The sequence below is a fragment of the Candoia aspera genome, chromosome 1 (assembly GCF_035149785.1).
Source record: "Candoia aspera isolate rCanAsp1 chromosome 1, rCanAsp1.hap2, whole genome shotgun sequence".
Lineage (NCBI taxonomy): Eukaryota > Metazoa > Chordata > Lepidosauria > Squamata > Boidae > Candoia > Candoia aspera.
Genome location: NC_086153.1, coordinates 87,968,917 through 88,041,005, shown reverse-complemented (window position 1 = coordinate 88,041,005; position 72,089 = coordinate 87,968,917).

Genomic DNA, 72,089 nt, shown 5'->3' with positions numbered 1-72,089 from the left:
CTCTGAATTCATGCAATTATTTGAATAGTTGGCTACACTGCTGGAAATTGATAGATGCCTTTTATCAGGTAAATAATCTCTAAAACTTGCTCGGAGTTATGATTCACCTCCGCCAAGATTGTGATAACAGCTTTATATATAACAAAAAGAGTATTTTGGTGCCTACTAGAAGGTTTATGGATGTCATATATTCTGTGTGTGTGTGTGTGTGTGTGTGTGTGTATGATGCGTGATATACAGTGAAAAATTCTTGGACTATAACAGGTTCAAGGAAGTCCGAATATGACCTTTATACAGTATTTATACACACCTTTGTTCATTATTCCAGAAATGAACTGCCACATTGATTACAGGGAGCTTGAGAAATTAAACAAAATGCTCTTTGTTAGGATAATAGTGTTATATACCTTATTCAACCAAAATAAATACTAATTTAGTAAATTGTTGGACTGGTCCTTTCTCCTGCAGTGATTCTTTCCAAAACCTATCCCATGAATTCCACTATTTCTCCAGCTGGGGGCTTTTTGTGTGTGTTCCTTGGATTAAATGTTAATATTGCTTCTTGTAATTAGGATTACCAGATTAATTGCTCTACATGAAAAGGCTCCCAATGCAATAATATTAAGATGACTGCTATTTATAGGAATCCTGCTAGATCAAGACTGCTGAAATCATGTAAGCGATGGGTCTAATTCTCTTTTTGTGCTTTTACTGTAAATCTTGCTGATCCAGTTGTCCATGGAAGTTATAGCATATTGAGTAGCAAAATGAATCTTCATCTCATAGAGGTCATGTGTGGAAATGTCACACTTTCAGTTGGGAAATAGGCTGTCTTTCCATAATCAGTTGATGGTTCAGATTATCCTTTCTCTCAATAGGGCCCACTAGCACTAATATACAGTTGAAACAAGCAAACATACACACATACACACACGCATACACACACACACCTGTACTGAAGATAAGATATTTATCTGGATGATCTCCTGTTTATTTACATCCAGGGAATATAGCTAGGACAGAGCATTCATACAGCAATGCATAATGGCTCCAGAGCATCAACCTGATCTGGTGTGACTTCAAATGTTCCTGTAAGTGACATAGGAATTAGAACAGTTAAATTTCCTAAAGACAGAAGGACCTACACTTTGGCATGTTTCTGTCCTGACCTTCCTTCAGCTGTGCTAGAAGGAAGATATTGGAAGTTTCCTTTAATGGACTGTTTGTGGTATCCTGATGGTGATGGTCCAGTAGAAACTTTAAACATGTTCTCCTACACTTATTGCACATATTACACAGGCAGTTGCAGTACACTTATTCATCCCCTAGTCGTAAGGGTACCATGCCATGGGAACAAATTCTCTGCCTGCTTATACCTTGGGAATCACAACTCTTCCATTACTTACAGGGTATCTAAGTTCAGCGTGATAGCATCTAAACCACATTAAAACCCAGCAGCTAGTAAGCATTAATTGGGCTAGAACTACTAAATATTTCTATTTGCTAACTATTTCTATGTCACTTCCAGATACTTGGATGTACTGCTTAAAGCCTTTCTAACCAATATGTAGTTATTATTTTAACCAAATTATGTTATGGCTAAGGTCATGGTCATGGTCATGGTTAGGGTTAGGTTCTTTTACATTGGGTTAGTTTAATACATTTTACAGTGTTTTTCAGAACTTCAGTCTATCGATTTACCTATTAATAGTTCTTAGTTTTATAAATTTTACCCTTATATGTATTTTATAGTATAATATAAATTTAATAAAAAGTATATAGGTGGCAGTATTGCAACCACGACCCGAGTTCGATCCCAGCGGAAGCTGGATTCTCAGGTAGCCGGCTCAGGTCAACTTAGCCTTCCATCCTTCCGAGGTCGGTAAAGTGAGCACCCAGCTTGCTGGGGAAGGTGACGACTGGGGAAGGCAACGGCAAACCACCCCGGCCAAGAAAACGTCTTGAAAGCAGCTTCCCCCCAAAGAGTCACACATGACTTGGTGCTTGCACAGGGGACCTTTCACCTTTCATATAGGCTTTAGATTTATAGGCTTCTTTACTTGTAATTTTCAGTTTATAGATTTTAACCTCCAGAATTTTATAGTAAGCACCTCTTACGTTATTAACATTTAACAGGACGCTTTTATGTTATAGAAACGTTTCATATTTTTGTTATTACTTTTCTGTTGTTTCATACTTTATGTTGGTCAAAGAACAAAATAAAATTGATTGAAATATTGTGTTATACAAGTTCTCACATCTGTTGAACTAACTACTGAAAAATCAGCTCAGTGCAGATTTTTGCAGTATTTTGCAATCTGTGGATAAATATCGTGGCTTTTAATATTTCCAGTACTTTGTAATTAGAGGGGCATTCCTTTAGGACCAAGGGTCTCAGACTGAAGGACTGAAGCCTTTTCATACATCGATACAAGAATTTCTACTGAGTCAAAAATGAAGAAAAGGAGGAGTATGCCATTAAACATAGTATACTAAAGAAATAGAACTACTTACAAAAAAAACTCTGAAAAAGCCATTTTACTTTAGTTGCAATGTTCTTCATTAACAAAAACACCAATATTTAGGTTTATTACTGGATTGATATTTTTCCAAGATCATATCTAGGATGATAATAATCTAGGAAACCAAATCCTGGTGTGTGTGTGTTTGTTTTTCTTATTCCTTGCTGAGCAGAAAAATCTTTTTTCCCTTTGGTCTTTTTCTTGTTTGTTTTCTCTTATTTTCATTTTTTGATTAGATGTATGTATATTCTGCCTTTCACCTGTGAACTTACAGCAGCTTACATAGTGCGCCCTCCTCTTATTTTTCTTCCTTTGGGATGGGTTGGACTAAGAGAGAGAGATTGGCCCAAAGTTACCTGGTGAGCTTCCATGGCTAAGGGTGGACTGACCTTGATCTCTCTGCTCCTAGTCCGACAGCTCAACACCTATACCACAGTCTCTCTCTCCCCCCTTTACTTTTTATTTGCCTAGCAGAGAAATTCTGCTTCCTTACTTGCCATCTTTCTGCAAGGCGACTCTCAGTAGCTGAGAAAGAAAAGGGAAGAAGTGTTTCAAAATATGAACAATGAAGAGCAGATGGATTTTTCAGTCTTATCTGGTAAAAGAGCCATTAGCCCTTCAGTTAAGCAATCCGGGAGAAAGACGTTCAAACTATTCACTCTCCTTAATGAATTCACCAACAAATGAGGATAAGAATAAGGGAAATGCAGTTTCCCTTATTCAGTTTCCAAGATTTTAAATCCTAATCCCCCCTTTTTCCTGGCACTCAACCTGATAAAGGAAACTCAGGTTGAATCCTGCGTTCTTGTGAGTTGCTATTAGGGGCCTGAGACTTTCTGTTTGCTCAGCAGAGAGACCCTCAAGACAGGGCGGCCAGAATTGGCCCTCCTCTGTGGGCCTCTCTTCCTTTCTTCCCTTGGGAAACCCCAGTTTCCCAGGCCATCTTTTCTGGCAAAGCCTCATTTCCCCGCTGCCCTTGCTCAGAAGCAGCACCTGCCACAAAGCAGGAGAGTAGATGGGGTTCCCAGGGAGTGAGAGGCCTTGAGGCACTTACTGTGCAGCCTGGCCTACCAGGCTCTGCTGTTGCCAGGAGACCTGCTGATGGATAAGGCTGAGTTGAGCTTCTGGGATGCTCCTCTTCTCAGAATCCATCCTGTGGTCCAGGCTGCAAATCTCAGAACTTAAGCCTTGCTGGCGGGCATCTTCAGCACCTACAAAGCATTGTTGCGGGCCTTGGAAAATGACTTGAAGTGCAACATATGGCCAACAGGCTATGATTTTGAGAACTCAAGAGCCTTCTTGTGTAAGATTGCACACTTATTTCTGCCACAACTTTGAGTCCAAGATTTCTATGCTTACAAAAAATAAGGAGGACTGGGTAAAGAAGAAAACATATAACTGGATACACATATTCCTAGGTTTTTGCTCCAGAAACATAAGGAGTGCAGTGAAGGGGATTTCAGAAAGTAAGGATTATAAAATCTTGTCCCTACAGCTGCTTCACACATAGCTTTCTACCTGTAATAATGGCAGTAAGAAAATAAGATCATTATTTATCCTTCAATTTGTTTGTGTGTATGTGTGGTGGATAATAATTATGGTAAAAATGTGGTACCTGTTTGTAGGAATTTTAAGTAGATAAATCCTGTTCTACTGCAGATACCATAGCTATTCATCAGTTGTTGTTTATTTGTTCAGTCGCTTCCGACTCTTCGTGACTTCATGGACCAGCCCACGCCAGAGCTTCCTGTCAGTCATCAACACCCCCAGCTCCCCCAGGGATGAGTCCGTCACCTCTAGAATATCATCTATCCATCTTGCCCTTGGTCGGCCCCTCTTCCTTTTGCCTTCCACTCTTCCTAGCATCAGCATCTTCTCCAGGGTGTCCTGTCTTCTCATTATGTGGCCAAAGTATTTCAGTTTTGCCTTTAATATCATTCCCTCAAGTGAGCAGTCTGGCTTTACTTCCTGGAGTATGGACTAGTTTGATCTTCTTGCAGTCCAAGGCACTCTCAGAATTTTCCTCCAACACCACAGTTCAAAAGCATCGATCTTCCTTCTCTCAGCCTTCCTTATGGTCCAGCTCTCGCAGCCATATGTTACTATGGGGAACACCATTGCTTTAACTATGCGGACCTTTGTTGTCAGTGTGATGTCTCTGCTCTTAACTATTTTATCGAGATTTGTCATTGCTCTTCTCCCAAGGATTAAACGTCTTCTGATTTCCTGACTGCAGTCAGCATCTGCAGTAATCTCGGCACCTAGAAATACAAAGTCTTTCACTGCTTCTACATTTTCTCCCTCTATCTGCCAGTTATCAATCAAGCTGGTTGCCATAATCTTGGTTGTTTTGAGGTTTAGCTGCAAGCCAGCTTTTGCACTTTCTTCTTTCACCTTCATCATAAGGCTCCTCAGTTCCTCTTTGCTTTCAGCCATCAAAGTGGTATCATCTGCATATCTGAGATTGTTAATATTTCTTCCAGCAATTTTAACTCCAGCCTTGGATTCCTCAAGCCCAGCATGTGGCATGATGTGTTCTGCATACAAGTTGAATAGGTAGGGTGAGAGGATACAGCCCTGCTGTGCTCCTTTCCCAATTTTAAACCAGTCCGTTGTTCCGTGGTCTGTTCTTACTGTTGCTACTTGGTCGTTATACAGATTCTTCAGGAGGCATACAAGAAGACTTGGTATCCCCATACCACTAAGAACTTGCCACAATTTGTTATGGTCCACACAGTCAAAGGCTTTAGAATAGTCAATAAAACAGAAATAGATGCTTTTCTGAAACTCCCTGGCTTTTTCCATTATTCCAGTGGATATTGACAATTTGGACCCTAGTTCCTCTGCCTTTTCTAAACCCAGCTTGTACCTCTGGCAATTCTCGCTCCATGAATTGCTGAAGTCTACCTTGCAGCATCTTGAGCATTACCTTACTGGCATGTAAAATGAGTGCCACTGTTCGATAGTTTGAACATTCTTTAGTGTTTCCCTTTTTTGGTATGGGGAGATAAGTTGATTTTTTCCAATCTGATGGCCATTCTTGTGTTTTCCAAATTTGCTGGCATATAGCATGCATTACCTTGACAGCATCATCTTGCAAGATTTTGAACAGTTCAGCTGGGATGCCGTCGTCTCCTGTTGCCTTGTTACTAGCAATGCTTCTTAAGGCCCATTCAACCTCACTCTTCAGGATGTCTGGCTCTAGCTCACTGACCACACCGTCAAAGCTATCCCCGATATTGTTATCCTTCCTATACAGGTCTTCTGTATATTCTTGCCACCTTTTCTTGATCTCTTCTTCTTCTGTTAGGTCCTTGCCATCTTTGTTTTTGATCTTGCCCATTTTTGCCTGGAATTTACCTCCGATGTTTCTAATTTTTTGGAAGACATCTCTTGTCCTTCCTATTCTATTGTCTTCTTCCACTTCCGCCCATTGCTTGTTTAAAAATAATTCCTTATCTCTTCTGGCTAACCTCTGGAATTTTGCATTTAATTGGGCATATCTCCCCCTATCACTGTTGCCTTTTGCTTTCCTTCTTTCTTGGGCTACTTCTAGTGTCTCAGCAAACAGCCATTTTGCCTTCTTGGTTTTCTCTTTCTTTGGGATGTATTTTGTTGCTGCCTCCTGAACAATCTTGCGAACCTCTGTCCATACTTCTTCCGGGACCCTATCTACTAAGTCCAGTCCCTTAAATCGATTCTTCACCTCCACTGCATATTCCTTAGGAATATTAGTGAGCTCATATCTAGCTGATCTGTGGGTCTTCCCTAATCTCTTTAGTCTGATCCTAAATTATGCAATAAGAAGTTCGTGATCTGAACTACAGTCAGCTCCAGGTCTTGTTTTTACTGACTGTATAGATGTCTGCCACCTTTGGCTGCAAAGGATGTAGTCAATCTGATTTCGGTGTTGTCCATCTGGTGAAGTCCACGTATAAAGCCGTCTCTTAGGTTGTTGGAAGAGAGTGTTTGTTATGCAGAGTGAGTAGTCTTGGCAAAATTCTATCAGCCTATGTCCTGCTTCATTTTGTTCTCCCAGGCCATGCTTACCTGTAATTCCAGGTGTCATTTGACTGCCCACCTTAGCATTCCTGTCTCTGTGATGAAAATAACATCACTTTGAGACATGTTGTCCAGTAGGTGCTGCAGATCCTCATAGAACTGCTCTACTTCAGCTTCTTCAGCATCTGTGTTTGGGGCGCGTATTTGGATCACTGTCATGTTAGATGGCTTGCCCTGAATTCGAATTGAGATCATTCTATCGTTTTTTGGATTGTATCCAAGCACTGCTTTAGCCACTTTACTATTAATTATGAAGGCTACTCCATTTCTTCTGTGGTCCTCTTGTCCACAGTAGTAGATCTGGTGGTCATTTGATGTGAAGTGGCCCATTCCAGTCCATTGCAGTTCACTGACGTCCAAAATGTCTATCTTTAATCTTGTCATCTCATCAATAACCACATCCAATTTGCCCTGGCTCATAGATCTTACATTCCAGGTTCCAATGGTGTGTTGATCCTTAGAACATCGGATTCGCCGTTCACCACCAGCACCGTCGGCCGCTAGCCATCCTTCGGCATTGAGCTAGCTGCGTCATCACGTCTGGGGCTAGTTGAACTCATCCTCTGTTCCTCCCCAGTAGCATTTTGACCATCTTCTGATCTGGGAGTCTCATCTTCCGATGTTATACCGACATATCTATTCATCAGACATATTGCTGATTACTAGCATCCTTGGGTGGGGGTGTTGGAACAGGCAAGATGGCAAATATGGCAGCATAATTGAAACACCATCCCTTTTTTAAGAATGGCCAATATTGACACATGTACAAAAGGTGTGGTCCTTTGATTGTGCTGCTACTCCTCTCATTTTGCCTGTTTAGACATCCCCACACCCACCTCAAGAGGCTGTTGCTTAGTGCAATTTCTTAGATCCAGTTTGAGCCCCTGTCACCCTTTAGATATTCCTAAATGATCATTCCCAGCACCTCTCACCACCCGTAGCTCCTGTGAGGGACTGTAGTTTGGCCTAAGAAAGAATCTGACATGATTAGCATCTACTGTATACATGAAAGAAGTAGAATTCTGGCCGTAATGAATGTGCAATGTTTGGATCCTTCACAGGGAAGAATTTCAAGGGTGTTTTTCAAGGTTTCATCTGGAATCTCAGAATCTGGATCATGTCAAATGGAATAGGCAATTTTATTTAGAAAAATTTGCTGTCTTAAAATGTACTAGATTTGCTATTTAATGAAGAAGAATAAATAACAAAGACCAATTTCCCTTTGAATCATATTTAAAACTCTGAAGCTATATGTTTATGCTGCCTGCTTTTCTTTTTTTATAGTAAATTTTATTAAGTTTCAAAGAAAGAATAAAAACCACAATAAAAAAAAATTAAAAAGTGCAGAAAAACAAGAGATTTTTTTTTTAATTTACAGGAAGATGCGGCTTCCAACTTTTAACAGCAAGGATATAGAAAGTTTCCATAATCAATCTCTTACTCTTTATTAAACCAAAACACCACATTATTTCTATAAATCATTCCCCTTTAACACATAATAAAAATCACTAAGTACAGGTATTCCTCCCCATTATAGTAAAATTAAAAGAATTTTTTTTATAAACCTCCTGAACATCTTTCTCTCCTCCAAAAGGTAAATCATATATAATTATTCCCTTCCTACCACTATTCTGTACATTTCTGTCTACTATAATAAAAATCAAATTGAAAGGCACATAAATTGTCAGCTATTATATTTAATGGTATAACAGTTTTAATAATCCCAATCTTAATAATCCCAACATCTTAATAAACACAAAAAACAAAGCCAATTCAAAACAGTATATCCAAATCTTTAAAGGCAAATCACATCAGTCAAATCCTTAAAGCAAACCAGATAAACATTCTTCAACCCTTATCCCACTTCAAAATAAGCCAGAGCAGTTACATGTTCCCAAGAAATGCACAGAGCTTTCTTCTTAAGAAAATCAAGCAGCCCAGCTGCCCCACTCCAAAATTCCAGGTTTTTTCCATGGCTTTCCACCAGGAGATCAACCCTATTCATAGCTTGCAGATCACTCTCTCCCCTAGATTTCTCCAACTTCATTATCCTATCCAATCTCCATCCAACATCTTGACAGAAATCTCAGTCGCAGTCTTAAAAGAAACCTTTCTATTGCTCTTAAGATTCCTCAATTTCATCCACCACATCCCCAACCTGATGGCATATTTTAGTTCTCATATTTTCCACAATATACTGGATCATTTTCCACAGGGACCTGGATATCTTGCATAAAGGTTTGATAAAAGTCAAAAGATATTTGTTTGAAGTCCTGGTGAAGGTCAGAAAGGATCTGTTTGAAATCCTCCTTGTCTCACGCAGTAGATTACAGTACCCCCTAGGAACTTAACCAACAAAAGCCAAAGATATGGGAAAGTTCAAAAGTTGTTTACACAAAGTGAGAGTGAATAGCAGACTGTTCTCAAGGGAAAGTGAAGACAGAAAGCTGAAGGTTCAAATCAGCCGATTCAACGTGTAGGAAAATGCTAATATCTTCAAATTTAATACAAAAATAATAACAGGAAGACAATTATTTATTCAATGTTTGAAATTTCCTTTGGAAGGAAAATGAAATCCAAAACTTTAAAGAAAATGTAAAAAGTAATCCCAAAAATAACGTTAACCACCAAGAGGACTGGCTTCTCCTCACTGAAAAAAGCCTGTCTCGGGGTACATATACTTAAAAAAACATAAATTGGTGATTTAGAAATGGGGTGGCTAGACTTAGTGTCTCTTTAAGGCTACAGCATGGCTTGGAAATTATGACATCCCCGCCTCCCCGGCACTATTACCAGTCAAAAGCAAAACACGATCTTCTGGCTGCAAGCTGCCATTTCAGAGGACAAATGGGATAATTCCAAATATTCTCCTTAAACTGGAGAACGTTTGGGTTTCAGGAAAGCCCTCCTGAACTGAAAAAAGTTGCCGCGTTGTCTGCTCTGCCCGCCGAGCCAGCGGGCACAGCTGTTCAGTCTGCCATTCCCACTGGAAGCCTGACAACTGATGCTGCCTGCTTTTCATATATCAACTCTCATGTAGCCCTCCACACATGTCCAATGAATATTCATGGACCTCTCACATTTACACTGTTGTATAGTTTGCAGTTCTTGCCTTTACAATTTGCAATGAAGATCAGATTGCCAGAAAACGGGTGCAAGTTGGTTGAGGAGAGAAGAATCAGGATTAGACCATTGTAGAAAACACCTTAAGACCCACTGCAAAGTGGATGTGGGGCAGAGGCTGACAGGAGGAGATTCAAATGAATTTGGCATCTGTTTCTAAGATAAAATTCAGTAGATATGCCTAAAACTAAGTCTGTTTCTGTAGAAGCAATCTAATTAATCTAAATCCAGGTTGGGTTCCATTTGCAGCTGGAGCAACTGGCGACTTCCCTCGTCTCCCAATTCCACCCCCCCTCCAGAGACTGCTGTCTTGTGGTCTCTTCATGAGGAGCAACCGTAAGGAGAAACAGCTTTCTCGGAAGTAGTATTTTCTTATCTTGCTTCAAGAGCTCTTATCTGTATTGGTTGGAGCACTTTCCCACCATTTCATTATTTCTCCAGTCATTTGAAGCAAAAAGGTTTCACACAGTGTAGGTTAACCTCAGGCTGTAGGTTAGAGTGGAAAGTTTTAAAAAAACAAAACAAAACAAAACAAAGGAGGTATTGGCAAACCTGATTGCCAAGAGAACAACAGCTTCATTTTAAAATCCATCAACTTTTAATCCATATGCAAGTAGCAAGGAAGATTGGGCATCTGATAATGACTTTAATACATCAAACTTTTTTTCTTTTTGAAACTAACGGTTATGAAAGGGAATAATAATTGAAACTGATCTATGGGGAAAGGGGGGAAGTAGGTTATCCCAGAGTCCTGATTAAAATTGCCAATAACAGCTTCACTCCTGCAATAAATTATTTGTTAAGCAGAAAGATGCTGTCATGAATTTAGTTTAGCCCTGAGACATAGCAAATGAACCAAAGAAATGGTGGATGCGGATGGTTTTCATAACTCTAGAAAAACACTCCAGATAAGAGAAGTCTGCAGGACAGAGAACTTTTGACAAAGCCTGTCCAGCTCTTCACAGCCATATCCTCCCTCCTCACTTTTTCCAAGGCCGCTGATTGCACCTTCAGGGTCATCTCCACAACTGGAGCCATCTCTGTTGACAAAATGAAGAAAACAGCATTGCCTTGTCACCACACAAACTCTTCTCCTTTCGTATGCATGTGCAATGTCACACTGCACGTACAGAAGAGGTAGAGCTCGCATTGTGACAGTTCATGGTTGCTTTCATCACTTGCTCCCCTTGACTCCCTGTTCAGATGCTCCAGATGGACAGGTGGCCTAATTGCCTATTTGCATTATTAGACTTTTGGGGTATTCTGCTTTTTTATCAGAGCAATTCAGGAGAGATTTATAGGTAACCAAGATATGTCATGGTAAGGTTCCCTGAGGGAGGGGTGAGTAGTGGAAAAGCTCTTCTGCTCTTGTCTCTGATCTGAGAAAGCAGACACAAAAGGTGGTCCCAAGCAGTGTTTTAGTCAAACAAGGATTGCATATGCTAAGGAATTAGACAACACTGAACAGAGATTCAAGCCACAACTAGTAGATTAGACTAAGAAAATTATCAACACTAAAACCTCTGCATCCATTATCATGGCAGAGGTCTAGGGGCGTTTTTTTGTTTGATGGCTGTAGCAAAATCAGAATCAAGTAGTCACTGTCATGTAAATAATTACTGTATAAATATTTTATAGAAGCACTCCAGCAGCTCTTGTCTCTCTGTTTTCAAAATAACCCATTACTGCAGCTGTTGTCTTTCAGTGTGTTTCAGGTTTTTTTTTTTTTTTACAAAGTGGCAGGTCTGCCATGGATAGCTTTTTCTAGTTACTTCTTTGGAAATGTGAATTTCACCAACATCAGTGGAATGTCAGCAGGTTGGATAAAGGATTACTCCTGCAGCTTTGATAAGAAATGTTTTCTCCTCATCTAATAGAACAGCTCTTTTGAGCCAATTTCAACTCTTCTAGGAGGTTTCCTATCCAAGTTTGACCTTTTTTGAGATTGTGTGGCCCTATAAAGTCATCAAAATTTTGGGATCAGGATAGCTGACAAAATGCATATTTCTTTGATTGTTTCAACTCGCAACAAAACCTCCCTCCCCAACTGTTCTGTATTCTTCAGATGTTCATTTCACCTCAGCCAGGAAGATGCCTCTTCCATTGTGGTATCTACCTTGTGGAACATCCTCCTGCTATTGGATACATGATGTGCTAATCTTATGACCGTTTAGTTCAGCGTTTCTCCACCTCAGCAAATTGAGATGTGTGGACTTCAGTTCTCATAATGGCTGGGGAACTCTGGGAGTTGAAGTCCATATATCTTAACGTTATTTAGGTGGAGAAACACGGGTTTAGCTGACTGTTGAATACATTTTTATTTGCCGTGGGGTTTAACAGATGATGATAGAGCTGCTCCACCATTCATGGTCACTGCTTTAAAATTAATATATTTTAATATTCTTATCACTAAATATTTTATAGTATTTTAAAAGGTATAAAATGTATTTTGAGGTTGTATATTGCTGGAAGTTGTGCAGCAGAAGTGATACATAAGTATTTTAAACACATAAATATGAAGAGATTTTTCTTGCATTCCTTTCCTTCTCAGTAGTAGGTAGTTGCTATTAACTTCATTCATTTTAGCTCAGAGATCCAGCTATGTAACAAAAGCCTTTGATTTTGCTCATCCTTGCTTTTTCTTTACTTTTCATGTTATCTTATATTCTGCTCTTCAGTAAAATATGTTACCCAGGCAGTTTCCATGACATTTTCAAGAAGCATTATGCATATATGAATATAGCTATTTCAAGCATGTTTTTGTATCTTCAGGAGTAGATTAATTTTATGTGGTAAAGTGGTATATATATTTGGTCTGCTAATCAATATTCTTTTGTCAATTAATTCAACGTGTAATTTCAGCTTTCTCAGAATGACACAGCCTTATTCTTTGAGCTGCCAATCTTTTTTAGAAATGGTAATTCTGAATGTTGATGAATCTCAGTTCCAATTAAATTAAGGAAAATAGTGTTTACCTGCCTGAGATTTCCACGTTGGTCCTCTCAGACAGCATTCTTGTTAAACGACTGCCCAGGTCTCAAAAGTATCTTCTCCCTTTAAACCCCAAACTCTCCACCTCAGTTCAACCTACGTTACCCTTGCAAACATTTCGCTTAGTCTCTACTAGTAATATATCTCAGGATATATACAATGTACCAGTTGTAGTGTACACTACAAACTATTTCTTGGCCTTTTTTTTTTAACACCCAGGCTATTACAGCACTCCCTGCTCATATTTTTAAAATTGCTTTGGTCCAAAGTCCTCCTAATAGATTTTAAAGTTCAATACCAGCCAGTCTCCTACAGACCTGTTCTTTTCGGTAGCTTTTAGACCACACTTCTATTCCTTTCCCACTAAGTGTCATGTCCCCCGTTGCGATGTATACATACATCACAACGGGGAACATGCCTTTCCGGGGAAGGGGAGGAAGGAGGAAAGAATCAGTGCTAATCCTATAAGCACTGAAAGACAAATACAAATAAAGGACAAAGGAGCCATACCTTTGCCCTGACCCGAGAAGCCATCATCCTATCTCCCTGACATCTCTGCATTACCACGGGGGACACACCTGCTCCAGACACAGGAAGAGGACAGAGGTAATCAGCACTAATCCCCCTGATCGCCCATCGAGACTCCGGAATCGCTCCCTGATCGCCCATCAAGACTCCGGATCAGGACTTTGGGACAATGGAGGGTGGGGAAGGATCAGGTCTGCACCACGGGTATTTACCGGCTACCTCGCACGCCATGTGCTCATTCCCGTCTTTCTTCATGTATGCATTCTATTCCTAATAAACCAGAAATCCTTAGCCCTGGCTAGTGAGTCTGTGTTCTTTTTGGGAATAAGGCAACCATCACATAAAGACAGGAATCAGAAAAAAAACAATTCCACTAGCACCTTTCCAGATTTCATCTGTGAGGGATAAAAGCTGGCGATGGAAAGACTCAACCCACGAAGAGGTGGCTACCAGAGGACTGGCGACGGGGCACCCGAATCCACGGCACGGGCGATTGGTGAGAACCCTATTCCCAGACGGTACGAAGTCCAGGAGGGTTCGGGATCAAGCTCGGAGGAGGAGGTCGGGAGGAGCAGGACGCCTGAAGCCACCAGAGAGTCGCGGGGTGAGTGGGTCACCCTGGACGAGACGCGGGATCCCTGCCAGGGACGCTCGGGGCGTCTAAGAATCCACGGGACCTGCTGTCCTCGACGATCGCAGGAGCCGAGGGAAGGCACCAGATCGGACAAACTAAGGAAGGCTCCCAGGCAGCTGAGTGGCTGAGGATAATGGAGGTGAGGCTGGAGTCAATCGAACAGCTGTTCCTGAGATGGTCGGTGGCATGGGAATCCCGAGGAAGGGGTGACGTGGAACCAGGTACCAGAAGTTCATCACCCCCCCTCCCACCCCTGAGACGTGACAGCCGGGGAGAGGAAGGAGATGGCAGGAGGCTGCGGCAGCGCTGGGCAGAGTTCACCTCGTGGAGTCCGCCAGGAGGTCAGCCCCCCCTCCCCCTGGAGTCGCGACCGCTGGGAAGAGGCTGGAGTCGGCACGAAATGGAGGCAACACCGCCCGGAGTCCGGCTTGGGGAATCCCCACACCAAGACCGGAGAACCCCAGCAGCCCGAGGTACGCCCAGACGACCAGATGTGGTTTAGAGCCCACTGGGAGCGGGGGTGAAAGACTTCGGGGTCAAATTCGACGGGGACCCAGCAACATTATCCTTCTTCCTGACAAACGCAAAGAACTACATGGAAGAATTTGGGCCATATTTCCGCTCAGAAAAGGGCAAAATTAATGCCATTGTGAACAAACTTAAAGGAAGGGCGGCTGACTGGTATGTGCAGCTATGCCAGGCAGATGCCCCAGAGCTCGATAACTTCAATGAGTTCCTCTGGGCACTAGATCTGCACTTCAGAGACCCCTTGGAAAAGGAGCGAGTGAAGAGATCCCTAAGGGGAATCAGCCAAGGGCAATGATCTGTAGCAGATTATGCCATGGACTCTAAAGCACTGGCTGGAAAGGTGGTGGACTGGTTGCAGTCTATCCTAATTGAACGTTTCAAAGAGGGCCTGAACTTGAACATTCTGAGATGGGCATTATGCAGAGATGACCCAAGCACTCTACATGAGTGGATACTGCTCGCCGGTAAGGCGGAAAATGCCCAGGAAACCTTCCTACAAGCCAAGAGGGCGGCGCAACAAGAGGCGACAGTAAAGGGACCCTGAACCGCTGCAGGACCGGTGAGGACAACATCCCAACCCTGGAGAGAGGAGAGGGAAAGATGGTTCGCCAGGGGGCAATGCCTTCGATGCGGGTAAGAGGACCACAAAGCAGCGGCGTGCCCAAAGACAAAGGTAGTTGACAGGCCAGGAAAAACGCTGGGCAAACCACCCGTGGGGTCCAAAAAGATGCCAGTGGCCAGGGGGGAGATTGGAACAAAAGAACTACCTTACTCCAGTGAAGAGGAGGAGAATGACCAGGAAGAGCCGGCGGGAAACACCAGCCACCTGCCCTGAGAAGCGCCAGAGGGCGGGTGGAGGAGGACAATGGGCGTAGCGACGTCTGGGTGAGTGCCAACTGTCCCACCCTGTATGTAAAAGTTAAGTTAAGTTCCACAGAAAAGTCAATTGAAGTCTGGGCCCTAATAGACTCGGGCTGTTCTAGGTGCCTAATGCACCCATCCGTGGTTGCCGATTTAAATCTCCCCTGCTTTCCACTTCAGCACCACATAGTCTTCACGCAATTGGACGGTTCGGCAGTGGGAGGGGGCCCGGTCACCCAATTCACCGGAGAAGTGGCGCTGCAGTTAGGCAGCCACCAGGAGAGACTGAACTTTGTTGTGGCACCGGTGGGCCACCCTTTAATAATCTTAGGCATTCCATGGCTAGTACGAAGGAACCCATACATAAATTGGGAAACCAGGATGATCACCTTTGCAGACGGCTTCTACCAAGCACCTACAGGGGACCGAATTCCCCATACTGCGGTGGGGAGGGCGGCGGCTACAACCACACATCTGGCTGCAGCGGCCCTGGAAGGCTTGCCGGACAAGTACTCTGAGTTTGCAGATGTGTTCGGGGAGAACGAGGCAGACAAACTCCCACCCCACAGAAAGACTGACTGTGCAATAGAGCTGGTCCCCAACACACCCTTGCCAAAGCCAAAAATTTACGCAATGACCCAGAAAGAACTGGCAGCATTACGGGAGTTTGTGGACAAGAACTTAGCACAAGGCTTCATCGAGCCTGCAAACTCGCCAGTTGGAGCCCCAGTGTTGTTCAGAGAAAAAAAGGATGGGACATTAAGACTCTGTATGGACTACCACGGATTGAATTTGGTGTCCGTATCAAACAAATATCCCTTGCCCCTAATCAAAGACATATTAGCACATCTGGCAAAGGGGAAAATATTCTCTAAACTGGACTTGCGAGAAGCCTATTTCCGCATACGCATACGGGAGGGGGATGAGTGGAAGACGGCTTTCAATTGCCCACTGGGATCATTTCAATATAAAGTGTTACTGTTTGGTTTGGCAGGGGCACCAGGGGTATTTATGCAATTGATTAACGAGGTCTTGCACGAACACTTGTTCAAGGGTGTCCTTGTGTATTTAGACGATGTATTGATATATTCTGAGACTGAAGAGGAGCACGAACGCTTGGTCAAGCAGGTGCTCAGGAAACTCCACAAAGCTGAGCTATTTGCCAAGCTTTCTAAGTGCGAGTTTCACAAATCTCAGCTAGATTATCTGGGTTACAGAATCTCTGAGAGGGGCATCGAAATGGACCCTGGGAAAGTCCAGGCCATCCTGGCATGGGAGCGCCCGTGCACTACAAGGCAACTACAAAGTTTTCTGGGATTTTCTAATTTTTACAGGGGGTTCATCAAGGGACTAGCAGAAATAGTTTTGCCCCTAACTAATTTACTCCACACCAAGGGTTTGGGAGACACGCACAAGGCACGAAACCCGGGAGCGCTACTTAACTGGACACCTGAATGCCAAAGGGCTTTTGATCATCTCAAAAGCCTGTTCACAGCCAAACCGGTTCTACAACATCCCGACCCCACCAAACCCTATGTAGTCCAAGTAGATGCCTGACTTCTCAATTGGGGCGATCTTGCTTCAGCGGGACCCAAATGATCAGCTGAAGCCATGCGCATACCTCTCCCACAAGTTCTCCGAAACAGAACGGAGATGGCATGTATGGGAGAAAGAGGCTTTTGCCGTCAAAGCTGCCTTAGAGGCATGGCGACACCTCCTGGAAGGGGCCACTTGCCCCTTTGAGGTTTGGACAGACCACAAAAACCTGGAAGCGCTCAGTACCCCCAAACACCTCAGCCCCAAGCAGGTTCGCTGGGCTCAATTTTTTGCCCGTTTTAATTTTCAGCTGAAGTTCATACCGGAAAGAAAGAACTTCTTAGCTGACACTCTCTCTAGGTGGCCCCAAGATGCCAGTCAGGCATCAGACATTATAGGTACTGTGTGGACCGACACAGAGCTGGGTTGCCAAGCTGTCACGCGCAGCCAAACTGGAACGCAGCGTACTCCAGCACAACCGCCCGCAAGGGGAGGGAGACGCATGTCACTTTCATCGCAATTGCAACAGCAGTTCATACAAGCCTTAAAAACGGATACATGGTTGCAATCCAATAAACACAATGTTTCTTTTGTAAATGATTTGGCCTGGAAACAAAATAGCTTGTACGTGCCGGAGCAATTGCGAGCAGAGGTTCTGAGCCGTTCTCACGATGACAAAACGGCAGGGCACTTTGGCTTTGTAAAAACGTTACATCTGGTAAGGCGACAATTCTGGTGCCCTACACTTAGGAGGGATGTAAAAGAATATGTCGCTGCTTGCCCTACATGTGCTATGGCCAAGCGAAAAGTGGGGAAGTCCCAGGGACTATTGCAGCCAGTGGCAAGCCCCTCCCGCCCTTGGGAGGAAATCTCGATGGATTTTATCGTAGACTTGCCACCCAGCCAGCGGAAAACGGTCATCTGGGTGGTTAAGGACTACTTTTCGAAACAGGCACATTTTATTCCATGCGCCTCCATCCCCTCCGCTCAACAGCTGGCACGCCTCTTTTTAAATCACATTTACAAATTACACGGTACCCCCTCCTGCTTGGTCACAGATAGGGGTACACAATTTACTTCACAATTCTGGAAAGCATTTTTGAAGTTGATTGGCACCAAGCAGGCATTGTCCACTGCTTGGCACCCCCACACAGATGGCTCTACAGAAATCCTTAACTCCACCCTGGAGCAATTTTTGCGCTCTTCCATAAGCTACCAGCAAGACAATTGGGTAGACCTACTCCCCTTCGCTGAGGTGGCATACAACAATGCAGTGCACCAGAGCACGGGCCACACCCCCTTCCGGGTAGTCTATGGACGAGACTTCGTCCCGATCCCAGAGTTGCCACAGCCAGCTACCCCACCTTGTTCCCCAGATGACTGGGCTGCTCAGCTAGCCAACGTTTGGCCAATCATTCAGCTGGCTCTCTCCGAAGCCCAAGCAACCTACAAGTGGTATGCGGACAACCACAGGGCTGCGCAGCCAGACTTCAAAGTGGGAGATAAGGTCTATCTCTCCACTAAATTCATTAAGTCTCCACAGCCCTCAAAGAAGTTACCCCCAAGTTCATTGGCCCTTTTCCAATAGTGGAAATAATCAACCCGGTGACTTTTAAGTTAGAATTGCTACACAACTTGAAACGCATACACCCGGTGTTCCATTGTGCCTTACTGAAACTGGTTACCTCCTCAAAGTGGCACAACGAAACCCCCCCCCGCCTCCTCCCATCACGATCGATGGGCAGTAGCACTTTGAAATAAAGGAGGTTCTAGATTCCCGTAGGCTACGGGGCACCCTTCAGTACCTGGTCCGCTGGAGACATTTCCCCCACCCTGAGTGGGTGCATGCCCGGGATGTCTCAGCGCAACGGCTTGTCAAATGCTTCCATGCAGTGTACCCCTCCAAACCAGTGCCTTGAATTTTTTGGTGGGGAGGCAGTATGTCATGTCCCCCGTTGCGATGTATACATACATCACAATGGGGAACATGCCTTTCCGGGGAAGGGGAGGAAGGAGGAAAGAATCAGTGCTAATCCTATAAGCACTGCAAGACAAATACAAATAAAGGACAAAGGAGCCATACCTTTGCCCTGACCCGAGAAGCCATCATCCTATCTCCCTGATATCTCTGCATTACCATGGGGGACACACCTGCTCTGGACACAGGAAGAGGACAGAGGCAATCAGCGCTAATCCCCCCTGATCGCCCATCGAGACTCCGGAATCGCCCCCTGATCGCCCATCAAGACTCCGGATCAGGACTTTGGGACAATGGAGGGTGGGGAAGGATCAGGTCTGCACCGCGGGTATTTACCGGCTACCTCGCACGCCATGTGCTCATTCCCGTCTTTCTTCGTGTATGCATTCTATTCCTAATAAACCAGAAATCCTTAGCCCTGGCTAGTGAGTCTGTGTTCTTTTTGGGAATAAGGCAACCATCACACTAAGCAATATTTAGAATGCTGTTTTGATGAATGCCTGTTGATGCTAATGGGAGGTACTCCATGTATTTTGATCTCTTCTACTGTAACGCCTGAATAATGTAGCCAAAAAGTCTATTCCTGGAAATGAAAGAAACCTTTTTTTTGGTGGATTTATATTAATTGCCCTCATAGGAATCATCTTGACAAGGATCTAGAATTATTTCTTTCCTCTACTTTGTTATTTTTCACTTAAAGCCTTTTCAGTTCATTTCCTCTCTTTTGCAAGATTTATTGTCTTTTACTATATATATATTGTGTGAATTTATTGTACCTTTGGAATTATTTATTGATGATAGGAAAAGGATAACCATACTTTAGTGTTCTCTCTGGAGAGTTCTTAACTGTCACTCAAATGTCATTTTTAATTTTTTCCTGTGTGATCCTGTTCTCATTCTCCTTCCATTGTATTTTGAAAAATAGAAGGGGAAGGGGAAGGGGGAAGGAGGAGAAGGAGGAGGAGGAGGAGAAGGAAGATTAAGAGGAGGCTATAAATATTTTTGTTCAGTCTTGGATAAATGTACCTCCAATCCACATCCTCTAGAAAATCATAATTGTGAATCATGAAAAAGGTCATTAAGTGCTACAAAAAGTCTTTCAGTTTAAAACTGAGTAAGTTTATAGTCATTCATACATACCCCAAATCCTGCTCTGCTGCCTCATCATGGTGGGGGGAGGGGGGTTCCAGGGAGGGATGAGCAAAGAACATCAGAAGTTTGTGCTAAGAGTATATACACATAGTCCTCGCTTAACAATGGTAATTGGGACTGGAATTTCCATTGCTAAGTGACATGGTTGTAAAGCAGCACATCACATGACTGCACAGCAACAGCAGTTCTGGCACTTCCGGTTGCCACCATTAAATTAATCCTGCGATGCCACATGGTCTTCATTTGCAACCTCCTCCTGGCTTCCCCACTGACTTTGCTTATTGGAAGCTGGAAGTGAAGGTTACAAATGGTGGTCACATGACATAATTGTGAGCCAGTCGCCAATCGCCCAGATCGTGATCACATGTCCGCAGGGACGCTGTGACAGCCGCAACTACAAGGACCGGTCATAAGTGCCACTCATTCAGTGCCATTGTAACTTTGAATGGTCGCTGAATGAGTGGTCATTAAACAAGGACTATCAGTATTCCCAGCAGGGTCACCTAAGGTGAAAAATCCCAGCTGCCCAGCTAATTATGAAAATAATCCCAGCTGCCCAGCTAAAGCAAGCAGGCACCTATATTGGGCAGCAGTGATATAGGAAGAGAGTGGAGGAAGATGTGACAATGGCAAAGGTGTTGATTCTTACTGCGTATGAGAAGGCAATGTTAAACCACTCCTGTATTTTTACCAAGAAAACCACGATTGATGATATAGTGCCAGGTGATGGGCTCCTCAGGTCAACTGGCGCTCAATGTATTACTGAGGAAGACCTGAGGACCTTTTAGAGCACTAATGGTGTTTATGATGTAGTGAGATGAAAGCCTTCAGGACATCTAGTTGCTGATGTTGCCTTTGGAAGAGAAAATCCAAAGCTGCAAAGACAGAACTATAGTGTGAACATGAAATGTAAAAAGCATTACTATTATTTTTTTATTATTGCTAGTATATTTTTATCCCTTTTTATCTCTGTCTCTGTCTATCATCTGTCTATCCATCCATCCATCCATCCATCCAATCATCTCAAGGCGGTGAACATACCTGCCTCCTACTTTCCCCACAACAACAACCCTGTGAAGTGGGTTGGGCTGAGATAATGACTGACCCAAAGTCACCCAGCCAGCTTTCATGCCTAAGGGAGGCCTAAAACTCACGGTTTCCTGGTTTCTAGGCCAGCACTTTAACCATTACACCAAATTGGCTGGGAAAGCTCAACACAGTGAAAGACAAAATGAAACAAGGAAAGTCTTTCAGAAGATCTCTGAACTCAAAAGGAGGTTCCATTGTCAAATTGGTATTCTAAAGGATGCTGATGTAATAGTAATAGTAATCAATTCAAAAGAGATCCAGTGAAGATGGAAGGAGTATGCTGAAATAATGTATAGTAGAGATGTCAACATCCAAGATACCTTAGAAGATATTCCCTACTTACCAGAACCTCCAGTATTAGAAAATACTAGAACAACCAGCCTTAGAATTGACAGTGAAGATATTGACGTGGTGGACAGCTTCTCCCTTTTAGGATCAACCATCAACAGTAAAGGAACAAGCAGTCAAGAAATAGGCCACAGACTAGCACTTGGTAGAGCAGCCATGAAGGCCTTGGAAAAGATATTCAGATGTTGTGATGTTTCTTTATCTACAAAGATCAGAATTGTGCAAGCCATGGTATTCCCTGTGACACTCTATGGAAGCTAAAGTTGGACTCTGAAGAAGCAGAGTAGGAAGAGTATTGATGCTTTTGAACTTTGGTGTTGGAGAAGACTCCTGAAATACCATGGACAGCCAAGAAAACAAACAAGTGGATCATCAAACAAACCAACCCAGAGCTCTCACTCAAGGCACAAATGACCAGACTCAAATTATCAGACTTCAGACACATTATGCAAAGATCCAGCTCCCTAGAAAAAGCTGTAATTCTGGGAAAGATGAAAGGAAAGAGAAGAGGATTATTGTAAACCACCCAGATTCCCCCCATGTGGGGGAGATGGGCAGTGGTAAAGTTTGTTAGATAGATAGATGATAGATGATAGATAGATAGATAGATAGATAGATAGATAGAGTGACCAGAAGCATGGTGGATGGACTCAGTTACAGTGGCAATGGGTATGCCATTGGAAGATCTGAAAAACCAAGTTAGGGATGGAGAAAAACTGTCTATGGGATCACTAAGAGTCAACACTGACTTGATGGCACATAATCAGTCAATCTATAGTCATTCACAGATTACAACCTGCCTTGTCAAAAACATAAAGTGATTTTTTCTAGGCATGCAGCAACATGGACGTTCTTGCTTATGCGTACAAACATTGAAGAAATACCTGAGGGGACTTTTTGGTGCTTTCTTTAGACTCATAATTCTTTAGATTTATTATGCTGCTTCTTAACGCTGGGTCAGTTAACAACAAGGCCCCGCTCATATGTGACTTGGTCACAGAGAAGGGGGCAGACCTGGCATGTATTATGGAAACCTGGCTGGGCCTGGAAGGAGGAGTGGCATTGTCAGAGATGTGCCCGGTCAGATTTCGGATGTGGCACTAGCCAAGATGCTAGGGCAGGGGAAGAGAGGTGGCAGTTATCATCAGAGAGTCTCTAGTGGCCTTCAGGGGCACTGCTCTGCAAGTAGCTGGTTGTGAGATCCTGTTTTTCAAGTTGGGTGCCTGAGAGCAGTTGGGAGTGTTGCTGCTGTACCAGCCTCCCTGCTGCATAGCAACCTCTCTGCCTGAGCTGCTGGAGGCTATCTCAGCATTGGCAGTGGAGTTCCCCAGGCTTATGGTTCTGCCATCCCTGGGGTGGCGGCCATGGGCCTGACTAGATTATTCGGGACCTGGCTCGAGACAGTGGCCTCACACCAACTTAGTTTTCTTGTCGGAGCAGTGGTGATGTGATCTGAGGGGAGAGTTACATCTTTCCCCTTTGTCATGGTCAGATCACGCCCTGGTGACCTTGAGATTCTCATATGCCACCCCACTCCACAAGGAGGCAGGACCTATTTGATCGGTCCACCCCCAGCAACTAATGGACCCAATGTGGTTTCAGAGGGAGCTGGGGGTTATACCCGAGGATCTGCTGCATGGTCCAGCGGAGGCCCTGGCAGCTGCCTGGAATAGGGAGGCAACTGGGGCCTTGGATAGGATCGTGCCTGTGCAGCCTGTCTTATCCCATTAAACCAGACACTCCCTGTGGTTCACGGAGGAGTTAAGGGTTCTGAAGAGGATTAAGAGATGTCTAGAGCACTGCCGGAGAAAGACAAAAACTGAAACGACACAAGCTAGAGCTGCGATTAAGGCCTACCTTGTGATAAGAGCAGTGAAATGTCAGTATTTCTCCACTCTCATTACATCCGCAGAATGCCACCCAGCTGCCCTGTTTAGGATCATCCAATCCCTGTTGGGCAAAGAGGATCCAGAAAATCATCTACAGGGCCATGCTGAGGAGTTCTTGAAGCATCTGCAGGATAAAATTGCTCAGATTTGCTCTAAGTTGGACTCCAAGCACGAGACAGGGTCTGTGGAGATGCCTGGGGAACGTACTTACCTAGTTATCTGGGAACAGTTTGATCATGTTGGACCTGAGGAAGTGGACAAGATCCTCCAGACTGTAAATGCCACCACATTAGACCCATGTCTCTCCTGGCTGGTGAAGGCAGCTCAGGAGGTGATGGGTGATTGGGCCCAGTCAATGGTAAATACATCCTTGCAGGAGGGTGTGTTTCCGGTGGCCTTTAAGGAGGCACTGGTGTGCCCCCTCCTCAAGAAACCATCAATGGACCCTACTGTACTGGATAATTTTCATCCAGTCTCCCACCTCCCTTTTATGGGGAAGGTGGTTGAGAAGGTGGTGGCACTGCAGATCCAGAGGATCCTGGAGGAAGCAGATTATCTAGGCCCCTTTCAGTCAGGTTTCAGGCCCAGATATGGGACAGAAACACCATTGGTCACATTTATGGATGATCTCTGGCAGGAGCTGGATGGAGGCAGTGCATCTATCCTGGCTTTCCTTGACCTCTCAGAAGCTTTTGATACCATCGACCATGGTATCCTTTTGGGTTGGCTCAGGGAGTTGGGGGTGGGCGGCATAGTTTTACGCTGGTTCACCTCCTTCTTCCAGGGCCAGTCCCAGTTGGTGTTAATAGGGGAGGAGAGATTGGGCCCACGGCCCCTCCTCTGTGGGGTGCCGCAAGGTTCGGTACTCTTTCCTCTCCTTTTTAACATCTACATGAAACTGCTGGGTCAGATCATCCATCTCCACGGGATGAGGTATCATCAGTATGTTGATGATACTCAACTATACATCTCCATCCTGGAGGAAGTAAGTGATGCTGTTACTGCCCTTTCCAGGTGCCTGAGGGCTGTTGGAGGCTGGATGGGGAACAACAGGCTTCAGCTGAATCCTGGTAAGATGGAGTGGCTGTGGGTTAATGGCCCCTTGGCTCCTAGGAATTTGCCATCTTTAGTTCTGGATGGGGTTGCACTGCCCCAGACAGATCTGGTGCATAACTTGGGGGTCCTCTTGGATTCACGACTCCTGCTGGAAGAGCAGGTGGCAGCCGTGGCCAGAAGGGCCTTTGTGCAACTTCGTGTTGTGCGCCAGTTATGCCCCTTCCTGGAGCGAGAGGCCCTTCGAACGATCACTCATGCCCTGGTCATCTCCCATATAGACTACTGTAATGCACTCTACATGGGGCTACCCTTGAAGAATATCCGGAAGCTACAGCTGGTCCACAATTCAGCCGCGCAGGTGATTTTAGGTGCCTCAAGATCAGCACATATTACTCCTTTGCTCCACGAGCTGCACTGGGTGCCAGTTTCCTTCCGGGTCCAATACAAGGTGTTGGTTATCACCTTTAAAGGCCTACATGGCATGGGTCCAGGTTACCTAAGGGACCGTCTCATCCCCATTACATCGACCCGTCTCACCCGGTCATGCAGAGAGGGCATGCTACGGACCCCGTCGGCAAGAGAATTCCATCTGGTGGGGTCCAGGAGGCGGTCCTTCTCTGCAGCAGCTCCCGCCCTTTGGAACACCCATCCCCCAGAAGTGAGGCTAGCCCCCTCCCTCCTGGACTTCAGAAAACAGCTGAAGACCTGGTTTTGTTATCATGCTTGGAGTGGGGAGAGGAAGAGCCACTCTTGGGGTTGGTTGGTTCCCTAGTCCTGCCAGGACCAGTTTTATCCCCTGATGGGTTGAATTAGATCTGCTGTTACTTGGATTTCATTATATTTTGTATTTGTATTTATTGATTATTGATATTATTTATGATTTTATTGAATTTTAAATTGTTTTTATTGTGGACTGCCCAGGGTCCCCCATGTGGGGGAGATGGGTGATGATAATAATATGATAAATAAAATAAATAAAATAAATAAATATTTATGGCAAGACTTGCCAGGCATCCAAAAACAGCAGGTAAGCAGATAAAACATAGTTTTAAAAATATCACCTGCAGAGTTAGATGATAAACATTTCTCACACAGAGAAACTAAATACACTGCATAACTGAAACACAAAAATAGTTAGAGAAAGATACAGGTTTCAAGATCCTATTTAAAAAGAAAAAAGAAAACAAGAACTTGGGAGACTCCAAAACATATAGAAGATGCTGAGCAAGGATTTGAAATGCCATGATGGAGGAAATTCATTTTTTTTCCTGCTGTGGGAAAGGGTCCCAATGCCTTCTGAAGTACATGAAGAAGATCTTCATGTAAGGATGGATTTTGATCCAATCAACATTCCTTCTGCTGTAGAAGAGCTCCACCTGTGCGTTCCAGGAGAAACTTTGTACTTGCTGCCTGAATGCCTGCCTGGCAGAAAAACATTTCTGCTACTGCTATGGACACAGCAAGTTCATGCAGTCTTGTAATCCCTGTGAGAAGGTGTTTTACCAATAAGAAGATGTGAAAAGTCTTCAGCCCTGATACCTCTGTGCTGTATGAACAGAAGTGGGGTGTGACACCTCCCATTGACATCCATGTCTATAGCAGAAGATTTACAGCAAACAACACCTTGTTTATGCCACTGCCTGTAAAAAGGCTCTGTGAACCCAACTGTAGATCCAGCTGTGTATATTAGGAATGCCACTGTGCAGAGTTTTTGTCAGCATGCAAAGGCATTCGATCCATGAATCGTTAGCACAGCTTTGCACAATCTCTCTCTCTCTCTCTCCCCTCTGTTGACTAGATGTGTGAATCAGATGATGTTATAATCCCTCTGCATTTGTTTAAAATAGCCCTATTTTCTAGTTCATGCTCACATATAGGCCAACTATGCACCTTGTTAGTAAGTATTTAAACTGGAAGTAATAAATTAACACGATCAAACTTGGAGGCAAACTTTGTGCAGAATTTGTTACAGCTATTTGCATTTAATTGTAGAGCTGCCATTTGAAACATTAAAGAAATCATGGAACAATGAAGTCATTTGGAACATTACTTGTTGCCATGAAGATTCCAGTTGATCTGTTAGGACTAATGGAATCAATCTTGATAGGAAAAAGTGGCATTTGAGCTAATAGTTGAGTATCAACAGCCATGCTCTCACCTTTTTGTTGCCCTGCTTCTCTTCTGAGCATCACATTGGCTACATCTCTAGGCTCTTGAAAAAGGGTTTGCAAAAACTTTGTTTGTATGGCTTCAAATGATTTATAATGAAGGAATGGTCCCAGCTGAGAACCATATAACATTTGAGCCAAGGGTTTTGCTATAAAAAGTTTCAAGGTTGTTTTTATGCATTCCCCACTTCTTTGTGCTTGAGAAACAGCATGATCAATGTGCATATTCCAGGCACATGTAGACTGGAGCACTACCCCCAAATGCCTGAAGCTTTTAACCTGCTCAATTTCCTTCCCTTCAATGGCCCATTTAAATCTTGAGTTTCTTGGCAACGACCACCACTTTGGTTTTCTGGTCATTCATTACCAGTAGGTGCTCTTGGCAGAAATGGGTGAAAGTCCATATGCATTAATTCTCCAATTCAACTATTGTCTGCATTTCTTTCTGGTCTTTATGTTAAACCGAATAATATCGTGCAAGTGTTAGTTTTCTTTAGTGTTCATATAAGGAGTTCTCTAAGAAGGTCTTTAGATTATCATTTCTATAAAGCATTATAATTGCATACCCAAAATGGTGTCATTCTCCAGTGAATGCCAAACAAGGAGAGTCTTACAGGTCAGATGACAACAATTAGTCAAATAAGTATGGAAAGTGTCAGCCCCTCAAGGTGGACTGGATTTGAACACCAAATTCATGAATATTAAAACTACTTTGATTATAGGGTTGCAGTAACAGAACATTGCAAATCTGAATGCGCCTCCCCACTCCCTGCCTTTATCCTAAAGAGAACTAGGGAGGGTCAAGTCTGAGGCGTTTTCTCAAATTCTTTTCCTGCTTCGGGCTCAGATTTCTCTTACCTGACCATTGCCTTGGCTGCAGTTGTTCCTCCTCTTCCTCGAGGTTTTCTCACAACCCATGACATCAAGATATAATCATAGCTGTAAATGATAGAAGCAATGTGCGGGAGATACAATCTTTCGATCTAGATGTGTTCTCTTAAAATTAATATTAAAAGGCAGATCCAGCATTTTAATGTGCAACACTAAGCCAACTTTCACCTCTTTGGATCTGTTGCAAGTGTAGAATACAAGACCTTCCTCTTTAGGTCAGAGATGTGTGATTGGGCTAAATAGATACAGTACATCACAGTTCAGAATGGTAGCTTTCAGAACCTGCTCAATGCAGGTTTGCCAGCAATTGTCTACACCTCAGCCAATAAAGAAGGTACAATTTCTGGTGCAGCATGAATATATAATATTTTAAATATTCAAATACTGTTTGAAAGTTCTTTATGTCCACATTAAAGGAACATCAGGGAGGCTACCCTTGCTAGTAAAACACGAATTATTTCAAACAGAACTATCAAAGTATCAACTATTGCATGTACCTCAGTGCTAAAAGAGTAAAGCTTCCTATTTATGTATTTGATGTAAAATTTGATACACAGGTTCAGTGAGTACTCCTTGGAGGACACACACAGTGGAACAGCAAAATGATGAATCCATATGTTGACAAAGAAACGGTCCCTGTATGTATTTTATTTTTCTCATCTATAGTATTATAATGCACACATGTACACTCACTGACAATTAGAATTACATTTCATGCATTTGGTAAAATGGTCTCTAATCTCCAAAATCTAGAGCTACAGTAAGTTTCTTGGTGTTTAAACCATAACATGAGGTGACTGGATATTCCTGTTATACCACTAGCTTTGTCATAGTACATTACTGTAGGTGATACAGGTGTAGGTGATGCCGGTGTGAGACCGAAGGCATTATTCCCCATTTAAATAAAAATGGCTATGTATAAAAGCATGCTTCTGCCCATCTTGTATGGACGTGAGAGTTGAGTATGGCAGGAGAAACATAAGAATAAGTTGAATATAGTGGGAATGGATTACTTAAGTGGTTATGGTGAAATAAGAAATACAGTCAAGAATGATTGGATGCTGAATGAATATGAATTGCATAGAGAAGTACAAAAGAAGTACAGTGAGATGACTTGGTCATATAGAGACAATCAAGTATATGAAAAGTAAATGGGTTGAGAGGAAGGAGAAGACCAAGGAAATCATGGTTGGATGGAATTGAAGAGATCTTCAGAAAGAGAGATGTGAGTAGTTGAAAGAACAAAAGGCAGTTTATGAAGTTGTGTATGTACATAGGTGAAGTAGGATAGAAAAGGATGTAGAGATACAATGAAGAGTTTTGGTGAAAAATAAATTTAGCTATATTTCCTTTTTTCCTCTTATCTCATATCAATCTCTTATCTCTTATACCAGTTTCTTTGGGTATTTCTTACTCTTTTTCTGCACTTTGCATAATGTTGTTTACCTGTAAAGAAAATCACGTGATTGGTATGTATGTATGTATGAATGAATCAGTTGGCTTTGTGAAGAAGCAATTACTTTTTCCCACTGGAATAAATGGAGGAAAAACTTATAAATACACCAGGAAATTCTCCAGACAGTGGAGAGAGTGATTAGCTACAAACACTAAAAAGTTGAAGAAAGGTTTTGTGTAAACACTCAGGGAGTAATAGCAGCTTATTTTGCCTCATATCTGAGGTACAACAATGGCTAGCAATATTTTTTTAAACAAAGATGAGAATTTGGGAATTATGATTTATCTAGAGGGGCAGTCATTCCTTGGCCCTTCTCTGTGGATTTCCACAGACATAGTAGATATTAATTGTCATTAAAATCTGTGCAGTGATGTGACAATGGAGTTGAATCTCTGTCTCTTTGAAGTTGGTAAATAGCTGGTGCAAAGAGAGCGGTCATGGCAAGCAGAGACTATAACGTCAGAGAGATGTTAACCCTGTGCTTTGATGATTTTTCTGATGCTTTGGCTGAGCACATTGTGTGAATCCATACAATTCTGACTTATTCAATAAACTATGGTATGCAAACTAAGCCTTACCACAATTCATTAAAATGCAGCCTATATTGCCAGATATGGTGTGCAACATAGATGTACTGGCACTACTTATCTCCTTGCTTTCATTTCAAACATTTTCAAATTTCTAAGAGCCAACAGAGAAGTTTGAATCGGCAATTATTTTGTGGTGGGACTTGCTGTTCCTATGTAATTCTTACTTCATAGCTTCATTGAAAAGCATGTTGTTTTTCTTATCTTTACAAACATGTTGGATCAACAAATAGTAAAAATTGGATACAATTGAAATGATGGATAGACTTAGAGTTTCTATGGCTGAGGAAGGGCTTGAACCTGGGTTTCCCCAGTTCTAGTCCAATGCCTTAACCATTGCACCTCACTGGCTCCACCTTGACCCTAATATATTTTATGGTACAAACTTGGATTTTTGCTAAGCTTGTCCATGCTATGGCTTAGTGTGTCATATAAACTATGTATACTAAAATTATAAATGAGTGGCTGCTCATGTGTTGGCTTACATGCAACTGGCTGTTTCAATCTTATGGAAGAGTTTATGTAAAGAGCAATTTATTGCAAAAGATTCCCACTCCTGATGGTAATATGTGATTACCTGAAGCTCAGGGCAGCAGTATCTCTGATGCAGAGATTAGTGATAGCTGCATAGCCCCCAGCCCTGATAACTTATTCCTTCACATGATTTCTATGTAAGGAAATTTGTATGATCATAGGACAGAAAATGCCATCCTCTGGCATCTGCTGCCATACAGTTGTCACTAGTTATTAATAGTATATAGGCATATACTCAGCACTCTCCTGTTTACAAAAGATACATGGATATGAAGATGAGAAAAGATTGTGTTCCCACTGCCATGTAAGATGGCACTGAATGTATATATTGTGTGAACCAAGCCATTATGGTTTAAAACCATGGTTTTGGGGAAAAACCTGGCTCAGCTTAAATGTTAATGTAGCCACCATTGGCATAATTGCTCCTTTGGCTACCATCCGCATTATGTTAGGACTAGAAAAGGGAACAGGAACACAGTTTAATTGATTTCCAAGAAGCTTCTAATTCTGCTAGACAGGTAATAAATACACTGTTGTTCAGAGAAATATACATGGGTGTTTTTAGGACATAGACATGTTGGGTTCTCTGTCAGATATAAAATATATACGCTCAATATTTTATTTAAATAATTTGAACGTGGCAATTTCCTAAAATATATTTTATCACCATTGGTCCAAACTCCTGAAAATAAAAGTGTTCCATGGATAAATTCATAAAAATATGTCCCAGATTGATCATTAATTATTGGTGTCCATGTGATTAGAAAAGCATGTGAATTAGAAAAATCACCATCTGATTTCCTTGGTTTTAGATTAATGTGTTATGCAAATCCAGCTAATTCTGATGATACAATAGATTATAATTAAACATGGGTAGGTGCAATGTTGAATTTAGTCTCTCCATCTTTTTGACACATAACCTAGCTATAATTTTGACTTCGGGCAATAAGCTATGGGCTATCATATCAAATATTTCAAACAGAAGACATTTGATGAAGAATAAAATGCTGGGGGTTACATTAGTGAGATCATTTCTGTTTGTCCCAGCTTTTCCATCTTCATTTTAGAAATTGTTTGGACAACTGTAAAATTAATACTCTAAAATAAAATTATACTGATGAGAATGATGCACATAAACCTATAAACATTCTTTGGATGATTATATAAATTACAACATCAAATTCAGGAGACATCATTTTAGTCCATGTTAGGACTAAAAGAACCTGTATTTCTTTGTTGTTCTCTTAATTTGTTTGCTGATTATCATTCTGATAATAAATTACTGTTTCCTCCCATTCATATCCCTGTTCATCCTTCTTGGTGCAAAAGGGCCTAATTAGACCATTAAAAGGAACTGATACTGTAGGTGCAGGGAAGGATGCTCAGTCTGTGCCTTTGCACAAAGTGGTTTTCTCTGTCATTTTCTTCAAATAGATTGGTAGTTGATGCTGGATTCAAAGTGCATTGTTCTGTCTTTAATCAAAATTTGCCACCTGCTAAAGATGCTAGGATCAGGCAGTGGTTTATTTGGCCAAATGAAGACCAACCAGGATGATTTACTTCCAAACAAACAACATTCCTGGCTGGGGTGGAGGGGTGTTAATTGCATTAAAGGTAAAGATAAAGGTTTCCCTTGACGTAAAGTCCAGTCGTGTCCGACTCTAGGGGGCGGTGCTCATCTCCGTTTCAAAGCCTTGGAGCCGCCGTTGTCATAGACACTTCCGGGTCATGTGGCCAGCATGACTCACGGAACGCCGTTACCTTCCCGCCGAAGCGGTACCAATTAATCTACTCACATTTGCATGTTTTCGAACTGCTTGGTGTGCAGGAGCTGGGACGAGCAACGGGAGCTCACCCCGCCGCGCGGTTTCGAACCGCCGACCTTCCGATCGACAGCTCAGCGGAATGAGTGCCTTGCTTTGTGTATGCATGCTTATTTGTGCAGTAGGGATGCAGTAGAGATCTGATCAGAATGTTACTGATAAAGAAATAATGTTCAACTTGCAGGTAATGTGGGTATTAACATGCAGCTGCCATTGCATTTAAGGAACATAGTCTGCAAAAGTTGTTCATGTTTCTGCAGTAACTTGCAGTTTGGGTTAAGGAGATTTTTGGTTTATGTGCTTGTTTTTTTTTAAATACAGGGTTCATTAGCTCTTATGGCTTAACTGCTAATTAGCTCTGTCTAAAAGAAATCCTCATTAAACTAAGTAGTTTCTTCTCATTGTTATCTTCTCTGCACAGCTCAGACTGGCATTGAATTTTCCAAGGCATGAGTTGCTGATATGGGAAAACAAAATATGAGTATGCTGTGCAAGATCCATGCAAGACTTTTGATAAGCAGCAGCTTTCTGGTCATGTTCACCCAGACTGACGATAGGCGTACAATTCTTGCTCATTAATCTATGTCTGTTATTTTGTTTCTTTTAAGCATATGGTTTTTCAATTCCAGTATGTGCTTACGATAGTTTGATTTTATGATGCTGATTTGTTTTAAATGTAGTGCTTCTGGGGATATGCTTTCAACTCACATACTCTAAACTGATTTGGTTTGTTTTCTGATTGCAATATTATTCTAGAGGTAAAATACAGAGGAAGGGTTCTTCCTTTAGGTGGAAAATATTCTTGTGATTATACGCTACATGCTAATTTTCAACAGATGTTCCTTTTGTGGATGAATAGCACTGTTCCTCTCAGTGTGGGAGATGGCAGTTGTTTATTTTTTAAAATAAGATCTTGGTTAAATAATATTAAAACTAACTCAGCATGAAACTATATTGTGCCATGCAGTGAAATACAAGATCAAATTCAGGACCCTTGCTCTGGCAAAGGTGGGGGACATTAGCACTGGCAAAAAGAAAGGAGTTTTAACAGGAATAGTTGGAAGAGACATATTTATTTTATTTATTTATTTTATAGATTTACTCACCGCTCATCTCTCCCCTATGCGGGGACTCTGGGCGGCTATCTAAAGGTGGGCACTGAAGAAATATGTAGCCAGTCAAAATGTATCTTTGAAATAGCAATATGATATCAGTTAAAATTAGGAACAAGCAGGTGCAAACAGGCAAAGTGCATTTCTATAGCACAGAAGAAACGAATGGAATAATACCGTGCCTGTCTTTTCGTGTAATAATAATAATACTGGAGCTTCACCTCAGTTTAAAGGAACGACAGTTTGTACCAATGGAAAATGTGGAAGGAGGAGATAACCTATAGATAAAAGTCCCTGGCATGATGCAGGGAAGTGTCATATTTATCTTGCACTAACCAGGTATGGTAGATGCTGGAGCAGACCTGCAGTAAATTACATAGACATCACAGAGGAGGAAGTAGAATCTCACTGGGTTTTCTTTTCTGTGTATTTTTTAGCCTCTGAAGAATGCCAAATGGCAATTTGTTCTTAAAAAATAATTCACTTACTTAATTAGGACAATAAGCAATAGGCTCTGCTAGGGCAGAAAAAGTATGTAGGAATTTTTTTTTCAAATAATACATTCTAGAAATCTTTCATTTAATAAAATCATAACCTTCTTTTTGTATTGACTTTTGAAGTCAATTTTTTCCTGCCATTATTAAAACGTGGATGGTCATACTGTTGCTCAGATAATGTGTAGGACGTTCAAGGAGCAGCAAAGCAGCATTCAGGAATTGTATTTTTACTTCTCATAAACCGTAGTTACCACTAAAAGATCCACTACAGTAACAGAGTTGAAGTCCACACTTCTTAAAGTTGCTGAGGTTGAGAAACACTGGTCTAGGGCCTTTCCCCTCTGAAGTGCTAGTCACTCAGCCTTGATGGAGCAGAAAGCTATAGTGAGACTGGTTGTCCCCCATTGCCAACCCCTTACCCTTCTTCTATTGTCTCTTAGTCAGTGTCAGTCACCTGACCTCTCTCCAAGATTGCGTGTGAAAAAGTTGAACACATTTTCTAAACCTTGAAGCTTTTTTTAGATGATGACAGGGAAAGTACTACTTTAAAGGCAGTATAGCTATATAAAACTGAAGCCAGTCACACTCCTCAGCTGGAGAAGAGATGAAACAATGGAAGTGGACTCACCCAACCTTAAAAAAAAAAGGGTGTTCCAGGGCAAATGGGGAAATAGCTATGGATTGCATAAGTTAAACAAGTGGAGTTGGCAGAAAGCAGTGTTTATGTTGGTTGGAACGGGAAACATAGCTCAGGAATATTGCCCGTGGCTGATAGGCATCTACAGTTTCTGGCATCTTCAGTGAAGAGGGTTTCCGGGAGTAGCAGTGCAGAAGACTCTTGCTGAAAAACCTGAAAGCTGATGCCAGATAGAGAAGACCTCTTGGGTTAGATGCACCAATACTCTTACTATGACTGGTAAGAATCTTACTGCCCAGCACTTTCATAAGCCTGCTTCCAAGGCCTAATGTCTCCTAAAAAAAAGCCTTAGAAGGATTTCAAAGACTTCACCTGCAGTTGAGTGGGCTCCAAGCATCTCCTCCTATGTTCTCCTAGACTGACTCTGAGCATGATTCTGTTTCAGCTTCTCCTTTCCCTCATTTATGTAGGGGCATCAGTTTATATAGTTTTGGGCTGCCAGATCTGGGCTGCAGAAACCTGGAAAACCACTAGATGGCAGCAAAGAGATACAGACAACTCGAATTCTGCTGTCATTTATGTCAACAAACATTGGATAGAGGAATGGAAAGAAGAAAGAGTGAATGTGAGGGGGTAGGCAGCCCAACCTCCCATTCAAGGCACGTGCTCCAGGATTGTTCAGACCTTGAAGAAAACAGCAAGAGGTCAAAGGAGGATGGATATAAAGTACATGAGTGCAGCAGCAGATAGACATAAGGCACAGCTTTTTGTTGAAGTTTTATTTGGGCAACCTAATTTGCAGAGAAAATAGCCAATCTGCATCTTGAAAGGACAGATAATATTTATCGAATTCATTAGGCTTCTTTTTAGGCACACTGCCTCCAACCCATATTTGTTCAAATGTACTTCACCTTGAATCAGAGAATCTTCTCAATGTTAATGACTGTGGCAGAACTCCTGTGATACCCAATTAGCTAACAAGAAACACAAGTGTGAACTTGTGAATGGCTCAGGAAGACCTTTGTCTGCAAGCCTTGCTAATCACTGGGATTTATTTCTACCGAGGTTTTAATTAGCATCTCACATGGCATTTAAGTCCATGGCAATGCTTCCACTAATTTTAATGTATTAGGACTACACTTTTAAATATATGGAAGTGCAGTAAATGGAAATGAGTTGTAGTCCACTGTGAAGAAGTTGTCCCTCATGATCTTACACTCCACAATTACATATATTTACTCCTATGAGACTAGCTGCATGTCTACATGATACTGAGACGCTGAATATTATTTCTGAATTGATTGTTAAATGTTTTAATGGAATCTAGTTCTGCACAGGCCCCTCAAAGGTAGTTAAAACTCCATCTGGCACAGGTATGCAAGATTTTTCTGGATCTTGGTGGCACACCACTCTTCCAAATTGGATTATACCGACCTGTGTTAGGGGGGATGGGAAAGTCTAAAAAGCCCGTGGCAAATTTATGTTATTTTTACAACTTCTATAAATCAGCAGAGACTAAGATATTGAGGCAAGGAACTCTGAGAATGTCATAGAAAAATACCAAGGGTAAAATGTTTCATCTTTTGTTGGTAGATACTCAATTTAATGGGGACTTATTACATTTTTTTTTTGGAGTTCTGACAGATTGTACTTGTCTCTTTCCTTCCCCAGATACCTTGATATCCTAGTTGGCAACATCTGTGTCATTCCTGTCTGAAGGAAGATATCATTATTATTGCTTTTAATGTAGGGCTATCTCCACATTTTGCCAGACGCATCTGGTGTCTCAGCTGTAAACTTATGTTCCAGGTTTTGCATATGCTATCCTAATTTTAATCTGTACTCCAAGTTGGAACTAGCGCCAATCCTGAATATTTTGTGGCTTGTGTTGGAGAAACAAATAAATCTCCTCTCCATAAGTCAAAGAAGTATTTTACTCAAAGCCAGTAACCAATCAAATAAATCAGAATATGTTGCCTTTCTGACATCCAAAATTTAGCTTTCTTTGCTTAATGATCAGTTTTGCACTGATCTGTGTAATAGGATGCAATGGACATTTATCATGTATGGTTGGAAAGGGGCAGAGAAATGGTTCTCTCAACGGTATTATACAATATTATTGTTTCTCTCCTCCTCTTCACAGGAAACCCCCTCTAATCACTTTCGTTATGATTTCATGTAAATGCAACATTCTTTGTTCAAAATTCAATTTGCTGGCTTTGCAGGTGATAGTACCAAGTCAACCTTGACTGATGTAATGGACTATCCAGAGTCTGGGAAAGACGATGGTCATTTGCAAAATATTACAAATCTGGAAAGCTACATATTTTTCCTTTGGCAGTAAAACAGTAAATGACCACCAGATCTGCTACTGTGGACAAAAGGACCACAGAAGAAATGGAGTAGCCTTCATAATTAATAGTAAAGTGGCTAAAGCAGTGCTTGGATACAATCCAAAAAATGACAGAATGATCTCAATTCGAATTCAGGGCAAACCATCTAACATCACAGTGATCCAAATATACGCCCCAACCACAAATGCTGAAGAAGCTGAAGTAGAGCAGTTCTATGAGGATCTGCAGCACCTACTGGACAATATGCCTAAAAGAGACGTTGTTTTCATCACAGGAGACTGGAATGCTAAGGTGGGCAGTCAAATGACACCTGGAATTACAGGTAAGCATGGCCTGGGAGAACAAAACGAAGCAGGACATAGGCTGATAGAATTTTGCCAAGACAACTCACTCTGCATAACAAACACTCTCTTCCAACAACCTAAGAGACGGCTTTATATGTGGACTTCACCAGATGGACAACACCGAAATCAGATTGACTACATCCTTTGCAGCCAAAGGTGGCGGACATCTGTACAGTCGGTAAAAACAAGACCTGGAGCTGACTGTAGTTCAGATCACGAACTCTTATTGCACAATTTAGGATCAGACTAAAGAGATTAGGGAAGACCCACAGATCAGCTAGATATGAGCTCACTAATATTCCTAAGGAATATGCAATGGAGGTGAAGAATCGATTTAAGGGACTGGGCTTAGTAGATAGGGTCCCGGAAGAACTCTGGACAGAAGTTTGCAACATTGTTCAGGAGGCGGCAACAAAATACATCCCAAAGAAAGAGAAAACCAAGAAGACAAAATGGCTGTCTGCTGAGACACTAGAAGTAGCCCAAGAAAGAAGGAAAGCAAAAGGCAAGAGTGATAGGGGGAGATATGCCCAATTAAATGCAAAATTCCAGAGGTTAGCCAGAAGAGATAAGGAATTATTTTTAAACAAGCAATGTGCGGAAGTGGAAGAAGACAATAGAATAGGAAGGACAAGAGACCTGTTCCAGAAAAGTAGAAACATTGGAGGTAAATTCCAGGCAAAAATGGGCATCATCAAAAACAAAGATGGCAAGGACCTAACAGAAGAAGAAGAGATCAAGAAAAGATGGCAAGAATATACAGAACACGTGTATAGGAAGGATAACAATATCGGGGATAGCTTTGACGGTGTGGTCAGTGAGCTAGAGCCAGACATCCTGAAGAGTGAGGTTGAGTGGGCCTTAAGAAGCATTGCTAATAACAAGGCAGCAGGAGACAATGGCATCCCAGCTGAACTGTTCAAAATCTTGCAAGATGATGCTGTCAAGGTAATGCATGCTATATGCCAGCAAATTTGGAAAACACAAGAATGGCCATCAGATTGGAAAAAATCAATTTATATCCCCATACCAAAAAAGGGGAACACTAAAGAATGTTCAAACTATCGAACAGTGGCACTCATTTCACATGCCAGTAAGGTAATGCTCAAGATGCTGCAAGGTAGACTTCAGCAATTCATGGAGCGAGAATTGCCAGAGGTACAAGCTGGGTTTAGAAAAGGCAGAGGAACTTGGGACCAAATTGCCAATATCCGCTGCATAATGGAAAAACCAGGGAGTTTCAGAAAAACATCTATTTCTGTTTTATTGACTATTCTAAAGCCTTTGACTGTGTAGACCATAACAAATTGTGGCAAGTTCTTAGTGGTATGGGGATACCAGGTCATCTTGTATGCCTCCTGAAGAATCTGTATAACGGCCAAGTAGCAACAGTAAGAACAGACCACGGAACAACGGACTGGTTTAAGATTGGGAAAGGAGTACAGCAGGGCTGTATCCTCTCACCCTACCTATTCAACTTTTATGCAGAACACATCATGCAACATGCTGGGCTTGAGGAATCCAAGGCTGGAGTTAAAATCGCTGGAAGAAACATTAACAATCTCAGATATGCAGATGATACCACTTTGATGGCTGAAAGCGAAGAGGAACTGAGGAGCCTTATGATGAAGGTGAAAGAAGAAAGTGCAAAAGCTGGTTTGCAGCTAAACCTCAAATCAACCAAGATTATGGCAACCAGCTTGATTGATAACTGGCAGATAGAGGGAGAAAATGTAGAAGCAGTGAAAGACTTTGTATTTCTAGGTGCGAAGATTACTGCAGATGCTGACTGCAGTCAGGAAATCAGAAGACGCTTAATCCTTGGGAGAAGAGCAATGGCAAATCTCGATAAAATAGTTAAGAGCAGAGACATCACACTGACAACAAAGGTCCGCATAGTTAAAGCAATGGTGTTCCCCGTAGTAACATATGGCTGTGAGAGCTGGACCATAAGGAAGGCTGAGAGAAGGAAGATCGATGCTTTTGAACTGTGGTGTTGGAGGAAAATTCTGAGAGTGCCTTGGACTGCAAGAAGATCCAACCAGTCCATCCTCCAGGAAATAAAGCCAGACTGCTCACTTGAGGGAATGATATTAAAGGCAAAACTGAAATACTTTGGCCACATAATGAGAAGACAGGACACCCTGGAGAAGATGCTGATGCTAGGGAGAGTGGAAGGCAAAAGGAAGAGGGGCCGACCAAGGGCAAGATGGATAGATGATATTCTAGTGGTGACGGACTCGTCCCTGGGGGAGCTGGGGGTGTTGACGACCGACAGGAAGCTCTGGCATGGGCTGGTCCATGAAGTCACGAAGAGTCGGAAGCGACTAAATGAATAAACAACAACAAAGTCAAATGAGTACAATTATATATGGCCGCTGTAAATTAAAACAATTATAATATAATCTATAGGCCCCTATTACAATAATGACATGTTTATTTACCTCAACATTAATAGGTCCAATATAGTAATACTATATTATATGTTGTGCTTCAAGGTTGGATAAATGTGGTTGGCTCAGTTAAATTACTTTTGAAGTGTGTCTTCTGGATGCACGTTCAACTTTTCTGCAGTTCTTTTCTTAATTGGGTTTTGCAACCTGAAATGAACTTATGTGCGATTCCCCTGCCAGCCTCTTCAACCATTTCTGTCTGCTATATTTGGATTATCTATTCTGGTGATGGAATTCTGCTTCGCCTCACTGAATATTCTATTTTCTGTCTACATCTATTGACAATATCAGCTACAATATATGATTCATCTACTCACTGTTTTCAGTAGTGTTCTGAGTTATTGGTACTTTCTAGCACATACTGGTATTCAAGCTTCTGTGGTTTAATACCTGCACATTTCCCCACTCACAGTGTATCTCCCTAGTATTCCCTACACATTGTAAAATTCTTTTCATAGAATTTATTTTAGAGGAGGGCAGTCCTGCTGCTAGATTATGACAAAAATCCCCTTTTATATGAGGGGAACAGCTGTTATTTTGGACACTAGCATCCGAAAGTGGCTCCTATTGGTTACTTCATTGGATATTGGTGTAGATAGAAGTGTTATTAGCGTTTATGTGTGCAGGGTTTAAACATTCTAATGCCTAGCATTTTCAATCTGTGTGAAATTATTCAACAGCAGTTATGAGCAAAAAGAAAAAGTTGGCCCTTATTAATGTGTATTTGATATGATCATTTATCATTTATTTTCATGGAAGTCAGTTACATGTCTGCCACAGTACAATGGTTTAACATTCTGAGAGTACAATCCAGTCACAAACAAACCTATATTCACTTTTCTAGAAGACTTACTTCAAGTAGACATATATGTAGGACTGCTCCATTAGTTACATTGCCTTCAGCGGGAATATGTGTGTCTGGAAATTATTTTAAAATATATACTTTTCCTTGATTTTACAGCCACAATGTTTATTTTTTATTATTACTATTACTATTATATACACAACAATGTGAAATCACAGATGCCAGTTCTTTAGCTGGTGTTGGCCTTCATTTGCATCAAGTTCTTCCCAAGGACCTTGGATGTCATAATGTATCGGTGTTGTGTATGTGCGGATCCAAGCAGTGTGGCCTTTTGTAAGTGACAGATGGCAATTTTGTCAAAGCGCAAATTTTCTAAGTGCCGTCCAAGGTTTTTTGATACGGCACCCAGTGTGCCGATAATCACTGGGGACCACCACTGCTGGTGTATGCCATAATCTTTCAACTTCAATTTTCAGGTCTTGATACTTTGTGATCTTCTCCAATCCTTTGGCTTCTATTCTACTATCCCCTGGTATTGCCACATCAGTTATCCACACTTTCTTCTTTTCAACCACAATTAAATCTGGTGTGTTATGCAACAGAACTTTATCAGTTTGTATCTGGAAATCCCACAGTATTTTGACCTGCTGTTTTTTGACTACTTTTTCAACTCTGTGTTCCCACCCATTTTTCATTATTGGCAGATGATAATTTTTACACATGTTCCATGAATCATTTTAGCAGCTGTGTTATGTCATGGTTTATAGTCAGTTCTTCTTTCATGAACTAAGTATATGATCTACTGTTACTTCTATTTCTTTGCAAAATCTGCACTTTGAATCTTTTGATGATTTTTCAGTTCTGGCCTTTATTATTATTATTATTTTAAATTTCTGGTTATATAATTGACAAAACCTCAGTGTGATATCTTTGATTCTTGTCCACGTAGAAAGCTGACATTTTTAGCGACAGGAATAGCAGAATCACTCATATAGTAAAATAGTTCTTAGGCACGAGACATAAAACCCGATTTCCTAGTTTTTATTTTCTGCAGCACACTGGAAAAAGTTCTCCAAGTACATGTTTTCTCTCCTTCTGTTACTTTTCAGTTTAGAATATCTTGCTGAAGATTGAGAATGAAAACTATTCCACAATTCCACAGTTTAAAATGTTACTCATGAAGGGACTTTTTAAAGCTAGCTCCTGATAGGTAGGTAGGTAGGTAGGAACAGGTACCCCAGAAAACAAAAAGGAAATCCTGCAAGGATTTGTGTTAAAAATTTTAAATGGTTTGGTACTAATCTCATGTACTAGTTTCTGTTCACATGGAGGTGCCCTTAAAATAATATAAAAGGAACCATTATTTACTTTCTGTGGCAGACTGGGACTGTGGCTAATGCCCAGCATTGCCCACAGATTCCTATGTTGTTTGATGTCATTGATGTAGCGGCAGCTATTTTGTTGTTTATTCGTTCAGTCGCTTCTTACTCTTCGTGACTTCATGGACCAGCTTCCTGTTGGTCGTCAACACCCCCAGCTCCCCCAGGGACGAGTCCGTCACCTCTAGAATATCATCTATCCATCTTGCCCTTGGTCGGCCCCTCTTCCTTTTGCCTTCCACTCTCCCTAGCATCAGCATCTTCTCCAGGGTGTCCTGTCTTCTCATTATGTGGCCAAAGTATTTCAGTTTTGCCTTTAATATCATTCCCTCAAGTGAGCAGTCTGGCTTTATTTCCTGGAGGATGGACTGGTTTGATCTTCTTGCAGTCCAAGGCACTCTCAGAATTTTCCTCCAACACCACAGTTCCAAAGCATCTATTTTCCTTCTCTCAGCCTTCCTTATGGTCCAGCTCTCGCAGCCATATGTTACTACTGGGAACGCCATTGCTTTAACTATGCGGACCTTTGTTGTCAGTGTGATGTCTCTGCTCTTAACTATTTTATTGAGATTTGTCATTGCTCTTCTCCCAAGGATTAAACGTCTTCTGATTTCCTGACTGCAGTCAGCATCTGCAGTAATCTTCGCACCTAGAAATACAAAGTCTTTCACTGCCTCTACGTTTTCTCCCTCTATCTGCCAGTTATCAATCAAGCTGGTTGCCATAATCTTGGTTACTATAGTTATATTTTTGCTTTGTTGATGGAGACTGACTGTCTCAGCATTCTTGAAGCATGTAGATAACAAGTGACCTATGCCAGGCTGCCATTACATATGTGGCAGGAGTTGAGCAGAAAACCTGCACAGATAGAACTACCCATGGAATGCCTCAGCAGGTAGACTTCACAAGCAAGGTCGCATTGCAAACAAATCAGTTCACTCCATTCCATTCCTTCTCCATCTGCTCAGCATTGCACATGTGGATGTTCCTAAAGAAAAGATGGAACTATCATCCAGGTAAAGAGGAAAGTACAAATGAAAGGATTCAGCTTTAATGGAATGAATGGCTACTGATTAAAATTAATTGCCAGTAAAGGCACACCATTATGATAGGAGATAGAAGTACACTAAATTTTAAAAAAAATACTGTAAAAAAATCAATCATGTGTCAGACTGAAGTATTTTGTACCACTGATGTGGGTGTCCTGCAGATTTCAGCACAGAGATCTTCCGTTCTTCATTAGAAGTTATAACAAACAATAAGCAAGATAAATAAATAAATAAATAAATACTAGACAAGAGTAGAAAAGAAGCTGTAGCTTTCTAAATAAAGACCTAGAGCTTAACAACTCCTACCAACTAGTCAGGGTCCTGCTATCATGCCAAGATCAGAAATAGAAGCATAGTTTGTTCAATCTATGTCAGGTTGTATCTGTTATTGCTTCTCCTTCCCCAGAATGCATTCTTTCCCTCAAGTCCTAAGGGAGTAGATTCAACAAGACATTAATCATGAGACTGAAGCGGTTTTTGCCCCAGTGCAGCCCAGGATTAACCATTAAGCAAAATAAGCACATCCTTAGGGCACTAAGGGAAAGGAGGCACCACAGAGTTTTTTCCCCTGGCTATCACGCTCTTAAACTCTTTCCCTACCACACTCATCTTTAGTCAATTTTTTTTATACTTGTCCTTATCTGCCATGTTTGATTTTAATCTGCATTGTTAAAAAAAGTGTCTTCTTTGGCATGGTGAGTGACTAAACGTTAGAAGTTTGGTTTGAAGGTGTCATCAGATATCACATTTGTTTCTGTCTCACGGCGTGAGAGCTTTGCTTCTGTTGAGGGGCACCATTGTTGGGCTGTGCTTAGGGCATCCGTTGGCCTTAATCTGGCCCTGCCACAACAGGAGCAGTCTTTCTCAATGGTCAAGTGAAACAGTCTTATCATAGCTGCAAATTCTTTATCCTAACTCAGTGAATTTTTTTTAAAAAAATCAGCCTAGCTTTGTCATCATTACTTTTAGATGACACCAGGATTCTGTATTGGAAATGGTACAGCAGGACTTCACAAGACCTTGTTTTACAAAAGGTATTTGTGTTTTCTCTTTCCAGGGGGCTTTATAAATCCATTAGTCACTTAACTGGTTCTTGAAAATAAAATATAGCTCCAGATAATAAAGGCCTTTCACTGGAGACAGTGCTTAAGCCTAATCCCACTCAACACTCTACTGTAACTTCTGGGACTCCCTTCCTTCCTTCCTTCCTTCCTTCCTTCCTTCCTTCCTTCCTTCCTTCCTTCCTTCCTTCCTTCCTTCCTTCCTTCCTCAGCTACCAATGGCTGTTATGTGAGCACAGCACACCCAGGGACTAGAGAATGTTTGCTTTCCTACTTATAGAAGCCTCTACTTGCACAGAGATTTCTGCCAGTGACTTCTCCCCTAATGGTTCCATCCCTGGCAGTATTGCCTTCTTCTTTGAGGAAAATCGGCAGCTCTGGGGTAGGTTCATTTAGTAGTCTCCAAGCCTTGGCGGCTGATAATTAGGGAAAAAAGAGAAAAATATGTAGTATTGTTTGAAAGTGTATGTTTGAAACAAGAAACACAAGAGTAAGTTCCCCTATCCCAATGCAGTGTAACATTTTGTGTCCTTTATCTTACTAAGATTATCCATCCAGTGGTTAAACATGAATGATGCCCCAGGAGATGAACCAGTCATTTAATAAGCAGCAATTTGGAATGGGCTATTCACCCCCTGCAATATTGCTGGCAAGGGTGGATTTTTCCAAGAAGAAATTCTGACATTCAGGTCAGGATGATGGTGCCTAAGATTCGAGAGGGAAATGAAAAGGAATGCAAGAGGCAGCACCTAAGCTAGAAACAGCCACAATGGGGTTATCAGATTGACTACATAAAAGGGAGTGTGGGGAAGCTACACATCATCTGAACATTAAATAATAGCACAAACTTTTCCTGATCATAAGACTATATCAAATTTCTAAGCTATCTGGATTTATAGGTTTCTAGCCCACCATAGTGTCATCCTTTGTTCATGACTAATAACCCAGTCAATTAGATAGTAATTACTTTGAAACTTCCCTAATGGGAAAAACTAAACTCATTTGATTTATGTATGCAGTTTTGTAGATTTTGAACTGAGCAAATGCTAGTGTCTGGAACATGAATAATTTCACTTATTTTAAATTCTTAAGCACTGTATAATAATAACTCATTGCTGCTCTGAAAGCAGTAATAAACTATACAGGGTGAAGCAATTGTTTCTGATTCCAAACATATTCTGGAAAGGACACAAATAATCAAGCTAGAACAACAATATATCCTAAAGAATGTGGTGACGTTGAGTGCATCGTTAAAAACCATTCTCATTCCTTTTGTGAAAGATTATTATATTTAATATTTCTGGGACCTTTCATTAAGAGACAAACACAGGTAACTGGCTTAAGTTTTAAAGAGGTCACTGTTTCAAGAACACTTCAGAGTTCTAAATTATGGGATGCCCTTTTATCAGGAGAGTAAGTTGAACATTTTTCTTGTAGGAAAAAGGAGTGAAGGTTGATTTTGAAGACCGGGTACAAAGAATAACTTAAAAAATAAATTTGAATGCGTAAGGACCTAAGAATAGCCTTCCCTGAGGCAACTCTAGCGTACTGTGGTCAAGCAGACGCTTATAGGAACACTGTAGAAGACATGAGAGAAGTGGCTGCCTCTTACTTATTTTCCTCAGTTTAGTATAGAGAGGAATATTGCCTCTTACAAAACTAGGCTGTCCTGTAGACATCAGCATAAGGTATCATGAGTGATCACCATAACTTTGAAAACCATCCAAGGGCATGTACATTCGTACATTTTGTGATAGCAAATTTAATTTAATTAGCAAATTTAATTCATGCTTCAATTATTCACTCTTTGAAGAAGGATGTGCTCAAAAAGTATTATTTACGCTTGTCTGAATGTCCCTCCATTAGTTTCATTTCACCATTCAGTTTCACCTGCATTCTATTATCTACCCCATAGATAATATTATCTGTCTTTTTAATACCTTATCTGCACTATGCATAATTTCACCTGTCATGCCCCTTCCTGATTTACCTTTTTATAAGCTAAAAAGCCCTCAGAGATTCTAATGTTGCCTGTTATTCATATCCTGCCTTTCTCTTTGTGAGAGCACTCAAGGCAGCTAAAAAAGTTAAAACAAAAACAGAATAATAAGTGATGCATTCTAACAAAGAACAGATTTTTTTTTACTTTACTAACAATATAGAATAAAGATGCTTCAGTCCCTTGATCATTTGGGTTGCCATTTTCTATACTTTTTTCAATTCTAAAATATCCTTCTTGAGTTCTGAAAACCCAAATTGAGTTCCAATCTAAATAGATTCATCTATTTCCCAATGAACTCTAACATGGAATTTGCTCTTTTTTATCTATCATCTACTCACTGAACTGATATTTTCAGTGAACTGTAACCACAGTCAACCCCAGGATCCCTGTCTCAGCCATGCCAGCTAAGACCCACCATCAACCACATTGAAATGCTGTTTATAGTCCCATTTATCAAACTTCAGAAAGGTTATTGTGTAGATAGAAAAGTTTCCAAAAATTAAGCTACTATAGTTATTCATCCTGATACCTGTATATTACTTCTAGAATCAAAGGCAGCATATCCCAAATACCAGTTGTTAGGGAATAACAATAGGAAGCAATTATTTCCAGCTTGGGAGCTTTTGAGACAGATTTGGTTGGTGTAATGGTTGCCTATTCTAAAACACCATCAGACTCATGAGTGTGAATTCAAAGATATCTGATTTATTAAAGAATAGTATACAGGATCACAGAGAAAGCTGAGAATGATGAAAGCATGCCAAATTCAAACTAAAAACCCTCGGTGCAGATGAAATCCCTCCCCCCGTAGAATCTTCTCAAGTTCATAATCCCAGGTGCTCCTAATGGTTTCTGATGGTCTGCGGGAAAAGGCCTTGAACAGATAACATAACCCAAACACATTCCATTGTACTGATTTCACATACAGAGCTTGGTACAAGGTCTCACAGCAGCTCCCTCCCAAACAGAAATGCGCGTCAGTGCCATGGCATGTGAAACGTTGGCATGTAAACTACATTGAATCAGTGAACATGACAGTTGGCTTCTCTGTGACCATTTTAATAAAGTAAGTGTTAAAGATATTTTAGAAGAACTAAGCCTTACATCTCTTTCAAAAATTCACCAAAGAAATACAGTGAATTATCTTCAGTAAAGACCAATGCCATACTCCTTCAGGGCAATCACAGACATGGGATCCAAATGCTACTTCTGAATTTTGTTCTTGATGGAATTTTGAACAACATGTCTAATTTGAGAGGGTGTCCGGGTTTAATACAGTGCAGTTGAGATGGAAGGCAGGGCCTGATAAACAATGACCAGTCATGATTTACTCACATTTCTTTGCTTAACTATGTTCCATAGATGTCAAAATTCATCATACTGTAGTTAATTTTTTGTGTGTGTGACAGTGACATGTAGAAGAATTATGATTTAGGGATAAAACACAGTGCTTATGGATTTGAGTAAGGCAATTATTTAAGTAAATTTATGAATCATAGGTGTCCAGTACTAACTGTAATGTCATGAAAATGACAAAAATGTACATAGTGATGTCATAACACAACCCCTGGCCTTTCATACTTGTGTTGCAACATTACACATAAGTACATAATTCACATTGTTTGCATCAAAATTTCATCATTTGTCCCCTCCTGCAGGCACCAATGCTGTGAATAACAACTGTACTGCATTAAGCAAAAAGACATGGACTTGGAATTCAATATTCAAATATATTGGTGTGTCTTTGCACAAGTCATCTGGCCACTTTGTCACTCAATTGCCATAGAAACAATCTGAGGTAAAAGTATAATGCTGCATATCATGTGATAAGGGCTTTCCATACATACAAGAAAAATGTACATGTAAAATTGTTTTATACAGAAGTAGCATTGTGTGTGCAAAAATGATTTTTGTTTAAAGTACAGTTTATCTATGGTGCTCATTTAGTATTTGTTGTCAGTCCAATAAATCAAACTCTGTCTAAAATGTAAATTTGGAGGAATAGCCATATTAGCATGTGGTGAGCAAAAATGTCAGAAGTCTTGTTGAGACTTAAAAGCTAATAAATTATCCTGGTGTGAACTTTTGTGGATAAGAACGCATTTTGTCAGACGCAGGATTATTCTCTGTTGTGAAGTGTGTGACAAAGCTACAGACATTCTTTGCCTTTCCATTCTACTTTTTAACCCCTTTTCTCTGGTACACATATTACCTTAGTCTAGAGAATTAAGAGAATTAGCAAACAATTCTGCAATGAATGTCAGCCTTCTGGAATATCCATGTTACATCTTTTGACAAAATTGATCTCAAATGTGTTCCTAAAGAGCTCAGCTGTAGCTGTATATTTATGGAGATTCAGAATATCCCAGAAGGATTAAACATATTCAAACAGGGGGGTTGATGCAGCAAAAAAAAAAAAAAAAATGCAGATGAAAGGCTTCTTCTGTCAAGAGCACTGTTTAATCCAGTGGCAGAGCCAGTGTTTCCCAACCTTGGCAACTTTAAGATGTGTGGACTTCAACTGGCTGGCTGGAGAATTCTGGGAGCTGAAGTCCACCCCTCTTAAAGTTGCCAAGGTTGAGAAGCACTGGGCAGAGCAGAAGTAGAGAGAGTCTTTCCTTATTCCAACTCCCCGTTGTAGCCCCTCAATTTGCTTTGGAGAGTTGGGTGGCTCTTCAGAATGCTGGGGAGAGGGCTTCAGAAGTAGGGAGACTGGTAAAATGCTGTCCTCATTTTCTATCAATGAAAGTGTTTGGAGCATAACTGTACCTGGGGACACTCTGACTGACAGATCCCTCCCCACAACCAGGCCTGCAACTAGGGTCTGTGTCACCTGGGGCAAACATGGATTCCATGCCCCCCCACGGGTCGGTGAGGGAGGTGTTAGCAAGTTTTATTATTCTATTATACATTAAATTAATAAAACATTCAGTATACAAATACTATTTTGTCATTTTGGCACCCCCCCCCCAGTGCGGCACCTGGGGCACATGCCCTGCTTGCCCCCCCCCCCCCAGTTGCGGCCCTGCCCACAGCAAGACAAAAATTGCACGCTCAAGATTTTACTGCAATGGGTTAAGTGTCTTATTTTAAGAAAGAATTCAGAATGAATGCACTGTATCCAACAGCTTTTTCTGCTATCAAATGACATGCTGGTGGAGTGAATCCTCCACTTGAGTGACTACATTCATGGTTCATGCTATCAAAGGTGGAACCTTCATGTTTCTTTGGCATTTAGAGGAGTCACTTACAGATGCCAAGAAGGCCAGCCTTCCAGTCAATAGTTCAGTTTCTCACTGGCAGCTGTTGGCTGTCCATCAAAGCAGTTCTCAAGTCTGGAGGGTTTGAAACAAATCAGACTGTTCTCTTTTTTTTCCCCTCACAGACTCTTATGGAAGCTCTTAGTTAAAAAAAAAAAAAAAAGAACAGCGGAAGGGTGACATCTGCTTGCTTGCATAATGATCTAAGGTTTCCTCAGAATTCTAGCTTTGCCGTTTCTTCATGTTTTTACAAAGCAATGATGAGAGCCCTCTGTGCATTTCAAATCAGCCTTCAAATCAGTTTGCAGATTTTAAAGGCCAGATTAATAATGCTATTTAATGTTTTCAAGATCAGATGGCCAAGAACATGGAAGAAGAAGGTGGATCATCTTGAAGGTGCCGAATAGTTTGCTATAGTTGCAGATTAGTTTCCTGTGGGATAATAATACATTAAAGTATATTTTATTAACAGTAAGAGTACTTGTGCAAGTACAATTCACACAACAAATGAAAAGACTGCAAACAATACAGAGAAAATGGTGAGAGATAAGTATGTACTTAGAATAATATGTTACTCACAGTTTAAAAAACTGAAGAATGGATACACAACTTGATTCAGTGTAAGCTGATAGCTAGGGGCAAATCATTATTTCAATGAAAGGAACTCAGTTTCAGGTCCCTCCCTTTGTCTGAAGCCAGATTAGTTGATCATTAGATCTGAGTATTCACTATACATAGTTTTTATGTTTCATAATTAACTACAACCAAGTTTTTTTGTTACAAATAGCATGCCTGTTTGCCTTGATTTCTACATCAGATCTGTTTTCCATGCTGATTTCCATTAATAAACAGACAAATAAATAAATAGCAAAGATGCCCTCAGATGCATGCATACTGTTATCTGTCACCTAGGCAACACAGGGGGAATTCAGTCTGGGAGAGGTGTTAAATATACTTCCTTCTCTCTTTGAATAACACACTGAACATGGAAACCTGTTGCCAAATGGAAGTTTTTCTTCTACAAAACTGATACTCAGTGCATAGAACTTCTCTGCTAGGACATGAATAGATAATAGTTTAATCCTAGGACTGTCTATCCTGTACGTGTGGGGTTTTTTGACCTAAGCAAGTTGTTTCTAGAATTTCTACTGCCCAGTCCTTTTCAACGCACCTTAAAATGCAACCAGTTTAGATCTTGGTTGTTTTGATTATGATGATCAAATCATAATCAAAATCTATGCTTTCCCTTCCAGGCCAATAGCTAAGGACAGAGAACCATCAACCAATCAATGCTTACTTGCTACAATTTCACGCAGGCCAATAGCTGAGTGCCTCATTCTATCCACTCAGGTTCCGCCTGGTCATGCCTACATAAGTCGCTCTTTTTCCTTCTTAACAAAAGAATCAGTATCTGGTGCTTCCCCTTTCCAGTGCACCATTTCCATCTCCACTGTGTACAGTTTATCTGCCCAATGCAGTTTGAGGGAACATTCAGTTCTTTATATCTTGAAAAAGGAACACATTTTAATTCTAAATCAGGAACAGGTCCTTGAAATACGGAACAAGAAGCCACCTCTTAGAAAGACTGTGAAGACAGAATGTGTAGCTTGGTTTTCATGGTTCAGTCTACCTCAGACAGTTGTTATTGTAAGGACAAACTAAGGTGCTACCTTGAGGTTTTAGAAGAAAGGGAGGATATAAATGTAATAATAAATATGTAAAGGAAGCTTTATATTAATTGTGCTTTTAATACAGATTGTATCCATTGGTTTCTGCGTTTCATTCTTTTCCTTTGACCACCTTTTTGGGGTGAAAAAATATGATATAGATCCCATTATGAAAAATAAAGCTAGTTAAATAATAAGTATATTATTAACTGTCAAAACTGCCAAAGAGCACAAAAAGTCACAGTTGGAGTATTTCTTCCATGCCTCATGCCTGGGCCTTTAAGACAGACATTATCCAAGATTTGAGGCACCTTTCAAAAAGCAATAGGGTGAACATACAGTATTTTGACATACTTGAGCTGCTGGGTTGTCTGAAGCAAATTAAATGCTGTTGTGGCCTCTTGGTATGGCAAGACTGCCTGAGCATAAATAAATGTTATACAATCCCAGCTGGAAGCTGACATCTCCTTTGTCAATTTTAGCTTTCAGTCTCTGGATGGCCATGTTAACACAGCTTATGTTTTGGTTATAACTGGCATATATGTTGTTTGCCAATATCTACAGAACTGTACAGACAGCCTTCCTGTAAGTCACGGCATGTATATTTGTACAGAAAGGCAAATAACACTATAATTTGTAATATACAACCAGAGAGTCCAAGGCCATCTGTGGCTCCCAAAAATCTTTGGATGGGAACACTGGGTATAGTCAAAATTATTAGCAGATTTTAAGTTTAAAGTGAAAATAATTTACGTGACCAGAAACCAATTATACAACTGCATTAAATGAAACTATAACTGTAACAGTAAATCACATGGAGTCAATTTCCAAATTTTGCCAGTGCACTACTTTTTAGTGTGTGGTACTTCTTTCAAAGATCAAATATAATGCTTGGTCGGGAAAAAAGCGCAAACTGACTTACTTGGGAATAAGACTGCCCAAACACATCAATAGTTCCTTCAGGGTTAGTTAAAATAAAATACGTATAGGATTCTGCTATCCTAAATGAAAGCATGATAAAGACTCAGAAATTAAGGTTTATAATTTAACCATGATCTCTGATAAATTAGATATCTAGAAAGATGCCCTCAAAGTACGTGTTTTAAAGAAGAATATTGTTATTTTGAGCTCTGAGGGATCCACCTATAATTTTCATTAGGAGAAATCTTATATTTACACTTTCTCTGAAAATACAGTGAACAATCTGGAATCCAACATTAACTTTAATCAAGGTGAGCAATCCCTGACCAAACCAATAGGAAGTGCAAGACAATAACTTTAGACAGTTTCTTTTCTCCTTTTTGACCTCCAATTCCATGCTATTCTGGAGCAGATTTGGGGGCTGGAGGGCAAGGAGGGAAAACATACAAAGTTGTAGATTGGGGCTAATTGGCAAGTGATCACTGTTTTGCAGAACCAGCTGGAGCATTCTTCTCCTGATCCAAAGATTTTTATCGACAGAAGGAGTCCTTGCATTCACAGAAGACAAGGTCTGGACCCAGGCCAGCATAAATAAATTGGAGTCAAGTGTCTCTGTTCAAAAGATAAAGCCATTAAACTGTCCTCATGAAACTTGAGCATTGCAGTCACCATAGCTAAGAATTACCTTCCAGGTACCATCGTTTTTCTTTAAAAACAATTATTTATAACCTAGTGGTAAATATAGGATTAATGATTGTATAGATTACAAATTGCCCCATTCTCTAACCTCAGATATGTCTCTTAATTATTTGCACTCCCTGCATTCTTCTTCTGGTTTGTTGACTTTTAAATCCCTTTTGCTGGCAGTCTTAGGTACTTAAGAGTGTGACATTCATTAAACCCCATGGTATCATCATCTCCCAGTTCTATTTTTTTCTCTCCTTTTGCATCTTCTATCTAGAAAATAAGGCTTAGTTCAACTGACAACTTTTCAGCAAGACAAATGCTTCTTGTGCACATACACTGGCAGCCTTGGGATTCTCCACACGTTTCAATTTATAAATCAATTTCATATATAGAGAAAATATATTACAAAGCTGTCTCAGTTCATATATGCTCTGATGCACAAACAAAACTTCCCAATCCTGTTCAATATAGTGGTTAATAGCACTGCGTACCTGAGCCTTTGAATGGCCTTCCCCATTTGCACAGCATGGCATAAATGTCATGGGAACTTCTCTTTCACTCTCTCTTTTTGCTTTGTATTCATAATGTTGCCTTCATCTGGTCCCTCTCACATGAGTGAGATAAGCTTAAGTTCTGTGTTTCTCCTATTTGGACACTATCCCAGGGCAGGCTCAAGATGTATAAAATCTGTTAGGTTTTGTCACCTTTATTTTGGAGGGAATCAAGTGACTTGCACTGGCTGGGATCAAAAGGAAAAGAGAGGAGTTAGGGATTGGCCAAGGGAGCCAGCAAATTTCATACCACAATAATTTTCTACTGATTAAAACATGGCTGGAGAGCACTTCAGCCCTTCATCAGTGGGGAAAGGCTCTGAGATGTCAAATACTAGATGTGGATTTACTTGGGTCTAATCCAAAAGTGCCAAGAAATCATAGGCTATGCTAAAAAATAAAAACCCTCTTGATTTAGTACTAGAAAAAAATGCCTTATTCTGCTATAGAAGGAAGTAGATTTTTCGACATTCTAGAACGGTGTTTCTCAACCATAGCAACTTTAAGATGCATGGAATTCAACTCCCAGAATTCTCCAGCCAGCATGTCTTTCTAATGCTTAGTTGAATATAACACAAATATAACATAAAAGATTGCAAATTCTGCTTTAAAAATCCTCTTAGCAGTACCCAACAACTATGTAAAAGCATGCTCCCAAATCTCTATCAGTGTACTTGTACTGTTCAGTATTTTGCTCTACCCTATGGGTTCATAACTTAGAAGTTTTTAATAGGTTTATCTAGTTATAAAATCATCAAAATGTATGATTCAATTCATTCTCCTTTAGAAATGCTTCTTCCTATGTAAAAAAAAAAATCTCACCATTACGTATGTATAGAGTCACATAAGGACAACATTTCCCTTTCTTGGTAGGGTTATTTTAGATAAATTGCAACTGCTGGTAGAAATGAAGTACAGGTAGTCCTCGTTTAGTGACTGTTCACAGTTACGACTGTGATGAAAAAATAACATTGCAACCTGTCCTTGCATTTACGACCTTTGCAGGTCTGTAAAGCAAAGGAAAGCTGAAGTAAGATCATAAGCACAGTTGCAGTTTCACTTTGCTTAATGACCGAGTTGCCAGTCCTAATTGTTGTTGCTAAGCGAGGACTACCTGTATATGCTCTGTTGCAAGGAATGAATGACAAAAGTAGCAAAAATGGTTTGGGTATAGGAGTGTGCTTCTGCCCACTATGTTTCATGGTAATGAGAGTCAAGTAAGCAAAAACATAGAAGTAAGCTGAATGCAGCGGGAATGGGTTGCTTAAGAACCCGGGGGTGGGGGGTTGTGTGCAGGGAAGCAAGAAAAGATTGGCTGAAGAAGAGATAGAGTGATGAACAAATGTGAATAGAATAAAAAACTGAATGAGGGTAGCAAAGTACATTGAGATGTTCTGGTTACGTAGAGGACTGAATCACAAAACAAATGTATTAAGGCAGAGGGAATGGCTGAGAGGAAGGGGCAGATTAAGATAACTGATTAGATGTTGATGACTCACCAAAAAGAGAGAAGTGAGGGTTTTTAGTTTGTTTTAAGAAAGTAGTTTATGAATCAGTCCGTGGGCACGGTGGGAGCCAGGATGGTCTGCAAGGGTAGAAAGGTATAGAGCAGGGGGTTTCAAAAATTTTTCAGACTGTGGAACATGTTAAAAATAAAAATTTCCCAGAACCCCCAATCAAGAGCCAAAGCACTTCGGCAATAAAACAAAAAAACTAATGCTTATTATAATTTATTTATGCAAATATATATATTAAATTTATTTACATTTCACAAAAATAGATGCCCCAATTGCAGTCCCAGAAAGTTCCTCCACTTATTGTAAGTAAAAAATGCAGACTGTTTATTGTAAATGTTAAATTAACATTTTCAATGTACAAAAAATAAAACATAGATTTCACAATTAACCTTGGGAGTTTAATGCTCTGACCAAAAAAACCCCATTGTTCAATGAGTGGGATGTGATTGTTTTTCCTTGAAAAAGTTCACTGTTGGGAGCAATTGATGTTACTTACAAGTGGAGATCACCTTTTACGTTTTTCCTATTTCTCTCCTTGGTTTTCGTTGCTACATTTAAAGAGGAGGTCCCCTCACAAAGCATGTTGTTGCAAATGACAACATTTTAATGCTTGGCTCGCAATTTGAGGTTATTCTTTTAAGAGCTCTATGCAGAAATTCATAAGTTCTACACAAGAAAATGTTATTGCTAATGTGAAATCAAAGTATCTCTAAGCCACCTATGAGCGGATTGCCTATAGACGTAGACTTTGTATGGACAAATATAATGAAATATGGAACTCATTTATACAGAATACAGTGATTTAAAAGAATGATAGTTACCTAAGTGTATTAGAAATTAATATATATGAGCTTGAATAATATTTACATTAGATAAGCATATATAGAATTGTAACTGTTAACTGTTACAATGATATACTTTTTTCTTTTTTTCTTTTTTCTGTTGAATTTTTTCACTTCTTTAAAGCACTTGTTATGCATTGTTTTTTTCCTTTGAGAATGCATTTGCATTATAATTATCTTTGTGTTTTGTTTCTTTTCTTTCTCTTTTTCTGTCATTGTTTTAAAAGCAATAAAATAAATAAAAATATATCTAAGTTGTTCCTTCTCCTTTAATGGTAATTCAAACAGCATTGATGCAGCAAAAGGATTTTGGTGGCGGTGGAAAATATTCCCTAACTGGGGCATGCAAATCAGACCTGAGTTGTATCACCAAGATTTTGACATTGCCACTGAAGGAAATTTCACTTGCTTGCAAGATTGTTTTTAGAAACACTCTCTTCAAAGTGTAAGTTTTAGTTGAACTCCACCCATTTTACTTTGAAGCTTGGATTTATTTATATGTGTTCCTTGCAATGAAATGTTAATGTCATTTAAATAAGTAAATATACCAGCCAAGTTCTGCACCCCACATTCTCCCCTTAATTTTTCGCTTAATTTCTGTGCCAATTCAAAAGAGTGTCCCAATAAGAAAGATGTATGTCTTCCTGCAGTTTACAGAGTCAGACCAATATCATTTCACAAGTCAGCCATCTCATTTCAATGTGCAGTAGCAATGTGTTAAGCAGGCCCACCATTTCTTCACATGGTGTATTAAATATCCAGGAGTTGAGTAGTCTTGCTTTTATGAAAGTCACAATTTTAACTGCATCACTGAGTACAACCTTGAAGTCTTGTAGCATGAATGGAGGTATTAGTGGTTATGCTTAATTTGTGGAGCAGTATTTTTTTTGTGGGCTACAGGACCTGACATTATTCCAATCAATCACACCTGCCACACCATTGATACATATATTGCAGCACAACTACTGAGGTCGTTCAGTTTTTTCATAAATGAATTAACCCAATTAAATATTTCTGCTCCTGTGGTTCTGGTAAGGAGAAGCTTGCAAATACTCATATTGTCCTCAGCAGAGGACTCATGTATATATCACAAACCCAGGTAAAAGTACTAAATCTGAAATGTCAGTGGATTCATCCATTTGAAGGGAGGAACCTGCCATGCTGTTTTACTCATTTGATTAGTTCCTCTTCACAAAAAGTTGATACATCCTTGACATGCCTTGAAACTGTTTTATCAGAGTGGTACACAATTAATTTTTTGTTTGTGTGTGACTATTTTTTAGTGTTCACTCAGTCATGCATTCTACCACACATTTTATGGTTTTTCCAACTTTTCTGCAGTAGCATGAACTTCATCTGCTTTTGCCATGTGATAGGACAGATAGCTGTAAGGACATATTTCTTGTTACACAAAAATGTATGAAATGCTGTTTTCTCCTCATTTCTGGATTCTGGACATTTTTAAAAAATATACTTGGCTTTTACATTTCAAGTTGAGATGTGTTTTTAACCTTTTCAAAGTCATCCTGTCTCTCTTCACTGCATTTAGGACAAAGCAATAGCCAAACTGAAATTGGGAAAAACATCTTAGGCAGGATGGAGAGAGGCATCCTCTGTGATTATTCTTGTGCTGCTAAGCAAGTTAGAAACTCCTGCCAGATTTCGAGCTTTCTCTGACATTTTTCAGTGGCACTATTCAAAAACACTGGTCTGTTTTAACTACCTCAGCTGCCCTGTAGAAAATACAGGCTGAATAATGCCCAGTTTGTTGGAGTTTGGTGGCAGGCAGGAAGTCTGGTTTTGTGCACGTCCCCGTTAGGAAACGGGAAGATTTGAGCTGCCTCCCGCATGGACCACCTGCAGTTTGGGTGACAAATGCTGGTGGAAAACAGACAATGGGAAGGGAAGAGCCAGTCAAGGTGGGAAGTGGAAGGAATGGGATGGCTGGATATGCTAAGGGGGGAAGGGATATTGGTGTGTTCAGAGTGTTTCTTTTCCTCCTTAGCCCTGTACAGAAGCCCATTAAGTCCTTGTAGAATCCTAGGGTTCCATGGAACCCAGTATGAAAACCCCAGCATAGGGAACTATAGAGAATTGTGTTGGTATAAACCAGATTCAGTTAAAATTCCTTTTCTTATCTCCTCCCTCTGATGTCTGCTTCTCTGCACTTGGCTTAACAGTGCTTACCCAACAAGGAAATAGCATAATGTGTATGTAGGTATGCATGCATTTATTTTGGCCTTCAGTAATATGTGAGAACCAAGATACTAATTCATTTTTAATCATTCCCATTTTACTGTAATGTGCAATACTTCTTGAATTTATCTGTCTGTGTGTATCAAAAAAATATAACAATCTGCACTATCCATTGCTTCACTGAAAGTGAAACCAAGGTCAGTCTAGAGTAGCTCATTATTCTACAAATTAATCTTCCTCTTATTTCACCCCATTGCCTTCTTGATGATTCAGACAGATCAGAGATCACAGCAAGATCACAGGATTATTATCCTGAGATAATAGTCCCCTGCAAAGATACTTTTATATCTATGTCTTTTTCCAGATTTGTTTTTAAAACAGTAATATGCTATCAGAACAGTCTATAATAAAACTCCCAGTATGAAATAAAATCTCAGGTGCTTATTTATATTGTGTGTCGCCACTTTTGTCCAAGATGAGAGCGATGGGGGTTGGGGAGAGAGTGATTCTAAAAATGGAAAAATTAGGTTTCCCTCCCTCTCTTTGGTTAGCATCCAAAGAGAGGGAGGGAAACATTTCCACTGTCACCACCCAAGTATTGTGGGAACCATAATCCAAAATAGCTGGAGGTCCCAAAATGGGGAGGGGAAGTTTAATTTTGGGAATTTTGCACTGAACATCATAATCTTGGTCACCTCCTACTAGCAGAGGTTGGTCTTGTGATTTGCATGATTGTGCATCAAAAACTGCATTGCAGGAAATCTAAGTGAAGGCACCTATAGAAATGCATCCTGCCTTTCTCTGAAGTTTAATACATGCAAAATCAATGTTCATCCTAGAACTTTTGGGTAGGAAGCAGTCTGTTGAGCAGTGCCAGCTGTGGACTGCACTGTCTGATCCAGCATAAACAATTTCTCAGATGCTTCTAAAAGTTTCTTAATGACTTGTTTTCTCCTTTATAGGCAACTTCTTATCAAAGGAGTCCAACCATCATGTTCATAGAAGGGTGTTATTTGTTTTGATAATCTTGCAATTTCTCCTTGCTGTTTTTTAAAATTTGATTTATGGATCAATTTTGCCAACGGTTGAGAAAATCAGCTTTACATATTACTGATGTAGACTGGGAATGTTTGCCTGCCTTTAGTTCTGTGATAATTCAGTGTTGCTTGTCAACTCTTGGAGACAAAATACGCTTTTAAAAATGTTGTGCTGCTTGACAGAAACAAGTTAAAACCATTAAATCTGAGAGCTGGCTCTCGGACTGATAAGAAGTCTATCAACTGTTTCTAAAACAATCAGCCAGGTGCAGTCTGCCCTTCCTTCACAAAAGAGACAAAGGGGTGGGAGCAAAAGAAGCTGAATCTTTCCATCTTAATTTGCCTATATATATATATATAGGCTTATCATTTGAAATTACTAGCCAGAATTCTTGTGTGGTAACCTTAATCTCAGTCTTAATAAATATTACTAGCCAGTGCTCTGGCAGATTTACTCATGGGATTAACCAGTTCCGGTTCAGGGTGTTATCAAAACATTACTGACATTATCAATATTCCTTAATGTTAGGAGTCGATTAATGGCTGCCTTCAATATATATAAGAAAAAGATCTATGGTGCACATAAGTGCATATCTTTAATTTGTTGAATCTGTTATATGTTATATAAGTTAGCACATCCCAGCATTGCAGATTCAAGTGATTTAATATAATTGATTACGTGCCATCAAGTTGTTTTCAACTCCTAGTGATCACATAGATAGTGTCAGGGCCAGCCTCACTTCGCAATAAGACACAGACTCACTTAATGGGTATTAAGGATTTCTGGTTTATTGGAATGATAGCTGACAGAACGAAAAACGGGAACGGGGTAGGTGGTGTGGGGGTGCCCCTTTTATACCCTCCTGTATTGCCCCGGGCTTCCCCACCCTTCCTTGACCCGATCCCTCTTGATGGGACCCTTGATGACTGCCTGGGCGTTTTCCCGGTGTCTTCTTTTGTCTCCCAGCGACGGTTGTGTCCTCCGGGGCACCAGGTGCGTCTTATCTTCGTTCCTCTGACGTCCTTCTTTTCAGCTGCCTATGGGTCCATGGGTGTGGGTGCTTTTGGGTGCTTGTGTTAATCCCTGGTTTGATTATCTCCTTCCTCTTTTCCTTAATGATCATGATCCACGTTGTGAGGCTCTTTGTGCCTTGCAACGAGGTCATGACAGATAGGTTTTCTCCATGATGATCTATCCCTAACCCGATCGATCGATCGATCTATATCTCTATCATCTATCATCCATCCATCCATCCATCCATCCATCCATCCATCTATCATGAAAACTATTTATAATCTGTTGCATTATTTTACACAGAAGAATGTATGTTCCTTCTAGACCATCTCTCACTAATCCAAGTGTTTGGGGCCTAAAACCCACAGAAGTCCAGGGCACTATGGCTGCTTATGCTGATTAGTGCCTGGAAGAGAAATTTCTCACATTTATGCTGGGATTTTCTCATTTGGTGTAATGAAGGAATATTTGCTTTTGGAGTTCTTTGAAAGGAAAAAGTAGTTTTGCTGGCATGTGAGTGTACGTTTCCTGCTTTTTCTTGTACAGTCGTATCTCCAGGGCATTGTAAGCTCTCTGACTTCCCACATTTCAATTTCACATCAAGATAAATCATAATTGTAGCATTTTCTCATTATGCTTTTTCATAATGACACTGTTGTTACTACCATGAGAACTCTTACTCTTGATAAACTAATTTTTAGAAAATTTAATCTTCTCTTGGAGAAACTCTAGTTTCTTTGCCCAACAATTTTTACTTTTAATTTGTGCCTAGTTCTTATGTTGACTGGAAAATCTAGATGTAGTATTCGTAACACCTTTGGAGGTTGGGGCAGGGGGAGAAAGTGGTCCAGACATTTTTATCAAATAAAATGTATATGCACCAAAATCAGATTGACTACATCCTTTGCAGCCAAAGGTGGTGGACATCTATACAGTCGGTAAAAACAAGACCTGGAGCTGACTGTAGTTCAGATCACAAACTTCTTCTTGCACAATTTAGGACCAGACTAAAGAGATTAGGGAAGACCCACAGATCAGCTAGATATGAGCTCACTAATATTCCTAAGGAATATGCAGTGGAGGTGAAGAATCGATTTAAGGGACTGGACTTAGTAGATAGGGTCCCGGAAGAACTATGGACAGAAGTTCGCAACATTGTTCAGGAGGCGGCAACAAAATACATCCCAAAGAAAGAGAAAACCAAGAAGGCAAAATGGCTGTCTGCTGAGACACTGGAAGTAGCCCAAGAAAGAAGGAAAGCAAAAGGCAACCCTAATAGGGGGAGATATGCCCAATTAAATGCAAAATTCCAGAAGTTAGCCAGAAGAGATAAGGAATTATTGTTAAACAAGCAATGTGCGGAAGTGGAAGAAGACAATACAATAGGAAGGACAAGAGACCTCTTCAAGAAAATTAGAAACATTGGAGGTAAATTCCAGGCAAAAATGTGCATGATCAAAAACAAAGATGGCAAGGACCTAACAGAAGAAGAAGAGATCAAGAAAAGGTGGCAAGAATATACAGAAGACCTGTATAGGAAGGATAACAATATCGGGGATAGCTTTGACGGTGTGGTCAGTGAGCTAGAGCCAGACATCCTGAAGAGTGAGGTTGAGTGGGCCTTAAGAAGCATTGCTAATAACAAGGCAGCAGGAGACAACGGCATCCCAGCTGAACTGTTCAAAATCTTGCGAGATGGTGCAGTCAAGGTAATGCATGCTATATGCCAGCACATTTGGAAAACACAAGAATGGCCATCAGATTGGAAAAAATCAATTTATATCCCCATACCAAAAAAGGGAAACACTAAAGAATGTTCAAACTATTGAACAGTGGCACTCATTTCACATGCCAGTAAGGTAATGCTCAAGATCCTGCAAGGTAGACGTCAGCAATTCATGGAGCGAGAATTGCCAGATGTACAAGCTGGGTTTAGAAAAGGCAGAGGAACTAGGGACCAAATTGCCAATATCCGCTGGATAATGGAAAAAGCCAGGGAGTTTCAGAAAAACATCTATTTCTGTTTCATTGACTATTCTAAAGCCTTTGACTGTGTGGACCATAACAAATTGTGGCAAGTTCTTAGTGGTATGGGGATACCAAGTCATCTTGTCTGCCTCCTGAAGAATCTGTATAACCACCAAGTAGCAACAGTAAGAACAGACCACGGAACAACGGACTGGTTTAACATTGGGAAAGGAGTATGGCAGGGCTGTATCCTCTCACCCTACCTATTCAAGTTGTACGCAGAACACATCATGCAACATGCTGGCCTTGAGGAATCCAAGGCTGGAGTTAAAATCACTGGAAGAAACATTAACCATCTCAGATATGCAGATGATAACACTTTGATGGCTGAAAGCAAAGAGGAACTGAGGAGCCTTATGATGAAGGTGAAAGAAGAAAGTGCAAAAGCTGGCTTGCAGCTAAACCTCAAAACAACCAAGATTATGGCAACCAGCTTGATTGATAACTGGCAAATAGAGGGAGAAAACGTAGAAGCAGTGAAAGACTTTGTATTTCTAGGTGCAAAGATTACTGCAGATGCTGACTGCAGTCAGGAAATCAGAAGACGCTTAATCCTTGGGAGAAGAGCAATGACAAATCTCCATAAAATAGTTAAGAGCAGAGACATCACACTGACAACAAAGGTCTGCATAGTTAAAGCAATGGCGTTCCCAGTAGTAACATATGGCTGCAAGAGCTGGACCATAAGGAAGGCTGAGAGAAGGAAGATCGATGCTTTTGAACTGTGGTGTTGGAGGAAATTCTGAGAGTGCCTTGGACTGCAAGAAGATCAAACCAGTCCATACTCCAGGAAATAAAGCCAGACTGCTCACTTGAGGGAATGATATTCAAGGCAAAACTGAAATACTTTGGCCACATAATGAGAAGACAGGACACCCTGGAGAAGATGCTGATGCTAGGGAGAGTGGAGGGCAAAAGGAAGAGGGGCCGACCAAGGGCAAGATGGATGGATGATATTCTAGAGGTGACGGACTCGTCCCTGGGGGAGCTGGGGGTGTTGATGACTGACAGGAAGCTCTGGCGTGGGCTGGTCCATGAAGTCACGAAGAGTCGGAAGCGACTAAATGAATAAACAACAATATACAATGTATATATTCATTTTTCTGGATTTCCCCCCCAATCTTAATGTGAAAACTATGGCCAAATGAACATATGGAGGCAATTTATCCTGAGCTTCTTCTTGAATTATCACAACTACTGTTAGCTCCACTAGGTAGATCACACCAGGAAATCAACTCCACAGAAAAGCTACTTTTAGCTGGCTATAATAACTGAATCTTGCAAGTCTGATTGTGCTGTACTATACGGTACTGTATTGTAGCTTATTGTCTACAACTATTAAATGGATCTGTATTAGTTTTGAAGAGCATAGATGTGACCTCCCTCTTTGGAGCATTTGACTGTATGTTACTTGCTACAGTTTTACACAACCTGTCTTTAATGGTGTCAACTAATTACATGATTTGCTGTTGCAAAAAGAGCCTAACACATAAGACTTAATTGTTTTCCTCGCTATTTTGATTTTTTTTAAAAATTCAGCATTATGGAAAGAAACTTAACTGCTAATTGCATAAACTCTCATAAGCACAAATGTAATTTCCAACAGCTTGCTAACTTCCTTTTTTATTACTTTGTTTTGAAGATACCTTTCCTAGAAGACTTCACAATTGCATAATTTCTTCACAACTAATAATTAGTGAACCTTTGGGTAGTGCACCTTACAGAATGATAACATTCTAATAATAATACCTTGAGAAGAGCTTTCATGGAATATCACAAAAGTTTGGAGGGCGTGGGAGGATCTGGACAGCAGAGGCAATTCTCTTTAATATCCAGGGACTGTAAATAAATGAAATGTTTATTTTGGGCAAATTCTTGTGAATATTTTGACATTTTCATAGATTTGTATGATGGTTTAATATGAAGGAAAGAGGAAAAAGCATTACAACAAGAATTACAATATTGTCACATTATCTGAGCTTGCAACTCTGAAGATCACAATGATTAGAAGCCCTTTCCAGAACCACTTACAATCATATGCAGAATATATTTATCTTCAAAAGAGGAAGCAGACAATATTTGGCCATTTCTTTGCTATGTACTAGAATTGTGATATAAAGTTTCATGGAGAAATAAAAAGTTTCTAACAAAGAGGCCCAGTGGGTATGTGTGATGGTTGCCCTTACTCCAATAAAACACAGACTCACTAGCCAGGCTAAGGATTTCTGGTTTATTGGGAATAGAATGCATACACGAAGAAAGACGGGAATGAGCACATGGCGTGCGAGGTAGCCGGTAAATACCCGCGGTGCGGGCCTGATCCTTCCCCACCCCCCATTGTCCCAAAGTCCTGATCCGGAGTCTTGATGGGCAATCAGGGTGTGATTCCGGAGTCTCGATGGGCGATCAGGGGGATTAGCGCTGATTGCCTCTGTCCTCTTCCTGTGTCCGGCGCAGGTGTGTCCCCCAGGGTAATGCAGAGATGTCAGGGAGATAGGATGATGGCTTCTCGGGTCAGGGCAAAGGTATGTCTCCTTTGTCCTTTATTTGTAATTGTCTTTCAGTGCTTAAAGGATTAGCACTGATTCCTTCCTCCTTCCTTCCCTTATTCGGAAAGGCATGTTCCCTGTTGTGATGTATGTATACATTGCAATGGGGAACATGACAGTATGGGTGTTGCTGGGCGGTAATCCCTGGTGATCCAAAAGTCTCTTAAGAATCATATTGGACTTGAATCCTTTGAAAGGATAAAAGGTGCATTTGACATAGAGGAAGTTTTGATTCCTCAGAACAAGCTTTGAGCATTCTCCTTCACATACTAGTTTTTGTTATGCATAGAATTTATTTGCATGAATAGCACTCCATTTCAATAAATATCATTGCCCAGACCCAGGTTTATAAAACTAATCAAAGGCAACTACTGTATTCCTTATGAATTTCTTGTAAGATTTATGGGAAAGGACAAAGAATTTAACCATAAGTTTTCTTTCTGACTCTTGATATTATTGGCCTGGACAATGCAAATCTTTTCTTTAAAATTAGAAAAATATGCATTGTTATTATGGGGTGTATGATTGTGCTTTTATTTCACCTGCCAGAATGTCTTTCTCTTCATAGAACCAAATATAGACTATTGACCTATGTGAAGGAAAAAAAACTAAATGTATATTTGAGGACACATTTGGGATGTAGGCTAGACATGCTCTCTGCTGATCCTCATCTGCACCAACATGTATAGCCCCATCATGGTTTATTATTCATTTCCACAGTGTACAAGTATATTCCTTTTTGGCACTTGATTCACAATATCATCTCAAAAATAGCCTTCTAGAGGCAGCCTTTTTTGGTGCCCTCCAGATAGGTTGAGACTTCATTTTTCAGAATTTGCAACCCACAGAGGAACAGCCATCCAAATCTGAAGGGCATCAGGTTGATAAAGATTGACTTAAAAACTCTTGTTCTCTTGACTTCCTAGAAAGATGTATGAAGTTAAAAATATACAAAGTGTATAGTATGATCCAGGGACTCTGCGCTATAATGGGAAGTGTGGTTTCTGTCACTGAGGATGCACAACATGGATCCAGGATCTGATTATGATAAGCAAGACCACAGGGATTCCACTTTTATTCTATTTTTATTCAGAAATAAAGACAGAAATAAGCAATCTGTGTGTCACATGAGTCTTAACAGAGAAAACAAGTATTTTTATTTTTCTGCTAATTGTTTGCATTATCTAACAGACAGTTTCTCCCTTCTTTAACCAAGCATAGGCTGACAAAGCCCTTTTTGCACACTTTTTTTCTGTTACATTTCCATTTGTTCCCAAAAGCATTCTAAATAAGAAAATCTTAATGCAATATGATGTATATGTATATGTATATATACTTCCCCCAATCCCTAACTACTAGTTCTGTTTGCCACTCTTGATCTAAAGTAAGGGCTTATGTAATTAATTAGTGTTGTATCATCTGTTCCTAGGCTGAAGAGATAGTGACTGGTTGTCTGGCAGGCCTTTGATCTTCTTTCTTCTATCTTCCTTCATCCCTGGGCCTAGGGTCATCTAATCATGTCTTATAGATCTTGGAGGAAATCCAGTCCAATCTCCTGCCCAGTGCAGGAATCCTCATACCATCCTTCACAAATGGCTGCCCAATCTTTTTCTTGAAAACCTCCAGAGATGGAGCATCCGCACCTTCAGGAGGCAGGCAGTTCCACTGCTTAATAGCTCTCACACTCAGGAAGTTCCTCATTTCAAGTTTGGATCTTCCTCTATAAAACTACCACCCACTGGCTCTTGTTTTTTTCTTCCCATTACACTGTTCCTCTTCAGTACTCTTTTTCCTGGGATGTGCCTTTAAGAGCTTCAGTGAGTCTTCTTCCAGTCTCACCCAGCATCCCATAAATCCTAATAAGTGTCAATTGCTCAGTCCTTTTTAGGCTTATCAGCCAAGCAACTTGTTCTGAATAGAAAGCCACAGTCCATCTTCAACAGACACTAGATTTTTCTATTCCATTTTAGATAATGTAGCATCTTTAGCTGCCAGCCAGCTGCTTACCCAAGTTCTCCAGAATCATCTCTGACTTTAATGTCTTGGAAATTTGTAAGACTTCATTCTTTATGCCAACTCTGTATCTGCTACTCTTCCTCCTATGAGAAACCAAATTGTATCCTCATACCTTATCAGCAAGGAGAGCACCCAGCAAAAACAGATAGTTTGTTTGAATTACTTTCCTCCCTCTACCCAGCCTAGAATTCACAGAAAGACTCAGATGTGTGACTAGCCAGCACCAAAGCAATGACAACTGCAGGCTTGATCCAGTTCCCGTGAACATACTTTGAGAATACTTTTGTGTATCTAATGGCAATTAAGGTTTTGTATGAGTTATAGATGATTTGGTATGATTTAGTATAGTAAGTTTAAGTGCATGATGAATGGTAGAATCTTTTCAAGTGCAAGCCCAGTAATCCATCTCCTTCTCATCCTGGAAGAATCCAGCCATTCTGCATAGTTCTAATAAATTCATCCAGCCTCCTCTATACTTGGGCAGGTTAACTCAAACAATTTGGCCAAGCGGAACAGGAGAACTGGGTAATGGTGAGAGCAGGAGCACCAGCGGGGTGGAGGCGGGGATCAGAACCTTTTGCACATTTTTGTACAAGTCAAGATGGTAGCTACAGCTGTAAAACAGGTGTGAAAAAAGGGACAGGGCTGGGATATCATGGTTCCAGCTATGTTTTTGATCTCTCCTGCAGATATCCCTAAGATGGGAGCTAGAGTTTTAGTTAACTGGACTGCTTTTTAGTGATATCTGGTATAGAAAGAAAAGAAAAGGGTTCTTTGAATTTTTGGAGGATACCTACAAACAGTTGTCTATGCAAAAAATCTTACAAGACTTCTTCTGTGAGTTAGTTGAAGATTAAACATTCAGACCCTAGAAGCTGTTTGTCAGCCACAAAGTTTTAAATTTGCATTTTTGTCTTGTCTGAAGGATAAAACAATAAAAGCACCCAAGGAAAATACCATATATTCAAAGGCCTAGTTATTAGATGCAGAATCTGTTTTTAAGCCCATTAAATTTCAGATTGTTCATAACAGTCCATGCTATTTTGAAGTAATGTTGAATAAGGAAAATATCAAGCCTTTGTTTCGGTCATAGAGCAGTATTAATAAGAACTACAGCCATTTCAGCAATAATAGTGAAACCTATGAGATATATATAAAAATACCTTAGCATTACTAAGATAATACTATTTTATTAAAACACTAAGACCTATCTACAGTATATCTATCTATCTATCTATCTATCTATCTATCTATCTATCTATCTATCTATCTATCTATCTATCTATCTAAACTATCCATCCATCTATCCATCTATCTCTGTCCATCCATACATCCTTGACATTAATACTAAAGTGATAAATTAAGAAGTGAAAATATGATATATAATATTAAATAGAATATATTCTCAGCCTTTTGACTAAGATCAAGTGTAGCATCAATCAAAACATTAGTTACAAGCTAGAGGAATCATGTGATCATGCATACGCCAGAAAAATGAGAAAGGGCAGAAGGAGAAGGCTGCCTAATTTTTTCTTATTTGACTGGTTTTTCATTAAAACTTGTAGCTTCCTGAGATTTTGTTTGCTAAAGCCAAAAAAAAAAAAAAAAAACCAGGGGGGAGGGAAAAGATAAATGGGGTCCTAAGATTGCAAGCTGCAGTGTGTCTGATGTTCCAAGATGAATGAGGAAAATGGCTGAGCAGTCTTGGTAAATCCATCATATATCCAAAGGTGCAGAAATTATCTGAAAGCCATTAAAGAGCTGACACTGGTCAGCATAATAATTTATCAAGGCTCTGTAGACCGCAAAGTTAGGACTAAGAATTCAGAACACAAAACATATAACTTAATTTTATTGATTATAATACCCTGACCCATAAAATGACATATAAAACTTATAAGGTACTTTCTCGACAGAATTATAACCACAACAGGAAGTATGTTTATCAAGAGAGGGTAGTTCCCTTCAATCTCCAGGATAACCTTTCACAATATTCAGATTGTAAAAACTGAAGCTATTCTAGTCGTTTCAGTGCAATGCTTCGGTGGTCAAGTGGGTAGACCAGTGTTTCTCAACCTTGGTAACTTTAAGCTGTGGGGACTTCAACTCCCAGAACTGCTGGCTGGGGAATTCTGGGAGTTGAAATCCACACAGCTTCAAGTTGCCAAGGTTGAAAAACACTGGGGTAGACATTGGTTGCTTAATATCCTCCTTTCCTTTTTTCAACAGTTTCTCTTCCTTTCTTCTGGCTGTCTCATTCCATTCCCCACCACCACCCTTTTTAATAAAATTTTTATGAAGAATGTTTATGTATGTAACAAGCAAATGTAAAGACAAAATAGGAAGAAAAGAGAGAAAGAAATAAAGACAAAGAAGAAAAAGAGAATAAAGAATAAAGAGAAAGAAGAAAAAGAAACTGCAAAAAGCAAAGCAGAATAAGAAAGAAAAATATTTAAAGTAAAAAGAAAAAATAAGTGACTTCCGACCTTCAATTCAACAGTAATAAACAAACTCATTATCCTTCCTTGTTCCATTTTTTTTTCCTGATCTCACTCCAGATTTTGTACACTTTTATTTATTAATTTTTAATGTGGAAAGTTTCATCCCCCCACATCTTTTAAAATTAGAATCGTTCATTTGTAATGTACCACTTTAAGATGATATGCTATTTTGCTTCAGGAACATAATTACATTATACGCTAATCAAACATCCTCTTTAAGAAAGCATTTGGGCCTATAATGACATAGGAGTGTCTGCAGGGTATGGTTAAAAAAATCAAGATGGTGCCCACATTTTTTGACACATGTAAAGAGCGGGCGGAGCTTTGACCAAACTATTGTGACCATCATCTTGCCTTTTTTGACTACACCCTATGATGGCTGCTATGGATTATGGGTTTTAATAGTTTTAGTTTTATGCATAGGTTTTACAAATGGATTTTACAATTTTATTGACGTTTTATCTTATTCTTTTGTAAGCCACCTAGATTCAGAAAAAAGTAGGCAGTCTATAAATTCCAGTAATAAATATAAACATAAATATTTATGCTGATTTATATGACCACCCCTCTCACCAAAGTGACTCGGGTAGGTGAAAAAAAATTAAAACTGAAACAACAGTGAAAATACCTATAGACCAGGAGTCACTAAACTCTTCAGCTCATCAACCCCTCTAGGAAGTTTCAGATTGTTCGTCAACCACAAATATTTATTATATGAATATAATTTAATAAATACTACTTTAACTAATAGTATTATGAATAATAATAATAATAAGAGACAATTCAAGGCCACTCTCACTGGCGGCTGACCATCAAACCCTGGATTACACTGTCTTGCCATTAGCCACCTCACCTTCAGGATTAGGGACTGGCATGGAGCTCTACAGAGACCTCAAAAGACTGACCTCAATCAACCTTCCATCATTTATTGACCACCAATTGACCCCCAGACATTTACTGACCTCCTTTTGACACCCAGCCATTTATCGACCCCTTGGATAGACCCATTGACCCTTGGGGTTGATACTGACCACTTTGTGGAACCCTGATATAGACACAGTATGCAACCCCCCCCCCCAAATGAAAAAGCAACTAAGAATAACAGCTCAGAACAATAACCAACCACTCAGGCCTTGCTATGACTCCCATGGCTGAGCAAACAGCCAGGATCTGAGTGTTTTCTTGAAGGCCAGCAGGGTTGGGGCCAGTCTAACCGCAGGTACATTCCACAAAGCAAGAGGGCAAAATGTCAGCTTACTGAAATCTGGAACTTGTATAGCCTTCTTGATTTTTACTTTCTGCAGCAGAAAGCCATACCTATCTGTAGCAGTGATGTCATGATGGCAGGTGGTAGACGGAAAGACTGAAAAAGACAAAATGATGGTCAATCCAGCACAATCCAAATCCTGCCCCTTTTGTGTATAAGAATAATGAGATACTGACTAATGATGAGAAGGCTCTTTTTACATTTCAGTCTCTTCTCTTCCCGTTTCCTCCCTCCTTCCCTCCCCTGTGTCTCTTCACCTTGGCCATCAAGTAAAACCTGTGCTCAGTCCCTGGAAAATATAAACATATTTTAAACTCTGAAAAAGTATTGGATTTGGCAATGATTTTTACTGTTCCTGTGGCAACCAGAACCAGCCTCTGAAAGATCAATCATCTAGAATGTGGTTCGGTTATATGATGTAATTACAATGTAATATTTTAGCTTTCCTGTACAGAAACCTTTCTGCAGGAATAATGCATTCTGAAGCTGACTGTCTGAGACAAAATGTTGACATACAGGTAGTCCTCACTTAACAACCACTTGTTTAGTGATGGTTCAGGCTTAACAACGGTTTTGAAAAAAACAACTTACAACAGGTTCTCACACTTATGACCATTGCAGTGTCCATGTGGTCACATGATCACGATCTGAGCACTTGGCAACCAGTTCACATTTATGACCATTGCAGCATCTTGTGGTCACATGATTGCCATTTTTGACCTTTCTGGCCTGCTTCTGGCAAGCAAAATCAATGGGGAACCATGTGATTCACTTAATGACCACATGGTTTGCTTAATGTCCATGGTGATTTGCTTAACAGCCACCACAAAAAAGTTGTAAAATTGGGTCAGATTTGCTTAATGACCGCTTCACTTAGCAACTGAAATTCCAGTCTGAATTGTGATCATTAAGCGAGGATACCTGTAGCTGATATTAAGGCTCAGAGTGATCATAAAAATGGTGGAGCATTATTTAGAACAACAAGAGACATCTGTTGCTGTGCTTAAATATATGTTTTCTTCCTATCTACCTAGTTTTATCCTCAATCAAATATCTCCTTTTTCAATACATTTTGTCCCTTGCTTATTTTTCTTTTTTGCCCCCCTCCCTTGCTGAAAGGGACTCATAGTCATTTGACAAACATGATTCATTTGAGCTATGGCAGCAGATCTCATTGCTGTTTTTCAGAGTTGAGGAACAATTCAAAATAAACCCTAAAGCTAATTTTTAATCTTTGTTGGTGGTTGCAATCCTATTGGAGGTTTAATCATCCCAATATTATACCTTAAAGAAGACATGGGTTCAGACAGTTCCTTATCTTTATGATTCTCTGAGCTCAGCTTTTAAATTATACGTTGGCCTATAAGTGTTCAGTGTCTGGCACATTACAACATCACTACCCTAATTTCTGTGCAAAGGAAACACTCCAAACTCTGCAGCTCATGGGATTGTATAGAGCCTCTAGCTTTATTTTCAGAGCCCCCAAACCCTCCCAGAATTTCATCTCCAAAATTTGGCAGCAAATCAATAATTTTTCAGCTATTCAATTTTTTAATGATGTTTTCACTAAATGACGGCTGAAACTGATGCATTAACTTCCACCCCACCCCACCCAACAGATAAAAAAATTCACTCCTGCCTTTTCTGGTGAGATTAGTGTATTATTTCAGTGCAAAAATACTTCACTTGCTGTAGGCTGTAGCTTATTGTATATGAACAATGAATGTAGAGAGACTGTTGTACTAGTTAAGAACCCTTTAGCCATAAATGAATGATCGTACAGAATTCTGCTTGTGCAATTCAGTTAAGACCATACAGCAGCTTACTTTAAGGAGCTGTAATTTGTTATTTAACATGATTACCAGAGAACAAATGTAACTGTATAATTGCACCTGCTTCATCTGAGGATTTCACTCTCTGTTGGCTATATATGTATATATTCTGAAATACTCAGAGATATAAATTAACCCTACATTATTATTTTGATTCCACAGTATACCTAATTCTTCATTAGCTCTTTAGTGCAATTCTATATTTTTTTTAAAAAAAGTAGTGAATATATATGAAATTTCAAGTACACATTAATGGTATTGTTTTGCCCTTTTATTTATTTTGTCTTTTGTTTAAGAATGGGTAGAATGAGTGTTTTTGAACAGAAGACATGCATAAGACTAGAAATACCATGTCTTCAAAACTTAGTTCTTGAATGACTTTCTGATATCAAAAAGATAACCTTTGTAAACTCTTCAGTGAATGAACTATCATTGGAAAAGATTAATTCTTTCCAGTTCCAGCAGCTGCATCTGCAGGGGGTGTCAAAAATGTCAAGCTGGCAACTGGGTCCACAAAGCTCTGGCCTTTTTTATGTGTTTTGCATGCACAATGCATGTAAAAAGGGTGGGGCTTTGATCACACAAGCATAGCTTCCATCTTGGCTTTTTTTACTCCTTCCCATAGATGTCTCATGTGGAAACCAATACAAGAGAAGAGCTGGAGATATAAGAAAGGGGAGAATTATGAGCATCACCCTGCCTCCATAAAATGAGAGAGATTGAACTATTTTCTGTGTTTCTATGTTGTGATCCA